The 72,089-nt window shown below is 39.3% G+C and overlaps 1 protein-coding gene across 1 annotated transcript; it reads left to right on the top strand.

Moving 5' to 3' along the window:
* The first annotated feature begins 18,059 nt into the window (after positions 1 to 18,059).
* LOC149190940 (organelle RRM domain-containing protein 2, mitochondrial-like) lies at positions 18,060 to 53,307 on the top strand. The gene is made up of 4 exons (XM_089412306.1): positions 18,060 to 18,375; positions 52,446 to 52,514; positions 52,617 to 52,723; positions 52,807 to 53,307. The coding sequence occupies exons 1-4, from the start codon at positions 18,228 to 18,230 to the stop codon at positions 52,930 to 52,932; spliced, it is 450 nt and encodes a 149-aa protein (XP_089268432.1). The 5' UTR covers positions 18,060 to 18,227; the 3' UTR covers positions 52,933 to 53,307.
* Positions 53,308 to 72,089: the final 18,782 nt, after the last annotated feature.

The following is a 72,089-nucleotide window of genomic DNA, read 5'->3' as shown; positions in this document are numbered from 1 at the left end:
TGTCTGCTAGGTGGTGGGGTACGCATAAGAATAATATAGGAGATTGGCAGAAATGTAGAAGGTTCATGTGGGTAAGATTTGGAAAAGTAGAAATAGAGCTCGTAGACAAGTATGATGGCTAGAATGATCCTAGAGACCATATACAACTCTGTATGGCAACTTGGAGAGAAATTTCGTGAGAAGAATGGGTGCATGGTTTCATCCATACCCTAGAAATGATCCCTCAGAACTAGTATTTGGAAACTGAACTTTGACATGGAACTACTAGCTGGGCGGAAATGGTGGATGGATTTGTGATGACATTCAGATTTGAAGATGACTGTCCACATATAGATGCAGCGCTGAATATAGTTAAGAAGAAGATTTTTGAAAATGAAGTTCCAGTTATCTAGCAACCTGATTAGGCTGTGTAGATCCGAAATGTGATGGAATGTTATAACCTCACTACAGAAGAGGATGAAGATCCTCACAACATTGATATCAAAGAGTCAGAAGGACATCATGAAGTGAATGGACCTGAGATAGAGATACTATATATAACGCAACCACTGAAAATGAAGAAATTAAATATAGGGACAAAAGCTGAACCAAAGTATGCGACCATAGGAGATTACTGGGACGACAACATTGTCAGCAAGATAACAGATTTGTTGCATGAATACCAGGAGTTGTTTCCCTCTAAATTTTCAGATATGAAAGGCATCCTAGGGGATTTGGGAGTTATGAGGATTCCTCTAAAGCCTGATGCAAAGCCTATTAAGCAAAGGCCTTATAGAATGAACCCAAAATATAAGGAAAAGGTAAAAGAAGAATTGGACAAAATGTTAGTCATGGGGATAATTGAACCTGTCAAAGAGTCTGAATGGGTAAGTCCCATGGTAGTTTAGGAGAAGAAGGCGAGAATCTGTGTGAACTTGAGGAAGTTAGATGATGCATGCATGCATGACCCTTTTCCCACCCCATTTATAGATGAAGTGTTGGATAATGTAGGAGGACAAGAGGTTTACTCTTTTATAGATGGCTTCTCAGGGTATCACCACATCAGAATTGCACTGGAACATAGACATAAGACAACGTTTGCCACGGAATGGGGGTCTTATCAGTACACAGTGATGTCTTTTGGGTTGAAGAATACACCTGCCATTTTTTCCAAATTTGTAATTACAACTTTCAAAGAGTACATACACAAATTTTTGGAAGTTTACTTTGATGATTGGATAGTATTTGGGCTATTAAAGAAGCATGTGGTGAGCTTGAGGTTGATGTTGGATACATGTAGGCAGTATCAGATATCATTGAACCTGAAGAAGTGCATCTTTTGTGCGTCATTTGGAATATTGTTGGGACATGTGGTTTGTAAACAAGGACTGATGGTATAACCGACAAAGATTGCAGTCATTGTGAACCTGTCAACACCAAAAACAGTAAGACAATTGCATACTATACTAGGACACATTGGTTACTACAGGAAGTTTATAAAAGGATATGCGCAGATAACTACACCGATGGAAAATTTGTTGAAGAAGGATGTGACCTTCCAGTGGGATGAAGAATGTCATAAGAGCTTGGATGCACTAAAAGAAAAAATGATAATTACGCCAATTCTAGTTTTTCTAGGCTGGAAGAAATAATTTAATGTGCATGTTAATGCATCTTGCATAGCTTTGGGAGTAGTAATAGCACAGCCAGGAGTAGGGGATATTGATCATCCCATTGCATTTGCAAGAAGGAAGTTGTCTAAGGCATAAAATAATTACAGCACGATAGAAAGGGAGGGGTTAGCTATGGTGTATGCACTATAGAAGTTTAGACATTACTTATTGGGAGGACACTTTAAGATGTTCACAGATCACCCCGCGCTGAAATATTTGGTAAATAAGCCTGTCTTAGGAGGAAAGATATGTTTATGGTTGTTATTATTCCAAGAATATGACTTTGAAGTTATAGTGAAGCTAGGAAGATTAAATGTTGGGTTGGATCATCTATCCAAGATAGAGACAGGAGAAGAACCTACAAGTCTTGAAGATAACTTGCCTGATCTGCAGTTGTTTGCAATTAAAATTGTAGATGATCACTTCATGGATATTATTCAATTTTTGTCCATAGGAATGGTGGATGTAGAGTACACTATAAATCAAAACAAGGAATTGGTGGTTCGAGAAGCTAACTTCTCGCTGATTTCAGGACACTTGTATAAAATGGGATAGGAAGAAGTATTACGTAGATAGGTCCCTGAACATGAAAGACAGAACATTCTGATGGAAGTTCATGGAGGAGTCACATGTCGGCATTATGCAGGAAAAACCAATGCGCAGAAGATTTTGAGAGCTAGGTTATGGTGGCCTATAGTGCATAAGGAAGCAAAAGACTTTTGTCAAGCATGTGATGTATGTCAAAGGACAAGAAAGCCATCTAGAAGAGATGAAATGCCACTAGTACCCCAGGTGACTTTGCAGGCTTTTGATAAATGGGCAATTGACTTTGTTGGACCGATCAGTCCATTGGGCAAAAATACTGGTCCAAGATATATCATCACCACGATGGATTATTTGACAAGATGGGCCAAGGCGAAACCGGTAAAGGATTACAGCGCAAAAACTACTGCGAAGTTCATTTTCAAGTATATATTGTCTAGATTTGGTTGTCCGAAGATCTTGATGAGTGACCAAGGGACGCATTTTTTGAATAAGGCGATTGAAGAACTGACAGAGGAATTCCAAGTTTACCATCAGAAAAGCACTCCCTATCATCCTCAGAAAAATGGGACAGTGGAAGCTTTCAATAAGATTCTAGAGAATGCATTGACCAAGGTGTGCAATGTAAACAGAGATGACTGGGACTTGAGGATTCCAGTGGTGTTGTGGGCATACATAACAACATGCAAGATATTGTATGGGTAGACAGCTTTTAGGTTGGTATAGGGACAAGAAGCAATTATGCCATTGGAATACATTGTGCCAAGTCTGAGAATTGCAGCTGTCACAAATATGGAAAACCCCAACATGATGAACGAGAAAATGTCGAAGATACTAGCTTTAGAAGAAGACACATTCATAGCATGATTCCATCAACAAGTGCAGAAAGAAAGGGAGAAATCCTGGCATGACAGGCACATCAAGAAGAAGATATTTCACGAAGGGGATCTTGTATTATTATATGACAGTAAGTTCAAAAAGTTCCCAAGAAATTTTAAAATGCATTGGTTGGGGCCATATATCGTGAAGAACATTACAGATGGTGATGTTGTTCAGCTCACAAAGTTAAATGGTCAGATGATTCCATGACGATTGAATGGAAATAGATTGAAAATATACAAGGACGATTATGTCCCTAGATCATCGCACTGAAGAATGAAGGGAATGAAGTCTTAGTGCCACCTACAGTTGAAAGTGGGCATGGGACTATAAATTAGTCTGCAGGAAGGGACTTCACTGAAGGAAGATTGCTACGCGATACTTAGGAGTATGAAGAAGTTCATAGGAGCTGCAAAGAAGAAGAGGTGACTGCGCCAAAAGGTAATTCATACGAAGTTAGCCAGAAATATGACCGTTGGAAGGAAAAAGGGCATCATTAAAAAGAAAGTACCATTGAAGAGCGCAAGAGAAAAGCATTTATGAATCACAATTGGATGTATCTAGCCCATACATTCATTAATAAACCAAATCTAGAGCCAATCATGCGTCTCAGAATTCAAAATTGTTATAAAAACTACATCATGCGCCACATTTGACACTTTGTTGCCTAAGAGAGATTAGAAATTGCGCCTAAGTGAAGAAGAGTTATTGCATGTCTAAGAGGAGCTAGGAAGAGTTGGTCAGAATAATTAAGAAGAAAGGACTATATGGTATCATGGAGCCACAAGTAGGAAAGACCGCAGGAGCAAATGTACCTATGTCCCTAACGTGCTTAATGTCACCAAGGAAGGTGCTACAGTCACAACTGCAGTCGCAGGCACAGAAGACGAAGGAGAAGAGACCATTTGAGGTCTCTGCAACAAAATTTAGCACATCACCATGGAAAAAGACACAGAAGGAAGTGCGGTTGAAGAATGCAGAGGACAAGGGCAAAAAGCCCATGCAGAAAGGAAAGAGATTGATGCAGTAGGAGGGACCTCAGCAGGTCCATGACAGTGAGGAAGAAGTTGAGTTTCACAGGAAGGAGACAGAGGATGTGGAGACTCCCTCTGTGCTCCCAGTATACATGCTGCTAAGAAAACCGGGCGCAAAGCCGGTTAAGGATCCAAAAGAAGGGAAATTTGCTACTTATACATCGTTGTTGCCAGAAGAGGTTCCTTTTAAAGGAGAAGTGTTGGGGAAGATTCCCACACTCAAAATGTAATATTGGGATTTCAACGATAGAAGAAAATACCCAGAATTTGAGCCCATAGGTACCTGAAGAAGGTCCACTACTCGGAGAGCAAAGTTACAAGATTGGAGCCACAATAATGGGTTACGGGAGTGTAGAGAGAAGGACTTTTGAACATGTTGAATGTGCCACACTTTGGTCAAATCCCATTTAGTACAATATGTGTGCGACAACTCCTCGCACTGGTGAATGATGATTACATTTGGTTAGGGACAAGGATCCTAATTGATGAGATGCTCATCAGAAAATTAGCAGGGCTGCCATATCAAGGAACGAACCATGCAGATGGATTTGTGGGTAAAATCAAAGATAAGGAGTTGGCCCATATGATGAAAGAAAATTTTGGGTTAGTAAATAAATCTCGCAGATACGAGATAAACTCATCGAGGATCAGGGTGTGTGCTTCGCCGCACATATCTTAGTGGAGAAGATCATGAGGAAGTGTAGGTCCAATGAAGTGCCTGCAACAGTAGTTTCATTAGCATAATAGTGCAGCGCAGGGGTCCAGTTCAACTAGGATTTTTTTTTTTTTTCTCTGCAAAGATTAAGATCTATTAACTGAAAAGAGGAATAATTTTACAATAAGTTGAGGTCTCAGAATACAGAATCCGAGAGCACTCAACACAGCAGAACTGCCCCCGTACAAAAGGAACCTGGGGAGAACAGTTACAAAGATCTAGAAAACATATATAGACCCCAGTGATAGACTCGTAGAACATAGATAGAGACATTGGCAGCAAAAAACTTATGAACTTGGCAGACCATCCTGTAAATAAACAACCACTTCCCCCAAAGGGAAGTAAAAACAACATGTTAAAGATGTTGAACCTGGACTGTGAACATAGTTTCCTGGAAGTGGTCATCTGAATGTTATCAAAACCAAAAAGGAGAAAAAACAGACACAGGTGGCATTAGCCTTCCACATCCTCACCAGGAGTCTTCTCCGCAACCAGGCACGCGCTGCCAAACCTTAAATTTTCATTGCCACCCGTCTCGCTTGCTGGGTTCGCCAGGGAATGACCTGAAGCTCCAAAGGTCCCTTCCCCGGCCACTGGATTTATGTCTTCAAGAGGCGGAATGCTTTTGGGCATTTCATCCTGAACAAACTTATCATTCGTCCAATTCTCCTGGCTTCCCTTACCCATTGAATGCTCACTGCTTTGAGAAGGATCAGGAGCCATGCATGACAGAGGAGAAATTTGATTTTCTTCTTCCGAAAGGATTATAGTGATGTGAGCAGTAATCAGAGGCCTATTCAGATTGCTTTGGAATTTAAAGTGCGTGGTTTGGAAAGCACTGTTTGGAATTGGCTTGCGCACAGGGCTTGGAGAAGGCGAATTCACATGAGAGGAGGGAGGATTGATGGGCAATTGTTCAGGGTCCACAGAGTGACTAGTGGTTGGACGTTTTCCGCCTCCACATCGCCCCCCGGAACGGTTCCTACCACCATGGCGAACCATTATGAAGAGCGAAGGGGAAGGCACAGAGAAACCAGAGATAGCCACCGAGGGATAAAATGACTGACACAGAGACCGAATCAAACGCACAGAGAATGCCCGAGACAAAGAAGCAACACGCCCAATTCTAAATTCAAGAGTTTTAGATAGCTTACCCCCTGAAGCCGTGCTAATCCTGCCGTGGGGAGCCTGAGAAAAATAGTATCTCTTCCAGAAAAACAGAGAGCCGACCTGGAGGTTGCCTCTGTCTACAAGGTTCTGCCTGTCACCATAAACCATATCAAACCAGAGCTCGGAGTAATAATACTAAGCGCGAGGTGTGAAGATAACATACAGGATTGCCATGATTATAACAACCACAGTTTTGCCTAGAATAGCGTACTCCATTAATGCAGAAATCCCACAGTATCCCTCCTTAATAATGCCATCCCTCTTGTGCAAGGTGAGAGCCTGGGAAGCCACGCTACCCTGTAGCTGGCGGTACTGGGTTTTACAAACTGTCATAACTATCATTTAATTCATTTATGCCACCCGCATCCGGGGGTGAGTTCAACTAGGATTATTATCTATGTAAGGAGTTTTTAATGGATTGCAAGGAAGCATAGGAAGTGCAAGACCTTCCATTAAGCCTAGTTGTTAATTCTTATTGCACTTATTGCATGGAAGGATCTGAAAGATTCTCAATTTTTACTGTTGAGGTGGATGTATGCGAAGTAGTGAGGTATGCTTCGCTATGGTTTATGAAGGAGATGGCCCACGCAACAGAGAACAAGATGTTCTTTGTAGTCATGGAGATGGATTTGCATCTGGTGGTGAATTAGTATCCCAGACTATCACCGAGCTTGTACAAACAATATTGTCATATAGCGGAGTTTAAGCATAATTTCACAGGGCATATGTGAAAGCGATGAAGGACCCAACAGAGACATGGCATCCATTGCCATACCTGGTAACGGAAGATGATCTCCTTACAGTAGTGTAGGATTGGCCGAAGGAATGGATGACTCCACCTAATGGAGCAGTTGGAGGAGAGGGAGCAGAGAAAGGCACCTCGCAGGGTGTGGGTACAAGTAAGAAGAATGTCGATGAAGAAACAGAAGAAACTTAAGGAATTGAAAAAAAGGGAAGCGAAGCTACTGTAGAAGACCATTGGCCCTACTACAGAAGCTTTGTTGAAGGAGGCGCAACAAGAAGAAACGTTGATGGCAGAAACACTCCAGCATTACAATGCAGTATACAACGAGATCACGACAAAGATCAAGGGCCTCGAAGCTAAGTGACTTGGGATGATTCATGAGTGATTGTTTGGGGCTTATTGGGCATGACCCAACTTGGTCAAAGTTTTGGGTAAAAGACCCCGTGAAAGAAGGATCAGACTACGTGGAGTTGGGGAAGATATATTCATCGCGCGGACTTTTAGGGCTTTTGGGATGGGATAAAGCCCTTATTTTATAACGAGTATCAGATAGTAGTCATTATTTTATGGATCCATGGTATGTGGACCATGGTTTTTGCATAAATGAATTGTATAAAATGATATGTAATACTTTGTAAAAGAAAAAAGAAAGTAAAGAAATATTAGAAGTGAATAGAATCTTTGTATTCGCATCTGTAGTCTGTAGTTTTGGGGAATGCTCCACAGCTGAGTGGGTGGAGACCTTGAAGGGTCTGCAACTGAGTGCATAGACCGCCTGCAGCTAGGTGTGTAGGTCAGAGAAGTGAATGTAATTGAAGATTTTTTAATAAAGAAGATTTTTTGGCAAAGTATTGTATCTCTGTATATGTTAATTGTCTATTGTTATGTATATGATTATGTATGCTTTTTACTGAATTATGCGTAGACCTATAAGATATATTATTATGTGTTAGAGTTTATTTGTTTCTGTAAACTAATCATCTGCACAAAGTTCTTATGCCTGCGAAGTTATAATATTGATATACAGTAGAAGTAAATACACGATGCCACTTCGTGGATATCCCTTCGGTTGCGGAAACTTGGTTCTACAACCACCCATAACTACTTCAGGTGAGACTACGACCTACTTGTAGGTCATTGTCAAAAGGGCCAGTAGTTGAGGGTTTTGTTGGTGCACAACATGCATTTAATGGCCATTCATATACCAATCAAAACATGATAAAAGCCATAACTGAAATCTACTATAAAACCATGCTTATAACCAACATAAAACCAGATTAATAACAATGATAGAACAACCATCAAAGGAACATCATAACAAGTACATTTACTTATAAAATACAAAGGGAAAATAAATCTTATTAACATATGCAAAAACCAACAAAGTCAGGGACTTCCACATACCACCTGACCATAGATTGGTTTGAACCAAATCTTTCTTTCAACCAATCACCCCCATGCCATATTCCAAGCATGAATGTTGGATCTCATGGGATAACCAATGCATAAATAACCAAGAGAATCCAGAGGTTAAACCACCTCCACCCTCACACTACCGTGATTTCACCTATACCGGTCCCAAGATCACAAAATCAAACCAAAATCGGATGCCTTAGAATTCCTTCACCATCCCTCGAGCAATTTTCCTGGCTCCACCCACTTGTTGAGGGCTTCTCGAAGAAAACCAACTCCACCCCCAACAATTGGGATTTTCCTGAGACCACCTCATCTAGATCCAAAACCTTTCGGTAATCCAAAGCTCAACCAAGAATGAATCCCATCACATCATGACTATCAAAAAATGGAAAGGCAAGGCTAAAACTAATATCAAACCAGGCAAAACCCATGCCAGTGACAACAAATGAACCAAATACACACATGCATGTACCATGCATGCCAAAGCTAGCAAGGAAATCATACATGCAACTTGATACCTGCAAGTAATTCTGTTGTAGCCACTTGATCCAACTCTTCCTTACTTGATCCTTGTTTTCCTTTGTTTTCTTTTGCTATCTTGTCCTTCCATTGCTTGTCCTTGCTTTCCTTTGCTTGCTTCCTCCTCTTGGTGCTCTTCTCCTCTTTGAAACCAATTCCAAAACTAAACTGACCAAAGGCCCTAAACTAATGCTCTGATGCCTTTTTATTATTGATGCCTCTAATTTCTTCATTTTCCCTATCTTTTCCTTCAATTTCCTCCTCACATGCAATCTGTGACCTTTCACCTTCCTTTTCTCCTATTTTCCTTTATTTTCATAAATAAATGCCAATAATGCCTCTTTGCATTTCTAAAGCCATAATAAACAACAAGTGATGCCCACTAGGATGTTTTATCCAAGATTCAACTTGGAATAAGTGTCCCTTAACCTTGGTCTTATTTCGCCTTTATTAGCTTTATTACATGAACTTTTAACCCTGGTTTACAGGAATTCCATCGATTTTTTTTCTAACATTGATTCAAAAATCCACTATGTAACTAGCTCACAAAATTGAAGAAAAGATACATCAACGCCTTCAAAATAAGCCTCTTCGAGGTGGCAACCTCCCTTACAATACACAAATGAATGATTCTTGGATGATACAAATGACAAAATCTCCTTTCTATATACAGGAGTCTAAGGGGTCACAATATAATCAAAGCCGACATAACAATAATAATATAAGGGCACAACAATAACAATAATGGGCTTCTATGGGGCACAATAATAACAATACGGGGACAATAGGGGCACAACAATAACAATAAGGGCTACAATGACAATAGTAATGGGGGAATCACTAGCATTATAGGGACCTAACATGCCCCTCTCCTTCAAAAAAGTGTTGTCCTCAACTCTTGAGTAGTTCTGGATGCTTTTATATAAAATTCTCACCCTCTCATGTGGAATCTTCAGCGGGTAAGTTCTTCCACTTGATGAGATACTCTGAAATTGATCGATTTCGTAGCTGTCAAGTTCTTGTTTCTGTGACTGCTTCCGGTTCCAATATTATTTTTCCTTCCTCATCAAGTTCTGGCAATATTGTTTGAACTAGGAGTTTGTCACCTATAACCTTATTTAAGCATGAAACATGGAAAACTGGGTGCACTCAGGAAGCTACAGGAAGCTCCAATTTGTATGCCATAATACTAATCTTTTGCAATACCTTGTACGAACCATAATACTTTGGTGATAATTTATTATCCTTCTTAGCTTGCTTGAGGGACATTTATTTATATGGTTGTAGCCATAGGAATACCCAGTCACCTACATCAAAACTTCTTTCACTGCAATGTTGATCTTCCTGTTGTTTCATTCTATTCTGCACCAAAGTGAGGTTATCCTTTAAGAGTTGGAGAACTTGTTGTTGATGCTCGATGTGATCTTCCACTACTTGAACCTTAGAATTTTCTCTTAAATATGATGTGATGGACGATGGATGATATCCATAAAGTGCCATAAACGGGCTTATTTTTGCTGCAGCATGGAAGGAAGTGTTATACCACCATTTAGCCAGAGGCAACCATTTGACCCATTGTGTCTGTTTATCAGATATAAAGAAACGAAGATATCCTTACAAACATTTTTTTACTATCTCTGTTTGCCCATCAGATTGAGGATGATAAGATGAGCTATGAGCTAACTTAGTACCAAGACAAGAAAATAATTCAGTCCAAAAATTTCTAGTGAAAATGGATCTCTGTCACTTACAATATTCTTTGGGTTTCGATGTAGCTTTTGAATTGTTTCCATAAATGTAGTAGAAACTGTACTAGATTTAAATGGATGTGATAGTGCACAAAAGTGTGCATACTTGGTAAGTCTGTCAACTACCACCATGATGACACTCTTTCCTTCGGACTTGGGTAAGCCTGTGATAAAATCCATTGAAACCTCCTCCCAATGTTGGCTTGGAATGGATAAAGGTTTTAATAGACCTAGGTCTTAATTGTTTCAACTTTATTTTGTTGGCAAACCAAACATTCCGCCACAAACTTTTGAATACCCAATTTAAGGCCATCCCAAAAAATTCCTTCTTATCCCTGTGGTAAATTTTTTAAAATCCTGAGTGCCCTCATAAGGGAAAGGTGTGCAATACCATAAGAATCTTTTGTTTGAGTTGGGAATTCTTACATAGGTATAAGCAATCTTTGTACCATAATGAATCATTTTTCCAGCTAAATGTATTAGATGTACTGGGATCTTGTTGTATCTTTTGAATGAGTGCCCACACTTCTTTGTCATTCTTCCATTCATCCCTTGCTTCGTTTATCTAATCTGGTTGGATAATAGAAATGACACAAAACAATGCTTCCACATCCTCATTCTTTCTTGAGAGTGCATCTGCCACAACTTTTGCTTCCCTTTTTTGTAGATGATTTCCAAGTCATAACCCAACATCTTTGTGACCCATTTTTGTTGCTCTTTTGAAGATAATCTTTGTTCTAAAAAGTATTTAAGACTATCATGATCCGTTTTTACCTTGAAGTGTCTTCCCATTAGGTAGGGTCGCCATTTCTTAAGTGCATGTAGTATTGCCAACGTTTCATTCTCATAAATAGCTTTGTGTAAATACTTTCCGTTGATTGGACGACTTTGAAAGCAATGGGTCTTTCTTCTTGCATTAAAACAACACCAATTCCATTTCTTGAGGCATCACATTCCACACTAAAGGTTTTTGTGAAGTCTGACGTAGCTAAGACCGGTGCTTCACACATTGCCTCTTTAAGATGTTCAAAGGCCTTTGTTGCTCCTGGAGTCCATGAAAATGCATCTTTCTTCAATAATGTTGTTAGAGGTGCTGCTATTCGTCCATAATTCTTAAAAAACTTGCGATAATACCCTGTCAGCCCGAGAAATCCTCGCAGATGCTTTATGGATGTGGGAATTTTCCATTCCTTAATGGCTTTAATTTTTCTAGGGTCTACCTTCACACCTTCATGAGACACAATATGACCTAGATATTCCACCTCTTGTACTCCAAAGAAACATTTGGAGATTTTTGCATATAATTGTTTCTCCTCCAATAGTTTGAGCACCCTGTGAACATGTTGAACATGATCCTTCCAAGACTTGTTGTAGATTAGTATATCATTTTGAAATACTAACACAAATTTTCTAAGGAAGGGTTTAAAAATGGAATTCATCAAACCTTGAAATGTAGAAGGTGCATTGGTAAGGCCAAAAGACATGACAAAAAATTCATAATGACGCTCATGAGTTCTAAATGTTGTTTTTGGAATGTCTCTAGTCTTCATTCTGATTTGATGATATCCTGAACAAAGATCCAACTAGGTGAAGTAAATTGATCCATGCAATTGATCCAATAATTCATCAATGACAGGAATGGGAAATTTATCTTTAATAGCGAGCTTGTTGAGCTCCCTATAATCCAGACACATGCACCATGACCCATCCTTCTTGTGCACCAATACTACTGGAGTAGAGAAAGAACTTTGACTAGGTTGAATTATGCCAACCTCTAGCATTTCTGCAACCATACGTTCAATTTCACTCTTTTGGGCATAGGGATATCTATAAGGCCTGATGTTTGGAGGAACACTTCCTGGAATCAAATGAATAGCATGATCATGATCACGAATACGTGGGAGGCCGTTGGGAGTCTCAAATACCTTGGAATGATTGTCCAAGAGTTTTTGGAGATCTTAGAAATAGGTGATTTCGATGTGGGAACCTCTAGCGAACATAATTGTGCAATTATGCCTCGTTTTTCTTTCTTTAGAAGCTTTTTCATTCCGTTAGAGATTATTATCTTTCTCGGTTTCCCTATGATACCCCTTAATTCAACTTCCTTTCCTTCCAAAGAAAATTTCATGAACATTAAAATCTATTGTACCCAAGGATTGTATCCATTGGACTCCTAGTACAACATCAGCACCACCCATTGGAATGTAAAGCATTGGGTTATTCAATACATATTCTCCCATGGATAGCTTCATATTATGGCACTTTCCAGAGAAATTTCTGATTCCTCCACTTGTAACCATCACTTGAGACTCTGGTGCTGGATATAGGAAGCAATTCAATTCCTCGGCTATCTTACAATAAATAAAATTATGGGTACTGCCTGAATCAATCAACACTATTACCTTTTTCTTCTTTATATGTCCTTCTATCTTAGTTTGAGGAGTGGTAATTCTGTCCAATGCACTACAAGAGATGGTCAAATTCATTTCTTCTTTCTCTAGGGTTTGTTCTTGGTGTATATCCTCTTCTTTTGACGTTTCTTGTTCCTTTTCTTCCTCCTCTTCACAATCTATGTAAAATAATTTCTTCTCAGCACACTTATGACCTTTAGTGTATTTGCTATCAGAACTGTAACAATGCCCTTTTGCTCTTTTTTCTTCCAATTGTTGTGGTGTCAACCTTGTAGGTTGTGGAAGGCTAGGGGCAACAACACTTCCATCTTTATAGTTGTGAGTGATAGGCTTCCTTGTTGCCATAATTTTGCTTTCCATTTTTTTTGCCAACTTGAATGCCTTCTCCAATGAATCAGGTTCCCAAAGGCGAACCTCATGTTGGATGTTATCCTTTAAAGTCCCTATGAACACATCAATCCTATGCTCATCTCGAATATCCTTTACCCTTATATTCAATCTTCGGAAGTCCTCAATGTGATCCATTATTGAACCCTTTTGTTTGAGATTTATCAATTGGCTAAAAAAAGTGTTGCTTTTTGTATCCTCATAATGCGCTATCATTTCTTCCGTAAAAATTGCCCAAGTGACAATTTGCTTACGAGAGCAAAGCCATCGATACCATACAAACTGTTTTGGTTCCAAATATAAAGTTTCAATGTGTACCTTTTGTGTGTTTTTCACATTATGGAGATTGAAATATTGCTCCATCTGTAGTATCCATGTTACGAGATCCTTGCCATCAAACTTCCTCATAACAATCTTTGGAACATGGTGGGTCTTCAATCCGTCGTTAGAGTCTATGAAATCATGATTAACATTTCTTTTGTTCTCCTCATGAGTTTCCTTTACTACCCTTTCGCCATTAGTAAGCATTTCTTGTAGCAAATTTGTCAAATCTGTCTTAGCTTCCAAACCCTTCTTTAAACCATCCACCTTAGCTTCCATGCCATCCTTCTTAGCTTCCATGCCTTTCTTTAAACTATCCATCTTAACTTCTATTACTTTTTGTGAGAGTGAATTTTGTTGCACTTGGTCTCGTAATTTTGATATATCATGTTGCATTTCTTCCTCTTATTCATGAGTTATGCTAAAGATTTCAGGTTGCTTACTAGGTATTTCCATTTTCTTTCTTCGGGACATCAATTAATGATAATAATGCTTCACTATGCCCTTTGGATTCCTTCAAACTATTTTTTCAAACCAAACTTATGCAAAATTTAAAAAAAACTACACACCTTTTTTCACTTGTAGTAGCTTGATATTGAATCTGTTGTATATCTGTAATTTCGAATCTCCAAGGTTTGAAATTGCGTCTTGCGGTAGCCCTATGAGTCCTCTTTCCAACCCCACAAGTATGATCAAGATTGGATTCTCTAAGGAAGGGTTATGCCAAATCTCCCATGATGGCCTGATTATAGATTGGTTCATTAGAGTGAACTTGTACGGAGTGTCACGTGTCATTGTTTCGAGCTTAGGACCTGAAACTGATACAACAAAAACTACAGGTCGTCCTCTTTCTGTAACTTCTTATGAAATTTCAATCTGATGCTCAAAGAGAAAGTTATGATGATTTTCCCTAGGTCACCTGTTTGGGATGTAATTCGGGAGCCTGCAAAACCCTAAATGTCTTGGACCATATCTCTTAAAATATAGTGAAACAAGATCTAAAATTCGGACCCGAGGTTAAAAACGATTTCGGCTCAAATGAGATTTTTTTAGCTTCTGAAACTTCGTAGAGAAAAAGTTATAGCGAAAATGCCACGTTGACATGTCTAGAGTAGTCAAACCCTAGAATCCAAACCTCTGATACCAAATGTTATGTAACCAGCTCACAAAATAGAAGAAAAGATAGATCAACGCCTTCAAAATAAACCTCTTCGAGGGGGAAACCTCATTTACATTACACAAATGAATGATTCTTGGATGATATAAATGACAAAACCTCCTTTCTATATATAAGAGTCTAAGGGGTCACAATATAATCAAAGCCGACATAACAAATAATATAAGGGCACAACAATAACAATAGTGGGCTTCTATGGGGCACAATAATAACAATATGGGGACAATAGGGGCACAACAATAACAATAAGGGCTACAATGACAAGAGTAATGGGGGAACCACTAGTATTATAGGGACCTAACATTATCTTTATTACATGAACTTTTAACCCTACGTTGTTACAGGAAGTCCATCGAATTTTTTTCTAACATTGATTTAAAAATCCACTATGATTGGCTCATCTATTTTAGTAATAAATATAACAATCTTGGTTTTATAGGTGTAAGCGCAATAAGAATAGAGAAAATTAACAAAGGTGGAGTTGAAACATAAATAGGGTGAATCACCTTATTGTATCCCAAACCCATTGTGTAATGACCATTGGAACTATTTCATCGGTTGACTAAATAGGGGTTTGTGTAATAATTGGCAAAAATATTAACCCTAAAATTTGAATGCCACAATTCTGGCGTTATGCCCTTAATATATTGATATTCTAATAGACCAATACGTAGTTATTTCCAAGCAATAGATCTCAGTTCATGACATTCACAAGTTAAAAAATCGAAGAGTTATTGTTCATTAATGTCTTTTCATCCGTCTTTGCCATTGAACTATAGTTACTGACACAAGAATGATTTATGATAATATTAGATCATCTTAGTACAATCCGTACATCATAAAATGAAGGATACCAAAGTTTTAAAAGTAAAATTTAAGTTGGGTTCATTGCTATTTTGTTTTTGCTTTATAATCCTTTGAGATTTACTAGATCTATATGACCTCTATTTTTTAATGTAAAATTGCGATAAACCTATTCTTAGAATCATATTTCAAAGTGAAATATAAACTTTATTTAGTGAATATATATATATATCTATATATATATATATATATATATATATTTTTTTTTTTTTTCTTTTTTTTTTTTTTTTCTCAATTAGTCTACTCCTATTATTTATACAAAAAAGTTACAGCGAGGCAGGCCTCGAGATTTCTTGCCATGAGGTTGGCATATAGCAAAAACTTGACATCCTGACTGTAGAACCGTCAAAATGACTTACAACAGTGAGCATAATATCCAGGGACATTGAACATACCAGACAGACACAAAATCTGACCCAAACAACGTTATCGAACTGAGTGAAGCACTGCTGTTTCGAGGATCGATTTTTACATAGATATAGGCAAAAAGACCCTGACCTGAGACATGAACAAAAGCCTGAGACAGGCATGAGCTTTAACTTCGGAGACAAAACCTTGGAACCAGAGGCGCTGACTGTCAATCTTCATCTGAAGTGGTTGGCTGTTCCTCTATGACCCTGCACCCAAAATGACCGGAGTCCATGGAGTCAGAGGAGCGGATTGCAGAGCTGGAAGGCTCGCCTCTTGTGCTTGGGCCGACATTGGCCTCAAGGTGCGTGGTGGGCAAGCTTCCAGAACCTTGGCGCGGGGTGGCAGTTTGACTTGCCACCTTCTGCTCCTCCGTAGGCCCCTGATGAACAGCACCCGAACCCGAGTTGTGCTCACATCTTTCGATGGTGACAGAAACGATGAAAGAGGCATTCGCTAGCGAACAGGGAATACGATAGCGGGCAGTGGGATGCACATGGTGCTGACAGGCTTCTCCTCTATCCCGTCCTCGACCTCGACCTCTGCCGCTTCTTGTTGCTGGGTAGGCCGACGCTTCTTCAGGGGGATCCAGAGAGGACGAGATATGCTGGGCGGTGGCTCGACCACGTGAACCTCCGCGCCGGCTAATCATTCGCATCCTTTCTTTCGGCATGCTTACGGGATGGAAGCAATTAAAGGGAGGAGGGCAAGCAGAAGATCTACCGAGGGACGAAATCAACGAGAGAGCAGGAAACTGAGCCTGTGAAAAGCAGAAGGCTTTAGGAGGAGGAGCTGAAGGGAGGCCGAAGCAGTTTAAAGCGTGAAAACCTCTGCAGAGCAGGACCAAACGGGAGGAATTCTCGTCATTCACCAGAGCCGCAAGGGAGCCTACAGGCAGTCGCTCGCTAGGAGAGAAGCCCAAGACCGCGACCTGGACTAAGCCGAGAGCATACCAGAGAACCGTAACAATGAAAATGAGACGGAGCGCCATCGTTCCTATGACCAAACAGAGGGTGGGCAGAGTAAATGCTGCCTTAAATGCAAATGTGCGAAGCCTGTCGTCCTTGCCAAGGGTCATGTGCTTCACGCAGGTGGGCTGCCACCTGCCCATCTCGCGCGCCTCCAACAAACCTTTGTGACTAACAATCACCCGCATCCGGGATTAGTGAAAATATTATTATCGATGTGTGGCCTTTAAGTTTTAATTAACAATTGAGTTTTAAAGTAACTTCAAAGATAGTTTTTTCTACATAAACTGGCAAAAATTCCTTTTCACGTCTTCCAAAATTATCTTTCTTGGCCATGTTACATGTATAATGTTTTTACTTGCTAAACATTACACTCTCTTAATTTACAATGTCTTTCATTTCAAATAAACTTCCATCTCTATTACATATGACATTGCCCCAAAAAATTATCTTCATGCAATCATAATTTTTCTTTTCATATGATAATTTTTTTTTGTTTTTGTGTTTTTTTTTCTTCTAATCCAAATTTTCCTACATTATATTTTCCATATTTCTTTTTCCTAAAATTAAAATTCAAGATTTTTATCTCTCACAAAAAAAACTATAACAAAACAATTTTTTTGGTTGGGATATATGATGTTACTCAAAATACCTTAGGTTCACAACATTTTCACATAGTACAGAGTATCTCCTTTCTAATAAACACACACAAAATTGTTTTCAAGTTTGCATAAACTTATTCTCCTTTTGACTTGTTTTGGTTGGGATATATGATGTTACTCAAAATACCTTAGGTTCACAACATTTTCACATAGTTAGGTTCACAACATTTTCACATAGTACAAGTTTGCATAAACTTATTCTCCTTTTGACTTGTCACACATAAAATTGTTTTCTAAAGTTTACATAAACTTTATAACTACGTAGTGTTTGTGTGCAACTTCACAAGCAATTGCTAGTTAATGTTGCAAGTTAGTGTGGTTTAATAAGTGTTTTAATTTCTCAAATACAAGTCAACTATAAGATTTAGGGTTTAATGAATAATGGATTCTTGTTTAGGGTTCCAAGCTGTCAAATAAAACGCCACATGACATTTTATATGGACTCTAAGGTTTAGGGTTTACCATAGAGACTATATACCTCCACCTTAAACCATAGAAGTATCGCTCGGTCTTTCAACTGACCAAGCTCCGAAGCTGATTCACATCGAGCATTTCTGTGGTCGGAATCTGGTTCGAATCCCATTCGAACCGTAATCCCCACAGCGGAAATGGCACTGTTTTCAGGAATTCGACGTGTGCTCGGAGGGACGTCGACTGGTGGCCTCCTAGTCTCGAAGGGTTCGTTGTTTGTTGCGAGGTCTTCGCCCATTGGCCTGGGTGCAGTGAGGGATTTCACTACCAAGCTCTTCATCAGCGGTACTCCTCTGCTTCGACCCGGTTAATTGGCATTAATCATATTAAGCTCCAAATTTTACTGGCATATTTTTCGTTGGCATTTACAGATTTATGCATGTACGAAGTAGGGTTTTATTTATTGCCGTTAACATCTTCTGGCATTCATGCTCAAGATTTGTTTCTGGCGCCCTTTTTGGCACTCTCAATTTTTTTCATTCTTACAGTGCTTCACATCATGGACAATTTATTTATTTTCAAGGAATTCATATCTTATTTTTTGGGGTTTTTGAGAAAGAGAGAGTATAGCAGTATTGATTCCTGGATCCTCTATTTCTGTTTTTGGTGTTAGGACCCCTATTATGGGCATCAAACATCCCCTTTGCCTCGTGAGACTCATCTACAGTTTTCTAATGCACACCATAGCTTTCATTTACGAGTATTTTCTTGCCCGAAAATTGTTTGTTAGCTACACTTTTGGAACTTTACCTTATAATGAATAATATACCCTCCTGTGCATCAAAAGAATATAGATCTATCAGAGATGAAGCAGGTCTTGCTGGATATGAATGATCAGCTCGCATTCACAGGGTTGGACTTGACAGCTGCTTATTCCCCTAGTCATCGGTGACTCACCATATATGGATGTGTACAATTTTTGTTGGAATTGCCAAGGTACGTTTGCCTTCCATCAACCGACAATTCAACATTCATGATTTATAATTCTCATTCAACATTGAACAAACATACAGTGATTGCAAACACAATGAATGTTCATTCTCATTAATAGCTCTGTAGCGCCCTTGTCAGAATTCGTCAATTCTCCACATATGTCTATGCCCTTTGCCGGCGTTGTCCGTTCCAGATATTTTGACTGTGCATTTGGATGATTTGAAAGATGATTTCAAGAAGAAGACATCTAAAAAGCAAATTTCAACGTTGAAAACTGTTCAAGACGTTGAGAAAATGCCCTTACAGTGAAAAATTTGAACACGAAAGGAAGCTCTCCACTTTAGTACTTAAAGTGTCTATTGCTATCCATGAATTTGCTGCAAGAAAAATGCACTAAAGTCCTCGTCATTTGATATAAATGAAGTGTGTGTTTTTGTGCCATGAGTTCATTAGAGTGTTTGCAAGGCGATAGGTTAGGGTTTTGGAGGAGGGTTATCCCGTTTTTGGGGTTTTCAGTGCAAATTTCGCCTAGGAAAACACGAATGAGGGCTTGGCTACCATTGTTGGGGACATTCTCGTCTTTTGGGTAGGCAGAAACCTGAAGAACCAAGTGTTTTGGGGTTCTTCGAGGTGCTCATTAACCTATTACTGGGTTCATAGGCGAACACCCAGTGCATGCACCCCATGTGTGTCTTCGTCAAATCCAATAACAAAGCTTTTTATATATGGATATACAACTCATATACAGGCATGTCCGTATTCTATTGTTTGGTTGCAGATGCAGAGAATACAAGCAACAAAATGCTGATTTGAAATTGTATCATATGGTGCGTTGAACTGTATTAAGCATTCTTTCTATGTCAGTCTCCAACCGTTTTTGGCCTTGTTGTATCTTTTTACATATTTTTACATGGATATTGCAACTTCGTTTATTCTCCATACCCTCCCATCTCGTATCATTTTCCTTTATTATCCATTGAAACTTGCCCCTCAGTACCATGATAATTTATCTGAATTTTCTTAATCCCAACAACTTAGCTTTTCACATATGAATTCACAATCCAGATATGGATATTTCAATATCCCATAGTATTCCATTGTTTGGTTGCATATGCAGAAATTACAAGCGATGAAATGCTGATTGGACTTGTATCATATGGAATATTGAACTACATAAAAAAACTCAAATACTTACAATACACTTTTTCTAAGCCCTCCACACAGAAGCCCCCCCGCCCCACCCCACACACACACACACACATATATACATATAGATATAATCCATGTTTATGCATATCACATTAAAAAATATAAAATATGCTCGGAAGCAGGGGTACCCGAACCCAAAGGGTGGGGTTCTCGTACATGAAGAGGGTCAAGACTCAAACCCATCCTTTTAAGGGATCCCTATTGCTTTCAGAACACCACTTAACTCAAACTTCTCAAGATCAAGTGAGATCAATAATTATTAGGGACAAATACCATTAGAGCATCATAGTGGGCCATATCTAGTGCTAAGGGGAGAAGAATACTTCACACAAAACTCACCTTCAAATGTCTAACTAAATTAGGACCTGTAAACAAGTTACCTCACTTATGTTAAGGACAAATAGGTCAACCACTCTGTTAAGTGTTTCCAGCCCCCGAGGGGAGTGACATGTCCCAGGTTAGCCCATCAATCATAGGTGCGTGTGAGAATAATGGTCATGAAGTGGGAAAGACTTCAAGGCATGTGCCATTAGCCATGAGATTGGCTAATTGGGGTCCAACATAAGGTTACTTGGGAACGAGAGCGAAAACGAGGAGCAGAAGCGGGTGCGGGAGTGACATTTTCAGAAGTTCCCGGTTTGGGAATGATTCAGGGAGCGATTTTTTATATAATATATATTTTTTATATTTTGATGCATATATGTCAACAAAAGCATGTAGAATGATGAATTAGATATAAAAAGCATAAAAACATCGATTGAACCATATAATATCAATCATCTAGAAGTTATAATCTTCATCAACCATGTCCACAACTTAGTAACATACAACATATTCAGTCTCATGATTCATCAATATTTCAAAATTCAATATATAACATTTATCATCATTGATCACCAAAGTTGTAATTGTAAGCTAAGTGTAACCATTACAACAAAGAATATCTAACATGAAATGAAATGAAACAACTTTCAACTTTCGCGAAGCATCATATTCATAATTCATTACCAATGAGTTATGATTGCCAACTTCAAACTTTGAACTTAAATTGTCATATATTGTTTACAAAAAATATCATAATAAATATGAAAGAGTCAACAATTATAAAAACTACTAGAAACTAGAAAAGACAAGTAAATCTATTATCTATAGCTTCCTCTTGCCACCACGAGAAATGTCTAATTTCTGAGCAGGTGACCGTGGTATTGGTGGTCTTCCAGGAGTCTCCTCGCATAGTCGCACGACCAGAACTAGAAGGCACATGCCCTCCATGTGAGGATGTAGATGGAGGTGGCGGCAACAAAGGAAAAGATGTTGAAACTCGAGCATTGACACTGCTACTGGATGGTGGAGGTGGCGACAACAAAGTAAAAGATGTTGTAACTTGAGCATTGACACTGCTACTGGATGGTGGGGGTGGCATGGTTTTTGTTGCTTCATCATCATCTCTCAAAAGTTCTGCTTCCAATTCTTGAAGATGTATAGTGCCATCCTCCAAATTATGGTCCTCTGGGTGGTTGTCCCAAATTTTATATGTTGGATCCTCATAAGCTCAATCACAATAATGACTCAACAACCTCAAGTTGTAGTGCACATAAACCAAGCTTTCTGCTCGATTTTCATTGAGTCTGTTTCTTCTCACATTATGTATGAAATTGTAGGTGGTCCAACACCTCTCTGCAAAAGAAGTATTTACAACCTGCGAAAGAACTTTTTTTTGTCAATTTTGGCATAACTCCCATGCCGCCATATGCTTCCCACCATGTGAGAGCATCAAATCTGTCTCTATCTTCCATTGCATGCAAAGAACCAAACAAACCAGTGCAACTGAAGTATCTGCCTAATTCAAGACGCAGATTAGCACACTCCTCCTTGTCAGGTACCAACTTGTCTAATGCTTCCATATATCCTTTAGATACCTCTGGATCTGTATGGGGTTTGATCCTAACCCCACCCCCAGGTGCAGGTTGGCCCAACCAAGATGGAGAGTAGTATTTTGGCATAAGGATATACGCCAAGGCATGTAGTGGAACATTAAGTTTATTCCACCGTGTACACACACAATTGTGAATCAGTGTATACAAGTTGGGATCATCTTCCTGAACAATATCTTTTATTTGCCCCAACATGGTATCCATCTACTCATACACCTCCCAAATCATTAGTTTATCTATATCTGCAAAACGAATCATGCTATAATTGGGCTTGGTGAATTTTAATACTTGCCTCACACATGCCCAAACTGGACCATCAAGAGCAATCTCCTCCACCTGTTCAAAACCTTGCTTGTCGGCTGCATTTGTAGCCCTATCTTTTAATACCTGCCAGTGTGGACTTGATACCATGCTAGCCAATGACTCTCTTACCTTCAAAAGGCGCCTGAAGGTGAGGTAGTAGCTAGCAAATCTTGTCTTCGCAATCTTCAATAGTTCCAATCTTGAATGACTGTGGAAAAGCGCATGGGTATTGCTATGATTTAATTTTATCATTTGTTTGCCTCTCTTGTACAAATCACCAATCCATTTGTATTGTTGGTTTTTGTTCTTAATAATATCATGCATCAAATGGTTCATTGTGTGAGCCAAACACCCAGAACGAAATATGTTGGGGTATTTATCCTTAATAATTTCTCTCGCTGCCTTACAATTAGCAGCATTATCAGTGATGACTTGGATGACATTGTATGGCCCAATACGTTCAATTGTTTCAAGTAATGGTTCTGCAATGTTGATGTCAGTTTTGAATTTCTTTGAGTAACATATGCTGAAAGGAAGATGGCACCACTAACAGACACGACAAGAACACTTATCAATGGCTTGCCTTTTACATTTGTCCATCCATCAGATACAATGGACACCCCATGCCCAATCCAAGAATTTGTCATTCTACTCAAAGAATGATATTTTTTCTTTTTCATGATCAAGTCCAACGGTTCTAACCTTGTCATACCCATGGCTCTTGTATCCGTTGGGGGCATCATTTATGGCAGAAACCATTTCATGCCAATAAGGTGAGCGAAGAACATTGAATGGTATCCCACATGCATAGAGAAACCAGTAAATTTTCGAGTCCACATCATTTCTACACCCTTCGTCAAGGAAATCTGATATGGTTCTATGCCTTAAAGCGATGTTTGTTCATGTGCCTCCACATCCATTGCCATGGGAGGTTGCTGAAGGAGTTCTTTGTGCATGTGATTGTGAGCTATGTTCAAAGAAACCCTTTGATTTTTTAATTTTGTATTGGGCTTCCTCCTCTTCCTTATGTATTTGGCTCTATCTGTTGTTGACACACTTACACAAGATTTGATTCCTATTGGGTTATCTCAATCCCATGGCCTTTTCCGACAGAGGTGCCTTCTGGCACGTGTGTATGAATTTATGTAAGTTTTGTTGCAATGATTGCATGTAAATTTAGTGGTTCCACCCCCTTTGTCTGCTTCAAGCCTAGAAACATATTTCCAGAATGGGGTTTGGTCTTGTTTAGTTTTTGGGGTCTCATCATGTCCACTCTCTTCCTCCTCACCAAGGTACTCCTCTTTAGGGTTTTCATCAACTTCACTATAACCCACTTCTTTATCCTCTTCGTCATCATGATCAACCCTCCTCCTTCTACTCTCCAACACCATAATAACCAAAAAAGGAACCAACAAGAAGAAAATGCCAAGCCATATAGCCATGATGTTTGAAGTTTTGAGTCTGCAAAAAAATGGAGGAATGGGAATGGGAAATAGAGATTTTTTATTTTATTTAGCAATGAACATGAAAAAACAAAAATGCTAGATTAGAGTGTAGATCCTACCTCTTTGGCCTTCAATCCCAAGCTCCAATCTCCAATCTCCCTTTCAAGCTCATCAAGCTCATCCAAGCTCCTCTCTCTTGCTCTCTCCAAGCTCCTCTCTCTTGCTCTTTCCAAGCTCCAAACTCTCTCTTGCTCTCTCCAACTTAGACAAATGGGTGAATAATGGGAGGGGAGAGGGTATTAAGCTTTTCCGCCTCCCCTCCCCTCCCCTCCCTTTCCTCTCCCTCTCCTTCTGCCAGCCATTGCCTCCCTCTCTCGGCTTTTCGGTGCTGACGGGAGCGCTTTTTTAAGAGGGGGAGCGGTCGGGAGCGATTGTTCCTTGACCACTCCCCTTCTTAAAAATTCATTCTCGGAGCAGTCAAGGAGCGATCGCTCCCTCAAAACCAGGGAGCGATTTTTTTTAAAGGGAGCATGCTTTCGAAATCGCTCTCCCTTTGGGAGAGATTTCGGGAGCATGCTCCTGAGTAGCTCCCTACTAGCTCCCGTGCGGAGTGCGAATTGGGAGCAGATTCATGGGGGTGGGTGCTCGCTCGCAACCCTGGTCTAACATCTTGAGTGTATTGATATAAGGAGGGAGCAATCATGGTGGCATGAGTTATCCCTTTCCTTGGCCTACTTTTTCCACCCCTCTCGTGCGCCTTTTACTTCAATGATTTTTTTTTGTTTGGTGCATAGCTTAGGAGCCCAAGCTTACATATATATTTTTATAATACCCCTTTAAGATGTAACAACTTCTCGCTTATCAGGTTTGGGACTTTCAAGGGTTCCTGTCTTTGAGATAAAGCATTAAATGCTTGGGGAATTGGGTGATGGCTAATGGGGGGTAGAGTTCATGCTATGATTTTTTCCATGTGTTAATTATTGTCCCAACCATTTGTTGCATTTTACTTTTTCTTTCATTGTGGTTTTATATGCTTTTAACTTTATTTCTGTTGCATCAACCTCCGCGGCCAAGTTTCTCGGCCATGACTCAAGGATGTGGATGAAGAGTGCGAATCCCAATGATCAATGACTATGAACCCAAATAATGGAAATGGATAACTGGGAGAGATGGAAAGTGGTAGGAATGGATTACCTTGGGCATGCTATATCAATCAATGCTTCCTTACTAGTGCTGTTCCTACACCCTAAGGCTTTAGAGGAGGTCCCACTGGACTAGAGTCAAAGACTAACATCCCAGGTGAAGTGTAGGAATAAGAATACAATCAAGAATAGTCAATCATCTAGTTTGTCCCATGATTCATATTAACATGCCCATAACAAAGAATGGTTAGAGCAATATTTAAAAACAAGGGTTGGAAAAATGAAAAAATTATTAAAGTCCGAAAAACATCAGTCAAAAGTGGCAAAACATCAATGAAATTAAAAAACTACAAAAATGTTCATTTTTTTCCAATTTTTTTTACATGTAAAGTCCCCAACATCAAATAAATGCATTGCCACATATATATGAAAATAAAACTAACATATAAGATGTATAAGAAGTCTAGTGCTACATCACATATCAACAATGAATCATCTCCTAAATACCAAGTCTTGAATTAGCCCTAAATAGTCAAAATATCATCAAAAAATATAATAAATGTATCTCATCATCATGAGTCATCTACTATCAGATTATGTACATAAACTAGTATGTAGAAAATCCATGAAATTTTGATCTGAAGAATCTGGAAAAACACTTTCTTTTCTTACAAACACATAATTTGTCTACTCGATTTGTTGTGGAATTAGGAACATAAATAAAAGCACAATCACACAATTGAACAACACAATTTTTATAGGGAACCCAACTGGGAAAACCCTCTGCTTGATTATTGAGAATTTATTGAAGAAAATTGAGCATTAGATCTCTTACAATACAACTGTTTCAATCTGAAAACAACCTTGTTTTCCCTGCTTAATCTAAGCTTGAAACTTATGCAAGAATTATGATCTTTGCTTCCTTACCCAAGGAATCGTCTTTCTCCAATTCCAACAAGCCTTTCTTAGGATTGTTAACCTTCTCTCACAAGCTCCACGCAAAACCTTGTGCTTCCTATTGTTTGGTCTCACCAACTCGTGCTCACCAAAACAATGATTAAACTTGTGCTTTCGTTCCTTCTTTTAAAGGAAATTCGAATGGTTAAAATTAGTGAATTTCTAATTAAGGAATTGAACTGGAGCTTTTCTAGTTAACAAAAGTCAACAGAAATAGTTAACTAGATCCTCCTAAAATTTAGGAGGCTAACTCCACTTAAGGTTTCAGTTCCTAATTTAACTCGCACTAGAAAATCAAGAACTTGACTTTCAATTTCAACACATCAGTTAATTGCCTCATGCACTCCTAATTTTTAGGGAAACTCCTAAATTTTAGGACCTCGACCGTGCACAAAAAGAAACTCGACTTTGACTCCTTGAATTAAGGCACAAATCAAGGAATGACTTTTCTCGCTAATTTCAACATAGTGAGTCTCTCTGCCCCTTTTACGAGAAAAGGTAATGGCTGTTCCTCTAGAGGAAGAAGACCCTAGGGCTGGAATTGGATTCTAATGCCCTCTAGAAGAAGAAATAGGAAGCAGCCTTTGATGTCCTCTACTAGTGACCATGCTAGGTGTTGTCACCTCCTCTTACGGTTCTAGCTCTTGCTCCTCCTCCTTTGCCTCTCTCCCCAATGGCTGCTACCTCCTCCTTTATCTTGTCAAGGATCGATTCCATGATAGATCTCTTCGGTTTCAACCCTCCATGCAATAGTGGTGTCAATAATAAATATTATGATCTAGTGAGATGGCATCCACATCGGGGGTTTTCTGAAGTTGCCTCACCCACAATTGGAGTTTGTAGTAGGACGAAGACCATTTCATTTAGGTGTTGTGAATCCAACTTGTATGAGGGTCATAAATTATAAATTTTTTTCTATGTAAAACTGAATCTATTCTGCGGGTCTAGGTCAGCCAAATGACCAATTTAAACAACAAGACTTAAAATCGAGACTGCCCCCGGAGGGGAAACCAGTCCAAAAACGAGATAAAGATAGGTACCTTCTGCCCATGCAGGGGCTACAATTCCAGAAATCAAAATTTACTGCCATGGTAAAATTCAAAATTGACTGCCAAAATTAACCACTGTAAAAGATCAAAAAAGCAAAAAACTCAAAAGACCGAGCTTGACATGTGACCTGTGGCATGCAAATGCTAGGTGTCTTAGGACGGTGGCTTCTCTTCCACGATCGGACACCCATACTCTTCTGAATCTGTATCCTCTGCCTGCTTGCCACCCGTGGTGTCCTGTGGCTCTCTGTCATCAACCTGAACGCCTTTGGCTTTGCTGGTGGCATTGCCTCCCAACGTCTTTGAGCCACTTATGGACGGATAATCCTTGGCTTTCTGCGGATGGCTTGAGCTCAGCTCCCTCTGAACATTTTCGTGCGGCTGAGGAACCTGGTTCTTCGCAGGGCTGTAGGTTGGAACAATGCATGAGCCAGCTTCCTCCCTAAAATCCACTGAGACGGTGGCAATGACAACCGGTCGGTCCATGGAGCAAGAAAAACGGAATTGAGCGTACTGGGTAGTAGCAGTAAGATTGGTTGACTGGGTGGCTCCGTCAGTTCGACGAACCTCACAGGGGCGAGCTTGTCCTCTTCCACTACGCGTATCCAGATATCTGCCATGGAAGCGGGAAGAGGAAGGACTGAGGGGCGGGGAGGCCGACGGGGAAGACGAAGCGGTGGGAGGCAGCGAAGAGGGGCGGATGGCGCTACCGCGGCTACCACCACGCCTGCATCTCATACGATGATGACGACGCATATTGCTCTGAGTGGGATGCTGCAGCGAGAAGGGAGCCAAAGTGGCAGGAAGTGGGGCGAGAGCAGCAGAGGTGATACTGAAAAGAATAGGGGAAGTCAAGTCCGGGACAGAGGCAGGGGCCGAGGCCTCAATTTGCAGGTTGCAGTGTATAGACTGGGAGAAGTGATAACCATTGCCTAGGTCGACGCAGCAGAGCAGTCTGCAACGCCTTCCTATTGCGGTTCGAGAGCTTGGCTCTGTCGTGGCGGGGTGGCAAGAGCAGTTCAGAGGCAGAATGGATGAGTGAAGAGGGCTTGGCTCCATGATTTTATGCTTACAGGGGAAGTCTCGATCCACACAGTGGATTAATGGCGGCGGCCGAGGGGTAGAGTTCTGCCTTAAATTCCCACAGGGGAAGGAACAAATTACCATGTGACGTAGCCACCTGTCAGGCCGACGTTGTATCCGCCTTGAATGCTCATCTACCACCCGCATCTAGGGGGGTCATAAATTATAAATTAATAATTATAAAATTTAAATATTAAAAATAATAAATTATAATTTATAATGAATTTGAAATTTTTAACATGTTGCACTTATTGGTGTGTATGTTTTCAAATACACTCCAGTTGCACTCACATTTGGACGAATTACATGTTTGGCTAAGCACTCGAATAACAAACTTTTTGGCAACTCCCAACAATGATGTAGGAGCATCCTGCTAAAAAAAACCATTGCATTTTAGTAGGCATATGGTCTTGTGTTTCAAGGGACCTGATTCCCTAAAGAGTGATTAATTATTTATTTTCCTATGTTTTTATGAGGGTTGTATAATAGTGAGGATATTGTAATGAAATCTTCTCGTTAAGAGAGATTTCAAGAATAGTGTGTGAGTTAGAGGAACTAGGAGTTAGTTTCATGATTTTAGGGATTAGATTAGGATATTTAGGATTCAAGTGAAATTATTCAGGATCTGAACCAAAATTGGTTAACAGAATCCTTTTGTGTATAATTTGTAAGCCTTGAAGGCTTAAAAGAGAGTTAGTGAGAGAGTTAGCAGACAAGAGGGTTGGATTGTGAGCCTACGGGCATTGAAATGAGAAAGGGCCATTGATACAAACCATGTAAAGGCAGATTAGGCCAAAGCTAGATTGTAAACAGGTTTTTATTTGTATCTGTACATTTATTTAATGAATGAGGAAATTGAATTCATTGTGACTGTGTGTGTCATTCCTTTTATGTGCTGAGTGATCTGTAATTGGGAATTTATGGTTTCTGTGTGATAAACCATGATGAATGAATTCAAGTTGAATTTCTGAAAGTCTTTCTGAGTGACAAAAGACTTACCATCTGGGTAGAATCCGTGTGATTCCAATTTGGATTTAATAGATGTATGTACAGGTCAAGTAAAGAACGAATTATGAAATCTGGAAGAAGGAAAATAACATAGAGAGTATTATGTATTCCAGTTCGAAGTGGTGTTAAAGAAACAGAGGTATAGTTGCAAGGCAGAGTAAAGAAATCAGAGAAGTCTCGACACATTGTTTCTAAGCGGAGAAAGGAGTTGGCAGAGTTGAACTTGGTAACAAGTCGATCTGGAGGTGAGAAGGAAATTTAGTGGAAGCGCCAAGTTTGGTGGAAAAGTGAAACAAGCCAAAGTGAAATGCGTAACTGCGGAGGTTAGGAGTCTACGGGTGTCTTGATCGGGGTTGAAGCGCCGTACTAAATCCTAGCCGTCGATCGCATTTTCAACCGCTTACGTCACAGTCAACTGCGGGGGTTAAGTTGTTTGGTAACCCGTGTGTTAGTTGAAGGGCCGCAAACCGTTGGATCACTGCTGATGTTGACCGTTGGATTAATATCGCATCGCATCATTCATGAGTGAATGAACCTTGGCCGGGAGAAATTGCGATATGCGATGTGCGATGATCGGGTGGATCAACGACCGTCGGATTGAATGGTAAGATCAACGGCGTAGAGTGAAGCGCTTATGCAAAAAGGGAAAGTCAATGTGGGACCGGTCGCTATTCAATTGCTGAGCGGACCCAAGAAATGTATGGACGCGAGTTTATTTTATTTGGCGTCCGGTTTTGTGCATTCAGGTGGGATCGACGTTCGTTAGTAGATTATATGTTAAAGCGTTGTTTGGTGATTGGTCGGGTTTGTGTTTAAATCCACAATGTAAAGGCTTCCGATTTGTATAGGTGGGCCATAACCCACAGGCTCATGTAAGGTTATTATGAAAGTCAGGGAAATTGCCTTTAGGCGGTTTTTCCTGCATCAAAGTGGTATCAGAGTAGGGAAAGGTTTCTTGCGAGTAGAAAGAAGACTTTGCGTGCAAAAGGAACAGGTAAATGTTTTTGAAGAACTCAGAGCAAGAATGAAACAGTGAAAGAAAACTCAGTGAAGGAGTAATTGTTACTGACAGTTAGAGCTTTACCAAGATAAAGCTGGGAGATTGAAAGAAAGAATCAGATTCTAAATCTGATTGACAGTAGCTGAATGTTGAAAATTTGCGCAGTGGAATATGGAGATCTACTGAAATAGATTTGCAGGAGTGGTGAGATCTTGAAGATAGGTGATGGTATGCAAGTTTGTCTAATGATTAGCAGAAATCGAATGAGTGAGAATTTAGAGCAGGATTACAGTAGTTAAACTGTAAGAGGGACTTTTGCAAGTTCTTGAAGTAGCAAAGTTTGAAGATACAGCTGAAGGCTGAATAAAAGAACAGTCCATTCAAAGTGCAGGTGAATGGGGGAACAAGATCATGCAAAGATCTTGAAGGTGAGATGATATGTTTTTATTTTAATTTGATTTGAAGATTGGAGAGTTTGTGGTCTTTATATTGATGCACAGATAGTAGTATAAGAAGGTGAGAAGCTTAGTGAGGCATATGTAGCAAGAAGGAGACTTGTTACTGCAGGGGTTTTGTTGCAGTTCACAAAGGCAATTCCACAGAGGATGTGGGTAAAATTGCTAGGGAATGAAGGAAGCTGGTAAGAGTTTCTAAGTGAAAGAAGAGGTGGTCAGAACCTAGTATTTCATTGTGAGAGGACAGTTGTGTTCTTAAAGTGCAGATGAGTTGAGGCCTAGAAGGAGCAGAGGAAAATGCTCAAGGAGGTTCCAGACAGAGAACCAAGTGCTTGCCAAAAGACCAAGTATAGAGGAGAGCTTGGTGAGGTAAGGGGCAGCAGGGTAGACTTGCTGTTGCAGAGGCTTGCGCAACTCATAGTGAAGTAAGGAACTCATAGAGATGGAAAGGATGATGACTAGTGACAAAGGTTCTGAAAGAGATCATAGCAAAGGACAAAAGAAGAAAGATGTCAAGGCAAATGGCATGAGAATGAGTGACGAAAAATATGATAAAGAAATGGCTGAGATGGTAGTTCAACTTGAAGTATTAATGGAAATGTTACAGAGAAATGAGAAGGACCAGAAATGTGGTTATGTCATGAGGAAGAAAGTGAAGTGGCAGAGGCTACAAGAGAAGAGGAATCAGCAAGAAAATATGCAGTTAATAAAGGAGCTGAGGGAACTTGAACAGATTATAGATGTCAAATTGGAGATAGAGAAGCTCGAAAGAGTTGAGCTACAACAAAAGGAAAATGCTGGAGAAAGTGTTGAAGTTTTGGTATGTGAACTAGAACATGGACCATTACTTTTTGAAAGTAATGAAGAGACAGAGGAGTTGAATCATATGAATGATTCAAAGCAGCCAAAAGACTTGATGACTGAAGCATCAAATGAGACCATAAGGTCCTGTGTTTTTAAAATTGATAATTTGTGTATGGTTGCAGGTTTGGAAGAAGATAGGCAGTCTTTTAAAGCTGTCAAAAATATGGAAGAATACCTTCCAGAAGATGAAAGTTTTGAAGCAGAGTATGACAATGAGATTGGAGAAGAAACAATTCACTACAATGAACAAGTGCAGAGAGGCATCATTAAAACAGATGGTGTGGAAAAGAGACTTGTTGATAGTCTCAAGGATTCTTTGAGTTTGAATCAGCATACTAATGTGCTGACAGAGGAGTTAAAGGAAAGATCAGAGCAACGTATTGAAAGGTTGCTAGAGGAAGAAGAGGTACAAAGGCCTTATATTTTTGATTTTGATAATTGTCTTATGATTGCAGATTTTGTTGCAGAAATTGGAACATATTTGGCACAGGTGGACAGCCAAATGAAAGAAGAAGAGAAAGAACATCTACTGAAAGATGTTAAGGAAGATTTAGCAAAGGAAGAAGGACCATCTGATGATTGGTCAATAGCAAATGAAGAAATGGGAGATTGTGTAAAATTTCCAAATTTTACTCCAAGTAAAATCATTGAGTTATATAGAGAGTTAGACCTTCAAAGAAGAAAGTTGGAAAAGTAGAGGATAAATGTTCAGGATAAATTACTGAAGAAGGAAGACAAAGAAATTGTCATGAATGACAATCAGGAAGAGGAAGTTATCAGTTGCAATGAACGGAAGCAGAAAATGGTCTTGGAGGACAATGTGGCAGCAACTGAAAAGGTGCGAAATTCTATAAAAGACAACAGTGAACAAGAGAGTAAGGATGTAAGGGTGGCAGTAAAAATGAAAATTCAGCAGTTAAGAGTTGAAGGCAATTAGCAGACAGAGGATATACTGGACAAAGAAATTGAGTTGGTAAGAAGGTTAATGATGAAAGTGTCTCAGAAGAAGACAACAACAAGAAAGGAAAGAAGCAACAACAAGAGGAAGACAACAACAAACTATGAAAGCATGGCAAGTGGAGCATTGCAGCATAAGGTATGGAGACCTGGAGAACAACTAACAAGCAAAGACAGATTACAAAATAAAGTCTGGGATCCAGGAGGAATCAATTATCTAGACTTATGACCAGGAGGTCATAAATTTTCTTACCTGGGGAGTTTGATGTAGGAGCATCCTGCTCAGAAAAACCATTGCATTTTAGTAGGCATAGGGTCTTGTGTTTCAAGGGACCTGATTCCCTAAAGAGTGATTAATTATTTATTTTCCTATGTTTTTATGAGGGTTTTATAATAGTGAGGATATTGTAATGAAATCTTCTCGTTAAGAGAGATTTCAAGAATAGTGTGTGGGTTAGAGGAACTAGGAGTTAGTTTCATGATTTTAGGGATTAGATTAGGATATTTAGGATTCAGGTGAAATTATTTAGGATTTGAACCAAAATTGGTTAACAGAATCCTTTTGTGTATAATTTGTAAGCCTCGAAGGCTTAAAAGAGAGTTAGCAGACAGGAGGGTTGGATTGTGAGCCTATGGGCATTGAAATGAGAAAGGGCCATTGATACAGACCATGTAAAGGCAGATCAGGCCAAAGCTAGATTGTAAACATGTTTTTATTTGTATCTGTACATTTATTTAATGAATGAGGAAATTGAATTCATTGTGACTGTGTGTGTCATTCCTTTTATGTGCTGAGTGATCTGTAATTGGGAATTTATGGTTTCTGTGTGATAAACCATGATGAATGAATTCAAGTTGAATTTATGAAAGTATTTTTGAGTGACAAAAGACTTACCGTCTGGGTAGAATCTGTGTGATTCCAGTTTGGATTTAATAGATGTATGTACAGGTCAAGTAAAGAACGAATTACGAAATCTGGAAGAAGGAAAATAACATAGAGAGTATTATGTATTCCAGTTCGAAGTGGTGTTAAAGAAACAAAGGTATAGTTGCAAGGTAGAGTAAAGAAATTAGAGAAGTCTCGGCACACTGTTTCTAAGTGGAGAAAGGAGTTGGTAGAGTTGAACTTGGTAACAAGTCGATCTGGAGGTGAGAAGGAAATTTAGTGGAAGCGCCAAGTTTGGTGGAAAAGTGAAACAAGCCAAAGTGAAATGTGTAACTGCGGAGGTTAGGAGACTACGGGTGTCTTGATCGGGGTTGAAGCACTGTACTAAATCCTAGCCGTTGATTGCATTTTCAACCACTTATGTCACAGTCAATTGTGGGGGTTAAGTTGTTTGGTAACCCGTGTGTTAGTTGAAGGGCCATAGACCGTTGGATCACTGCTGATGCTAATCGTTGGATTAATATCGCATTGCATCATTCATGAGTGAATGAACCCTGGCCTGGAGAAATTGCGATATGCGATGTGCGATGATCGGGTGGATCAACGACCGTCGGATTGAATGGTAAGATCAACAGTGTAGAGTGAAGTGCCTGTGAAAAAAGGGAAAGTCAACGTGGGATCGGTCGCTGTTCAATCGATGTTCAATTGTTGTTCAATTGCTGAGCGGACCCGAGAAGTGTATGGACGCGAGTTTATTTTATTTGGAGTCCGGTTTTGTGCATTCAGGTGGGACTGATGTTCATTGGCGGATTATATGTTAAAGCACTGTTTGGTGATTGGTCGGGTTTGTGTTTAAACCCAAAATGTAAAGGCTTCTGATTTGTATAGGTGGGCCATAACCCACAGACTCATGTAAGGTTATTATGAAAGTCAGGGAAATTGCCTTTAGGTGGTTTTCCTGCATCAAACAATAACCATGATTTTTTTCCGTTGACTTGGGAAAAATCGTGACTTTTACGATAAAATCAAGGGTTTTCAAATAAAAAAAATTGCTGATAAAATCCGTTGATAAATTCAGTGTTCTGAAAAACTCATGAGTTGTAATGTCCTCTTCTAATTAAGTTACCCAAGGTAGCCTATCTAACCTCGTAGGCTATAGTCATTTGTAAAGGGGGAAACCCATTATTTGATGTTATTGGGGTAGCATTAAATAATTTGGGGTAAACAGAGGAAAACTTGTAATTAAATTACCCAAGGTAGCCTATCTAACCTTGTAGGCTATAGTCATTTGTAAAGGGGGAAACCCATTATTTGATGTTATTGGGGTAGCATTAAATAATTTGGGGTAAACGGAGGAAAACTTGTAATAGAAGTCAAATTTGGGGCAAATGGAGGGAAACTTGTGGGCCATTAAAAAATTAAAGTAGGAGGGAAAAACCCCAAAGGAAATCTATAAAAAGAGGGAGGAGATTCATTTTGATCATCATGTGATTTGTGAGCTGAGGCTCGTGAGGGTTTTAAGAGCCCTTTTTTCTGGTTGGTTTTGGTGGTGAAAGATTCCACCCTAGCCAATCCATCTCTCTCTTTACTCTGTTTAGCATAATTTCTGAGGCAACATTCATCTATTTTGTGGCAAGAAGGGTTTATGAGACAGTATTTGAGGCAGTGACCTACCTTCAAGGCATTTTCTGTGGCAGTGTGGGCTTAGGATGCATAATTATGTGGCAGTGTCATTTCCTGAGGCACTGTTCTGGGCAACGAGGGTCTCTGTGGCCACTCCAAGCTAGGAAATCTCCTGTTCTGGGCAGCAAGGGCTTGAGTGAACCATCCTGTGACTACGGATTGCTCCTGATATCTTATATGTGGCAGCGGACTCCTCTCTAAAGCAATATCTGGGCAACGGAGGACTATACTAGGATAGTGTTGACCTGTACAAGGCCTAAGTCTGTGGTAGCGAAGAGTTCTAAGGCATTTCTGGGCAGCGAATCACCCCTGTGCCATTATCTAAGGCAATCTGTGGCAGAGCATCAATTCTAGGGCATGATCTGGGCAGCGGCTTACCCCTATGACATTCTCTAAGGCAATCTGTGGCAGCGCATTAAGTCTAGGGCATGATTCGGGCAGCGGATCACCCCTGTGACATTAACTAAGGCCATCTGTGGCAACATATTAACTCTGAGGCACTAACTGGGCAGCAAAATATCCCTGAAACCCTACCTGAGGCAGCGGCCCATCTTGGAGGTGTTTCCTTGTGGCAGCGCATTAGTTCTGAGGCACTATTTGGGCAGTGAAATACCCCTGAGGCCCTGTTGATGACCGTGGACCCTACATGAGCAATTCTTTCGCAGTTGATTATCTCTGTGATAGCGGGATCATTCCTAAGGCAGGTCCGTGGCAGCGGGGTGTCCCTGAGGTTTGTTTGCAGCATCAAAACATCTCTGTGGCAAATGAGGCCTGAGTGATTTGATTATGGCAGTAGAGTCTGGCTGATTGCTGAGGCTGGCTGTAAGGTCAGACCAATAGTTTAGGACAATAGGGTTTGCTGATGCCATAAAAATTGTTGTGAATCTAAACTTTAGTGTGATATTGGAAGGAGTGGGTTTATAACCCATTATGTACTGTTGGATTGGCTTCATGTGTATGAGTTGTTGGTGAAAACAACTACTAGTTTATTCTGGCTGAGCATTCAATGTTATCTCTGCTTGCAAAATTGAAAAAAATACTGGGACACTAGTTTAGAATACAATTTTGTCATGTGGTTTTTTCAACCCTGTTAAATTTGGACAACTAGGTCCAAACTCCATGTTCTGATGCTCAGATTAAGAGGCTAATATTTTTGTTGGATTCCTCTTTCTGAGAGGTGTAAAATCCATATAAAAATAGTCTTAATCCGATGAGCAGAACTTATATTTCGAATTTATTATTCTTAATAAATTATATGTGCAAAGGTCAGCCAGTTTTGTAATGTAGGCTCACATGCCCAACAGATGTGTCACACACCCTCATTCATGGATATATATATACAGGAAAAGTTGGAGAGAATTTGATCACAAAAACAACTCACATCTTCCTCTCTCATCCTAAAAAGTACGAGCTACCTGGAGGACGAATTTCAGCCACACGTGGGAAGGACGAAGAGGATTTTTCTGCTGCTAGGTTTTCTGTTGCTAGGGTTTCTGCTGCTAGGGTTTCGCAGAAGTTTGACCAGCGTTGACTTTGGTCAACGCTTGGTCCAAACAAGCTGAAAACTTGTGGGAGGTTCGATTTTTTAAGGCCATACTACCTGGCACAAAAATCGAGGTCAAAGGGTTGACCGTTTTGCTGCTGCATTGACTTTTAGCTTGCTGCCCCTGCGTTGACTTTTCAGGACAGCGTTGACTTTTGTAGAACTGACTGGGGTTGACTCATCTACTGGTTGGAGGGTTGTTGTGACACATGCTGGGCTGGCTGACCAAAGGAGACTTTGCTGGTTGAAGCATCCTGTTGACCGCCGAAACAAACACATACATTTTTCTTGTTTCTGATTTGTCTTCTGTAAGATCTGCTTATATGTTCTATCTGCATTTTGCTTATCTACTTGTATGATTGCTGTGAGAAAAGTGAAATTGCTCTTAGCATAGAACATCTACAAAACTTTACATGGTATCGGAGCTGAGGTGAAGACAAACTCTATCTATAGCAATCATCATCGAAGGAAATGGATTCCTCTAAGCTTGAATTCAGGGAGAATGACAAGCTGACTGGAAGTGATGACTTCCATGCCTGGAAGATGTTATTAGATCTCAAATTAGAAGATCATGATCTCCTAGATCATGTGACAGGGAAGATTCAAGAACCTCCATCAAATGCCTCTGCTGCTGTTAAACACAAGTATAAGAAGGGAGAAATCAGAGCAAAACTGCTGATCAGGGAATCCATAAATAAGAGTCTGGTTGCCTACATATCTGAACTAGGCACATCCAAGGAGATGTATGACAAACTGATACTTATGTTCCGAGTAAACAATGTGAACCAAGTGCTATTCCTCAAGAACAAGTTGAAGAATATGAAGAAGGGCCGAGACGAGTCTATTCAAACTTTCTTTATGAAGTTGACCGAAACCAGGAACAATCTGCTAGCTATTGGGGAGACAATAGCTGATCGTGAGATGGTTCTCACCGCACTTGGAGGACTTCCATATGAATGGCAAGTATTCACAACTACCATTCTCAACAATAATACCATCCCTAACTTTGATGAGCTTCTGTCTAGATGTATGCAAGAAGAAACAAGGATGAAGGAATTTGATAATGAAAGAAATGCTGCCTATGTTGCTCATTCCCGAAAGAAAAACTCTGGTGGTTCCAAGGACAAAGGAAGGACTAAGACTCAAAAGAAGAAGGGTAAATGTTTCACCTGCCATAGGATTGGACACTATGCTAGAGAATGCCCCTTCCAGAAGAATTCTCCCGATAGTGACGACAACAACAACAACCGAAGGAATGGGAATCAAAGAAATGACAAATCCAAAGGAAAGAGGAAGGCTCACTTTGAAGGAAACCATCCACCTTCTAAAAGGACCAGAAATACCAGGTATGAGGAGTCTAATGTTGTTGATAAAAGAAATGAGTATATTCTAATATCTGCTCTCTCAGCTGCATCTCCGCCCGACACTATGGATGTCTGGCTAATCGATAGTGGTGCCTCAAGACACATCACCGGATTCAAGGAAGCACTTTCTGACATGGTTGAAAGGGATACAAATCTAGAAATTACCCTTGGGGATAATGCCACTTATCCTGTGAAAGGGACCGGGACTGTGACCCTCCACTTGTCTCAAGGACAAGTCCTCCATCTACAAGATGTACTCTATGTACCCAAATTGAAGAAGAACCTTGTGTCTGTATCTGCCATGGAAGACAAAGGATTCAATGTAACTTTCTCTGATGGAAAGGTACTCATGTGGAAGAAGAGCTTCAAGGAAGCTATCTCAATTGGTTTTAGAGTTGGTACACTCTACCAGGTTGGAGGGAGTCCGTTGGGAGCTATGACTTGTGATACTATCCGTCAAACCGAACTATGGCACCGAAGATTTGGACACCTTCATTACAAGGCTCTTCCCGAAGCAAGGAAGGTGGTGACAGGGATGCCTGATTTTGGAAATAATCATAAAGGTGTATGTAAGGGCTGTGCTGAAGGAAAACATACAAGGGGACCTTTCCCCTCAAGTGTCACAAAGACATCTGAGATATTGCAACTGGTCCATTCTGATCTTTCCGGTATGTTGCCTGTAACATCCCTGGGGGGATGTTCTTACTATATGACATTTACTGATGACTTCTCTTGCAAAACCTGGATATACTTCTTGAAGAAGAAGGATGAGGCTTTCATGTGGTTCCGTACCTTCAAAGCCTTGGTGGAAAATATGACCGGAAAGAAGATCAAGATTTTGAGGACTGACAATGGCACTGAATATGAGTCAAATGAGTTCAAAGACTTTTGCAGAGAAGCTGGCATTAAGAGGGAGACTACCACTGCATATACTCCTGAGCAGAATGGTGTTGCTGAACGCAAGAATAGGACTATTGTGGAAGCTGCCCGTGCCATGCTATGTGACCAGGGTCTTCCAAAGTTTCTGTGGGGAGAAGCTGCAAATACTGCTGTGTACATTCAAAACCGATGCCCTCATTCCGCTTTGGACTCCAAAACTCCCGAAGAGGTTTTCTCTGGTAAGAAACCTGATGTCTCACATTTTAGAATTTTTGGATGTCCTGTCTATTTTCATGTGCCGAAAGAAAAGAGAAGTAAGCTGGACGCTACTGGGAAGAAAGGAATGTTTGTGGGCTACAGTGAGACTTCTAAGGCATATAGAGTCTATGTACCTGGTCAAAGGGAAGTAGAGATAAGCCATGATGTCACTTTTGACGAAGATGCTTCCCTGAAGAAAGTAGTAGATCTTCCTAGATCTGAAGAAAACCATGAAGAAGGACCTGGAAATCTGGAAGAACCCTAGGATGAGACTATGCCTGATGTTGAAGAGCCAATGGACCCTATTGATCCTTCCCCTTCTCTAGGAAAGAGGCCATCATGGCTCAGGGACACCCTCGAAGATGCTGAGGGTCATGCTGCCCCAAGGGGAACATTCCGAGAAAGCAAGAAGCCGTGTAGATACCAAGGGTATCTAGCTACCATGAGTACTATTATACAATCTGAACCTGGATCTTTTGAAGAAGCCATCAAGCATCAAGTCTGGAAGGATGCTATGCATGAAGAATATGAGGCTATTATGAAGAATGATGTCTGGGATGTGGTCCCGAGACCGAAGGACAAATCTTTTGTCACCGCTAAATGGCTCTACAAGATTAAACATGGATCTGATGGGAGTGCTGAAAAGTTTAAGGCAAGATTTGTTGCCCGTGGCTTCTCTCAAAAGGAAGGAATTGACTATGACGATATATTTGCACCTGTGGCTAGATATACCACCATCCGATCCATCATAGCCCTTGCTGCTACGCAAGGATGGAGTCTTCATCAGATGGATGTCAAGACTGCTTTTCTGCATGGTGCAATAAAGGAAGAGGTGTATGTAGAACAACCTCTGGGATTTGAAGTTCAAGATCGAGACACTTATGTCTGCAGGTTGAAGAAAGCCCTCTATGGGTTAAAGCAAGCACCCAGAGCTTGGTATGAGAGGATGGATAGTTACTTGATGAAGCTGGGCTTCACTCGAAGCAATGCTGATCCAAACCTTTACTTTAAGGTTGAGGAAGGAAAGCCTCTCATTCTAGTGCTGTATGTGGACGACCTCTTCCTGACAGGTGATGACCCTCTCATTCATCAATGTAAGAGGGAGCTTGCTGCTGAGTTCGAGATGAAAGACCTAGGACTGATGCACTATTTCCTAGGCCTGGAGGTCTGGCAGAGACCTGGAGAGATTTTCCTTTCTCAAGGAAAGTATATTGTGAAGCTTCTAGAAAGATTTGGGATGGTGGACTGTAAGTCCGTGTCGACACCAATGGAACTCAACTTTAAGAAGTTGAGTGGCAGCGCTGCAGGGCCTATCTTGGCCAATCCTACTGAGTATCGTCAACTCATAGGAGCTTTGATGTTCTTAGTGAACACCCGTCCGGACATATGTTTTGCAGTGAATACTTTGAGTCAACAGATGGTTGAGCCTCATCATTTTCACTGGGTTGGTGCCAAGAATCTTTTGAGATATCTTCGGGGCACGATAAACCATGGGCTGAGATACACTGCCGGGAGTGTGATACTCCGGGGATATACTGATGCCGATTGGGCTGGCAGTGTGGTGGATCGTAAGAGCACATCTGGATGCTGTTTCAATCTTGGTTCTGCTTCGATCTCATGGATGAGCAGGAAGCAGAAGTCGGTGGCTTTGAGCACCGCGGAGGCCGAATACATTGCTGCTAGTATGGCCTGTTGTGAAGCAGTTTGGTTGAGGAAGCTCTTTAGTGAGCTGTTCCAACATGTGCTAGATACCACTGTAATACTCTGTGATAATCAGAGTGGGATTCGTATGACTGAGAATCCTGTGTTCCACGACCGATCCAAGCATATTGATATCAGGTACCACTTCATCCGAGATATGGTATAGCGAGGCGCCGTAAGGCTCGATCATATAGGAACTGATGAGCAGGTCGCGGATATTCTCACTAAGCCCCTGGGGAAGGTCAAGTTCCTAACCTTCCATGAGAGTCTTGGTGTCGTGGAAAGACCCTATGATGTGGGTCATGTTGGACAATGAGCTCTGGGGGGCTTTGGGGATAGCTTCTCGGAGCTATAAGCACTCATAATGCTTCTGCCCCACCCTTGTGATTATTGAGCTGGTTCGCCACTCATTTAATCTGTGCCCCGTATGCATCCTACCCATTGAGTTCAGGGCTCATGGGAAGTACCTCTCATTTGGCCAATGAGGTGTGGAAAAGCTAGAGACTATTAGCAAAGACTGATGGACGCATCAGAGATTGCCGTACTCTCTATCTAGGATGGCATGGTCCAACCACTTGATCTGGGATCAAGATTTGTGAGGTCTGGGACCTCTGGACTGATTATGTCAGTCGGGGAATGATGTCTTTGTGACTGACCCACTTCTGTTCTGAAATAAAGAAGCCAGCAAAGCAAGTTTCGGCGGGATGACTCACGATGTTAATTGCACTAATAGATGGAGTTCTCCCTAGTTGAGAGGGAGTGTTAAATTTGGACAACTAGGTCCAAACTCCATGTTCTGATGCTCAGATTAAGAGGCTAATATTTTTGTTGGATTCCTCTTTCTGAGAGGTGTAAAATCCATATAAAAATAGTCTTAATCCGATGAGCAGAACTTATATTTTGAATTTATTATTCTTAATAAATTATATGTGCAAAGGTCAGCCAGTTTTGTAATGTAGGCTCACATGCCCAACAGATGTGTCACACACCCTCATTCATGGATATATATATACAGGAAAAGTTGGAGAGAATTTGATCACAAAAACAACTCATATCTTCCTCTCTCATCCTAAAAAGTACGAGCTACCTGGAGGACGAATTTCAGCCACACGTGGGAAGGACGAAGAGGATTTTTCTGCTGCTAGGTTTTCTGCTGCTAGGGTTTCTGCTGCTAGGGTTTCGCAGAAGTTTGACCAGCGTTGACTTTGGTCAACGCTTGGTACAAACAAGCTGAAAACTTGTGGGAGGTTCGATTTTTTAAGGCCATACTACCTGGCACAAAAATCGAGGTCAAAGGGTTGACCGTTTTGCTGCTGCATTGACTTTTAGCTTGCTGCCCCTGCGTTGACTTTTCAGGACAGCGTTGACTTTTGTAGAACTGACTGGGGTTGACTCATCTACTGGTTGGAGGGTTGTTGTGACACATGCTGGGCTGGCTGACCAAAGGAGACTTTGCTGGTTGAAGCATCCTGTTGACCGCCGAAACAAACACATACATTTTTCTTGTTTCTGATTTGTCTTCTGTAAGATCTGCTTATATGTTCTATCTGCATTTTGCTTATCTACTTGTATGATTGCTGTGAGAAAAGTGAAATTGCTCTTAGCATAGAACATCTACAAAACTTTACAAACCCCAAGGGTAATTTTCCCCAAAGGGATATGACATGAGTCACTGATTTTATCGGGACTTCTGCAACATTAGGTTAGAGTACCTTCCTATAGATGACCCACCTTCCTTCAAGAAGAAATTCTAGATGGGAGAGAGATCTGACCGGAGCGCTAGGTGAACCCTGGCTTGGTGTTATGTGCCAACTATCATTGGGTTGCTAGCTAGCTGGCTGGCTGGCTGATGAGGATAATTTTTTGTCCTCGGGGTTACCCACTTTTGGTTAGAAACAGTACCCAAGGTAAATCCTAGATTCCTCAGGGCACAAAGTCAATCAACAACAAGGGTCGAAGCCATTACAATAATGTAGTCATAATGAGTTCAACATGTCACCTGTGGGAATTAAACTTGGGTGGGGAGAATAACAATCATCCCTCCCAACTAGCTGAGATAAACCTAATTGACAAATAAAATATTTTATAGTTTCATCAAATATTAAATTAAAACAATGTCTGAATACCATAAATAAAGCTGTCAAGTACATTTCAAGAAAATTGTGAAATGTGGAGAGTTTAGTGATATTTACTTTTACTCATTCCAAATAAATCTGATTTGAAATTCAAGATTACTTTTTTTTTTAATGTGAAAAAACCATTATATTCAACATTTCAGAGCTGAAACTAGAATATTCATTATCTTGTTTTAATTCTTACGAACACTTTCCAAGTGTAAAAGGACTCTCTGCTGTACGCAGGAAAAAGAAAAATACCCAAATCAGTTTTTTTCCAAAACTAATCCTACGGCTACATATTACAGTCTTCCTGAGCCATTATAGGCCTGTTTCTGTGCTTCAAAGCACCCCAGAAAAGATTACATTTACTAGGAAAAAAAGAATAAAACTAGGAAATGGTTCTAGATCTGGTCTATGCATCCTGAAGGATTGCAATCCACCTCTTTCATTCCAAAATACGAGTCTTCCTGAGCCATTATAGGCCTCTTTCTGCGCTTCAAAGCACCCCAGAAAATATTACATTTACTAGGAAAAAAAGAGTAAAACTAGGAAATGGTTCTAGATCTGGTCTTATTTTTCCTGAAGGATCGCAATCTACCTCTTTCATTCGAAAATACGAAAAGCAACACACCTCTTTAACTTGTGTGCTTTCAACCTGTACAGAAGTGCTGATTCAAACTGGTATGCTGAGCTGTTACACAGATGCTGGAGGACATTATTCCGATACTACTCCCTCTTTACAAAGAACATGTTCTCAACCCGCCCAAGTCTTTCCCCTTAAAATATCGAACTTCCCCTTTGCCAGGAGCTTTGTCAAAATATTGGCTACTTGTGAATCTGGATACTGAAGGAACATATTGCCGGACCACTGTTCTGTCTGAAATGGTAGTGGATTTGAATATGATCATGGGACACTGGATTCTTAGAGAGCTCGATGCATCTCTGATTATCACGGTAAACAATTTTGACTTCAATATCTGGCCTGTCAACTTTGCTAACAGTTTGTGAAGCTAGATAGCCTCACAACTAGCAGCACTCTCTGCCATATACTCTGCTTCTGCTGAATTTAGTGCCACTGAACACTCCTTCCCCTGAATCAGGATATGACTCTTAAATCACGATTGAAATAACACCTTGAGGTGGTCCTATCACTTGCATCACTTGCCCAATCAGAACCAGTAAAACCATGTAACACCATCTCTATTACGGCAGACTGTGGTGAATTATTCTTGTCAAGTATTTGAGTGCATGTTTTACAGCCCTTCAATGAATTTGTTGGGGCTGAATATTGCACTGGCTCAATGCATTCAATGGCAGTTTCTTTTTGCACCATGCGATGAGTTTTTATTTGAACTAGCTATCAGGACCAAGTCATCTACATATCCTGGTCACAATACTATCTCCTGGACATCATTTTAATTTGGATGGGTACCATGGCATTCCTGTGCATAATTTCTATTTAATGAAAGAGAATCCTCTCGTTACAAACCTCACAGTATACTTTTCAACACTGCCATCGGCTACATGTTTCACCTTATAGAACCACTTGGAATCAGTCGTTGCCTTCCCTATTGGTCACGATACTATCTCCTGGACATCATTTTAATTTGAATTTTACCATGACATTGCTTTGCATAAATTCTATTTGATTTAGCTCATATTGGCCTCAATTCTAGACTTAATGTGACTTAACTTACCCTTTAAAAATTAGATATGCTTAAAAAATTAAAATATTTGTAATGTTGTGAGTGTCACTTTTTATCGTCTTTTCCGAACATTGAAAAGAGACCCATAAAAAATGGTATTTTAAATTTACCCATTGAAAGTTGAATATAGTCAAATCAAAATTCTAATTTGAATGGATTTTTTCTTTCCATGTTGTCATGCTCCAACCTCTAGCTAGTAGGTGAGAATGATATAGCCATTATGTTGCCACTCCCCCAAAGCCTTCTAGTGTACTCTTTTTCCTAAACACCACACCATCCCGCCTAACCTCAATCCCTAGTGCCTATTCTCCCACACAACCCCCTCTATGACATTTCTAGACAATCTATTATCTGTATCACCCCCATCCTTATACCACCTCTTTTTTGAGAGGGGCATTAGGAGGGTAGCCATAGCTATGAGTACTAATAGAGCAGCTGACGAGGAAGGGCTTCAAGCTGAATTCCTTAAACATAGCATCTCGTCTCTTGAGTCCAATATTGCAGATTTATTTAACCATGCGGTGTGTTTAGGGTCCCTTTGTGGAAAAAGTCCCTATAAAATCACGATAACATCCGGACCTCACGATTTAAAAAAAATGAAAAACTCCGGGTTTAATCGTAAAACTTGGGATAAAATCGGTTTATCCAAAAACTTGTGAGGTGTTGGGCCACGTTTAAATTAGAAAAAGGCCAATTTTTCCATTCATTTTGCACTCTAACCTTTGCGATTCATTCCTGTGGAGAGAGGAGGTGTTTGTCACTGCCAAGAAGAGGAAATTTATTTAATTGTGGGTGAGACAACTTTAAAAAACTCCTGATGTGGAAGCCATCTCATTGGACCATATTGAGTCTTGACACCACTGCTGCATGGAGGGTTGAGATTAAGAGGCCTATCATGGACTTGGTCCTTGATTGGTTAGAGGTGGATCCAGAGGCACTGGAGTTGGAGGAGGTATCAGTTGCAGGGGAGGGAGAGGTAGAGGAGGAGGAGGAGGAGGAGGAGGAGGTGACACCATTTAGGATGGGTAGCAGTAGAGGATAGAGGCGACCTCCTATTTTTGGTTCTAGAGAACGATAGAGTCCATTTGTAGCCCTAGGGGTAGGGCTATGTTGCAGGAAACGTGGGGGAGAAGGGCGTTTCCGTACGGAAACGGGTACGAAATGCTGAAACGCGTTTGGTACGGCCCTGAAACTCGTTTCAGGCCATACTGCCACGTTTCACGAAACTGAAACGTGGCCAGTACGGCCTGAAACGCGTTTCAGGGCCGTATGACCCACGTTTCAGCATTTACTTGTGTTTTATTTTATTTTATTTGTTTTCTAATCTATTCTTATGTTAGCCTAGTGACTTCTAGTTGCTTCCAGATGCCTATCTAAAGTTATAAAAGTGAACTTTTGCCCTAGTGTTGATATGCAGTTCATGGTAATGTTAAATTCTTAAAGTAAAAGTGATATTCTCCTTTATTTTTCATTTTCATCCTTTTACTTAAATTTTTAACATTACCATGAAATGACTCAGGATGTTTGAGAGTGGTTTCGCCCTCATTGGATTTCATATGGAGAAAGTAGAATTTTAGATCTCACTCAAAATCCAGCAGACTTATCTGTTTTTCAGGATTTCAGGATTGGGGGGATTGCAATGTTTCCATTGGATTTTATCATGTACTAGAGTATAGAACTTGTATTTAATCAAGAGAACCAAGCCCTCTATGCAGGGGAGACTCCCAATAATCAAGAGAATGTAGGGTACTAGGGTATGAAACTTGTATTTAATCAAGAGCATTAAGGTTGTTCGACTATGTAGGAGGAGACTCCCAATCAAGCACGAGACAAGAAATTAGAAATTTCTCGTGGCTGATTTTGGATATTTCTATTTTCATTATGTGATTATTCATGAGTAAATGTGACGCAAATTTAGATACTTATAGTTTATGCATTAACAATTGACAGTTTTATCATAATGTAATAAATTAGAATGTATCATATATGCTTTATGATTGCACATATTTCTTAAATGTCCTTATATATATATATATATATATATTCGCGTTTCCCCGTTTCCAAAATTTGGGGAGGTCGCGTTTCGTATCGCTTCCCGTTTTGGAAACTCGTACCCGTTTCCCCGTTTCTTGCAACCTTGGGGTAGGGTCTTCTTCATCTAAAGGAAAGGGCAAAGCCATTCCCTATTCCCCTAAAAGGGTAGAGGAATTCAGTGACTGATTAGTTTATGACATGCAGATGACTCATGATATACATTTATTATATTTTTTGTTGATATTTTGACTCTTAAGACTTGAGCCAGGGCTCAGGATTCAGGACTTGATTCACTATTGATATGTGATGTAGTGCAGGACTTCTTATATATCTTATATATTAGATTTCTTTTCATATTTATGTGGCAATGCATTTATCTGTTGTTGTGGATACTTTAGATGCTAAAAAGATTTAAAAAATATGAATATTTTGGTACTTTTTAAATTTTGCTAAGTTTTTGCCAATTTTTTCAAAAACCTCCCGACTTTAACAACTTTTTCAATTTCCAGAGCCTTGCCGATTTATTACCGAGGTCAAATTTTCCCACTTTGGTTCAGGCTTTCCCTCCTCCTGGACAAGACACATTATTCACTCCATACACAAATGATGGAGTAGTTTTGATCCAAACAAGTACCAAACTATCATGGTGGGTCATACATTCTCCAAGATTTATGCCATAGTCTTACACCAGTGGCTCTTTGAGGAATTGGAGATTCGTCATCTTAGGGCTCAAGGACATGCAGGTTTTCGACCAAACTACTAGATGATTGAACAAATCTTCACTCTTTGAGCCGTTATTGAGGAGGCTCATCATTGCTCTTGGAAGGTCTATAGTTGCTTTGTAGACTTCTAGAAAGCATTTGACATTGTTTTGAGGGAGGCCTTGTTCCAAAGGCTCCACGACATTAGCATATCTGAGACCCTTGTGGCAGCCATTATGAGATTGTTCGAGTCAATTTAGGGATGGCTCAAGATGGCAAATGGCCTTTCCGATTTCATCCAGAGTACCATTAGAGTCATACAAGGTTGCCCCCTCTTGCCGAACCTCTTTAGGATTTATATTGATGAGCTAGAGTCTTTCCTACATGAGCATACCTAGTAGGGGGGTGGTTGTCTTCTACACTAGGCGCTGATTTCGCTCCTTTTCGTCGATGACTTGGTCTTGTTGGCTTCTTCTCCCAGGGGATTACCGAGATAGATCGATGCACTGTCTAGCTTTTGTGATCTTTGACAGTTGACGATCAACTTGGGTAAAACCAAGTTTCTAGCCTTTAATGCATCAAAGAACTCTCTTACAGACTTACATTTCTACTATTGGGGCATTGAGATTGAGATCACCACTCTTACACCTACTTGAGGGTACAAGTCACATGACCTCTTTTTGGTATGCAACAGACACTCTAGCCTCAACTTTGTAAAGGATATTGTTCCCTACCCCTCATTGAGAGACAATGATTTTAGAGCCAGTTTCAAGACATTTTGTCCAAACTTTACCTCCTGGAGGCAATTATTAGACCCACAATTCTTTATGGCTCCAAAGTCTGGGGATTGAGCTTGTTGTAGACAAATTGGGCTAGTCTGGAGAGAGTGCACACCCTGCTTCACAAATGCACCATCCATTGTAAGCGAAAATTTCCACAACCCATTATTTAGGCAGAGTTTGGTGTCCACCCATTTTTCCTCGAGATCATTTTTCGTTTGATTTCTTTTCTTCATAAAGTCTGGTCTTTTAGAGACTTGGAGATTGGGAGAGAGAGGTGCCCCTATCTTGCTGTTTGCTCATCGAAGGCTCTTGCCTTAAATCCCCCCTCGTCAAGACAAGCTCGAGGTTGGTTCTCAAAGGCTTCTCGACTTCTCCAGTCATTAACTATCTAGCCAGAGCGCCTTTCCCTATTCAGTTTTTCCCTTGATGCGTCGAGCCATCTCTTGCCAACTCAACACGTACTGAACTAGGCCATTAGAGAGGATATCTATAGATTGTACATTTGAGTCACTTGGACTTGGACCTCACCTCCAACGAGCTTGGGCTCGACAATGTCCTTCTACCTAGAGCACTTTTGGAGCTACAGGTTGGCATCATAGTCCGCCCTCGTTGCACACGTTGATATTAGATGCATTTGCTTAGGATCACATTGGGACAATTCTGTGTTGGTTCTCATAGACTCCGAATAGAGGTGAACCACCATATACCACACTAGGATAGAATCTACCAATTGTGTTACCTATAAGAGCTAGAGACAAAGACAAACCTCATTTATAGGTTCCTCCTATACTATGAGATCAGAGGATGATATCACTAGCTATATCGAGATTCAGGAGGATACCTCTCTACCTTCTTCAGGTACTAGGAGCAACGATGCTTAGCACTCTTCATCAGGGAGATTTTTAGTCACAAATCTTAGCACCTACACATCCATGCCCTGCCTTGGGATGGTGAGGACAATCACCTCACACTTTCATGTGGATTCACCAGGCCAAGGCCACAAGCGACATGCAAAGGTTCATAATGCTCTAGAAAATATATGGGCGAGATCTCGAGTCCCTTCTTAGCCTCCCCTCTGAGGAGATTGATAGATGCCATTAAGACTAGTTCGATGACGCCGAACCATACATCAGTTCGCAGGTTCTCGAAGCACCAGAAGGACCAACCCCACCAGAAGGACCAACCCTAGAATGTAGATGGTTCTTGAGCAAGGCACTCCTGACACGTTCAAGTTCAACTACCTCCCAATCCCATAGGAGTGGCCATAGACCTATTGAAAATTTCTTCCTTTTGATCTTGGATGCTAGGAATATTCGTCGCTCATACATCCCAGGATCATACGATTTGATCCACTGCCAGCCCTAGGAGACTTTGACATCAAACTTGTATCTAGTTCACCTCCCTCGCCATCAATCATTAGAATCAGGAGCCCCTGACATCTCTAGCTACATTGCCAGACCTTGCCATCTCACTCACTCATTCCTTTTTATCAGGCCATTACTTTTTTGTATTTTGCCGCAGCTATTGAGTATTTTGTATTATACAACAGTCTCTTATATACGTGTCGTGGCAGCACTACCACTGGTTTCTTTCTCTCTATATGTTATTTTTAGCATTTTTTTAGGAGATGCACTTGCACTCCCACATTGTAGTCATACTGATTGTACTCTTCTTCAGTGCCATTGACCTACTTTTGTGGTCATCAGTTGGACATTAATAAATTTATATATTAAAAATGAACATGTCACAAGGGGGATTTAAACCTGGACGGATAACAATTTCTCCCTCTTTATTATTAGTGCTAGACTCTATCAATATCTCAAATGGCAACCAAGACATTGCTGTGCAAAATTTCTATTTGATTCAGCTCATATTTGGCTTCAATTCTCCTGGCCGTTTCTTGCTCTTGTAAAAACAAGGAAATTTTGATGTGGTACAAGAAACACTTATTGATTGTGGGCGATTCCAACTTCTGTCTTACATGGATTGTTGCACTATGATTCTTTTGTGCCAACAGTGGCTGTTGCAGTTGAATTTGTTTGTGGTACTGGTGATGGTGGATTGTTGTCTTGGGGTTCCTTTATATTCATCTGTAATTAACTTCCAACCACAATCAATGGTGAGGGATTTTTCCTGTTGTCTCTCTCTTATAAATGGCTCAGGGATTTATATTTTAGAAGAAAATTAAATAAGGCAGCAAAATGATTCCTATCTGGGTATCTGGGTTAGTCTCTACAGACTTTTGAATTATTAAAAACTCATAGACTTGTGAGTTATTGGAGATGCAACAAGTTTTGGCCATATTGACCTATAACTCAGCAGGTTTTGCTGGAAGTATTTACTTGGCCTTCCAAGCCAAGGAGTTGGGATGGCTTGTTAAATACTCTACTCACAGAAATCGGTGAGTTCTGTCGCACTTAATATCTTTACATTTTCCACTTTTTTGCTCTTATCTCCCAGCTTGTTTAACTTGTGGTTTGGTGGTCAACACTTTGAGAAACAAAACTCAAATAAAGTTCGTATATTTTTTCCTGGAAATGTCTTGGATGATGAATAGTTTTTATTCAGAGTTTTCTTTTTTCTCTTTTTTTACTGTTTTTCCTTTTTAATTTTTTTCTTCCTTTCTGTGTAATACTTTTCATGGGGAACCCACTGGGCAATTCCTCTCATTCCGAGGATGGTACCCAGGGTAAATAGGGTTCTTCAGGGCTCAAGGTTAGGTCAACATTTAACAATTGGCTCACAAAGGAGCAAGGATTTCGCAAAGTGGCATTTGAACCAGGATGGGGGAGGATAACAACTCTCCTCTCATCCACTCAAGCTAAACCCAGTTGATGGAGTTGTGTATTCCGTCTTGCTATTAGTATTTTTAGCTATTATTTTGTTTTGGTACTTTCCTAGGGTTTTAATGGTGGATAGCAATTCTAAAATAAGATGCGGATGACAATTTAGTATCCAGGGTTTATCCCGTTACAAGAAGTGGAAGCTGGATAAAGCGTTGTGTGTAATCACCCTTATCTTTCGACTATATGTTGTATAATTTGTATGAAAACTTTATGATTCAAAACAGTTGAAATGTTAGAAGGTTTTCAGATTATCTGTATACTCTTGAGCCCTTCAAGCCAATATAATTGGGTCACAAAGACACTGAAAGAGGTGTTTAGCTAAACTTCAAACTAAAACATGATAAGTTCAAGTTCACTCATTCTCTATGTCTATTATTTTCCAATATTGGATTACATGCTGTGGTGCAGATGAGAAGGGTGCATCCCTGCTTGTTTGTTTAAGCGAACTTTCAAAATCATGGGAAGGGTCTGCTGAGTGTTCAGAATTGAGCAAATAAAAATTCAATGCTTAACTATATGCTGCTAACTTTCTACTTGGAATTTGCTGATTGATTCCTGTCGTTTGTCTTTCCTGTTCGTGGCTAAGTGCAAGGTGCTCTCATTTTTCTCTCCCTCCATCTCCCTCTCTCTGGTCAAGGTATTCAGTAAATGATTTAGAGCTTTAATACTTAAATCCATACTGTTAACCTCAATGCTCTCTTCGTTGATGTTCAGCTCTCTTCTGATTTTCAGCCCGTAATATCTATTTATGCTCAGATCCAGTGTCCGTGTTTACATGCTGCTTTCTTATAGTTTATGCGTCACTGAAATAAAATAGCTTTTACGAAGTTTTGAAACTATATTTTGATATTCTATTGAGATACTGAGTGAGTTTACTGTAATATTCATTTCTTATATATTTCTCCAATAGAAAGCTTCAACTCCCTCAGTCCACAATTTTGTTGGATGTCTATTCTTTCTGGATCCCATACACAGTTATTTGTTTCATTGATCCATTTCTGCACCCATGTGAACTACTTGGCTACCCAACAGTGCCCTACCCTGTTAGCTTTCAATTTACTTCGTTCCAAAGCCAATTTTTTCCTTTGTGGCGGGAAGCATGTGGAGAACTACTGCTCCTCAAGGATGAAGATACCTTTTGTTTTAAGGACTGGAGTTTTTGCTTATTTATAATTTTTAGTGAAAGATAAATTTTTGGCTTTAAAATTAACGTGTCAGTGACCCTTAGCTCTAATGTTTTGTTTTCGTTCTTAGCTCTAATGTTTTGTTTTCGTTTTTGTTTTTGTTTTTTTTTATTTTTATTTTTATTTTTGGGGGTCGGGGTGGTGGAGAGGGGCGTGGTTGTGAAATTAACACATTTTTACTTCGTAGTATTTACGCAAATTTTCTCTTTCATTGCATCAACAATTTTGAGCTTGTCTAATTGATAGCTCAAATACTATTTCTCTCGCAACTTGTCTTCGCAAAGCATATGTTAAAACAAGAGAATGTTTTGACTATTTCGTACAAATAACAGGACTGTCTAGACAAACCACTAATGAAGGTTTGAGAGCTAAATTTTCAGAGTTTGGGCAACTCCTCGAAGGTAAAGTACATGCATCCCTTTTTGTTGTAAGTTCCTCTGTTTTTACAGTCTGCTTCAGAAGTATCTTTTATCCAGTCCCTTGATTACTTTATATATTTGCAGCTAGAGTTGTCACTGATCAGTTGTCTGGAAGATCAAGAGGCTTTGGCTTTGTGAGATATGCCACAGAAGAAGAAGCTGCTAAAGCTAAAGAAGGAATGGACGGTAAAGTAAGTATCTATGAATTTATTTAATGCTCAGAGATAATTTTTTATCAATACTAATAATTAGTTAACTTTGAATATTTGTACAGTTTCTGGATGGATGGGTTATTTTTGCGGACTATGCAAAACCTAGAGAGCCAAAGCCACCTCCCCCACCTGAAGAACCAAACCCTCATGGTCTAAACATACAAAAAACAATTGGTTGGTGTGGGTGACGTAGCATAACTATATGATTTCGATCGGGATATTCATATGCATGTGAGGATTGTGTTGTTTACATGCGGTTGGAATTTTGCTTCTGCTCATGAAGAATGAGTCTAACTGAGCAGCTTTTTATGTGGTATGTACTATGGACACTATAAATGTGCAGTTGTTACACATAATTCTGGTTATGTATAATGCATGCTTTAAGAAAAACAATGCCCAACAATGTTTTTGGGAAAATGGTGGTTATGATGGTATTTATAGGAATATCGATGTACTTTACTTTTATCACTCTAAACGACGATTGCAAGATAATGGCATTTGCCTAGTTGTAACTTGTAAAGAGGTTCCCGAGAATAATATAATAGTTCTTAGGTTCTAGGTGATGAGTGCTTCCGAGGATAAATATGATAGTTTGTATGGTCTGGGTGAGTGTACATACACACAAAATCTAATAGTCTAGTGAAAAATAGGTCATGGATTTTAATTTTTTTCCTCATATAGTTGCATTGGAAGGTGAAATGAGATACCAATAACCAAGAACAACTAACACGTGATATTTGCGCACATCTCATCTTTAAAGAACAAGGAATATGCCGAGTTTCAACATTATTTATGCTAGTTTGGTGTTGTATGTAGCTTCCTTTGATAATAGTCAGTATTCTGCGGTATGCTTATTTTGGAAGTCTAGTTTTTTTAGCAACAAAAACATTTTTTTCTTTCAGGAGTTACAGAGTTACAGTTTGAGCAGCCCCTTGGCCGTACTTTTGGGCCGGATTATTACATGATAGACCCAGATTTCAAGAGATTTTTCTGTGCTCAGAATTCTTTTAAATAGACCATTTCCTTTTTTATTTGACCTGATCTGACTATTAGTACTAAAAAACTTTTCAAAAGTGGATTATTACATGATAGACCCAGATTTCAAGAGATTTTTATGTGCTCAGAATTCTTTTAAATAGACCATTTCCTTTTTTATTTGACCTGATCTGACTATTAGTACTAAAAAACTGGTCAAAAGTATGTTGAACGTCATTTGCAGGCACCACAATATGGCAGATTGTTCTAAAATTCTGGCTATGACTACCTCTCTGACTGATACTGGTACGAGTTAGTGCCATTCAGATTAGGAAATTTGGAAAAGGATTTCAATAACAACAATAGAGCCTTAACATGCAATCATCAGATGTGATTCTTGCAAGGACAAACATATTGCTTTGTCTGAAATTTGAAAGTGAAGTCAAGTAAGATTGTTTGCAAGGGTTTATCCTTGAGCTGATATATTTGTCATCTTCTTTTGGGGTTTTGACTAAAGATTTTATGCGGTCAGTGCTCAGCTAAGTCATCTGACACTGGACAGGTTTTAGACACACATATATATTAAAAAATAACAAATTAGTGAATGGGAGAAGGCCCAGGATTTGGAAGGTGTTGATGATGATGGTCAATGGGGCTTGAGAAATAATTTCAATGATTTGGAAGGCTTTGATGATGATGGCCGATGGGGCTTGACAAATAATTTCAATGGCTTGGAAGGCTTTGGTGATGACCTTTCACTTGGCGGGTAAATGGTTGGCATGTAACATGGGGAAAGGAAACAAAGTTGGGATTGGAGAAGTCTCTTGGATGGGCAGTTTAGATAACAACAAATTATCAGTTTCATTTTCTAAAGAAGGTGGTGGATGGGGCTTGACAAATATTTACCTTTCACCTTTTTGGTCAAGCGTTGGTAGCTAACAGCCTTTGGAAGATGATAAATCATCAAGGCTTGACAAAGTCTGAAGAGAATTGTGGATGGAGCTTGACAAAGTCTGAAGAGGATTGTGGATGGAGCTTGACAAATATTTATCTGTAGTATTCACCTTTTTGGTAATAGCTCCACAACCATTGAGGATTAGATAACAATGGAAGCAAAAGGAAATAGTGGAACTGAAGTGATTTGGAGTCTTTGGTGATAAGAAAGGAAGTAAAAAGTCACAGTGGAATTTAGTGATTTGGAAGGCTTTGGTGATGACCTTTCCCTTGGCGGGTAAATGGTTGGCATGGAACACAGGGAAAGACAGCAAAGTGAGGATTGGAGAAGACCCTTGGATGGTATACTTAGCTACAAATTATCGGTTTCATTAAAAAAAAGGATATCTATTAGATAGCATATGTCATTGATCAAAATTCTGGACTCTAATTCTATATGGAATCAAGATTGGAGATTTGTTTTATAGATGGGACACATGTTTGAGCCATGGGACATGTTGAGGACTTGTGTCGAACATGCATTTGGCATGTATCTGGTGGATAGGATACATGTTGGAAATACTGAGGAAGGGGCCGTGGGGGGTGGGGTGAATCAGTATTTCGTTACTTTTAACAATTTTTAGCTTCAAAATATTAGATGCACATAAATCAAATACACATCTTTTATAAGAAATACTTGTACCCTTTTCTTTATAAATGTTTTGTAGATTTCTTGTACAAAGTAATCACCAACTTACAACTTTTGTAGGCACCAACCTACTGGAGACTTCATCCCCTAAGCTGAGCACCAACTCAACAAATTTGTAGGCACCAACCTACAGGAAACTCTAATCTCCTCAGCCAAGCACCAACTCAGGAAAACAATCTGTAGGCACCAGCCTACATCTTCAAAATTAATTTTCTGTTCCTTGTTTAGCTCTCCTTCCTTGGTCCTGCTTCCTTATGCATTTGTCCTGCACCTAGTTTGTTCCTTGAGCACTTTGACCAACCTCCTTGATGCTGCCCTGTTCTCTGGTCTGCTCCAATGCACCTTAAAGTTTGTGATCCGCTACTCTTTCCTCAGATGCTCTATCATCCTGGCTGAGAGTGAGGGCCACCTTGCTACCTCTGATTTATCTGACAATTAAACTGCTTTGAAGACCTTTTATGCCTATCTTGCTGGTACTTTTAGGGGCTCTCGTAGGCCACTAAAACATGACCAGCCTTAAACACTTGCAGATTGTCACTTCAGGCCCTGCAGCCTTACACTATCGCTCTTGGCTGCTACTGCAACTTGTAAACATAAGGGCTAGATCTTGGCCTGCCACCTGAAACTGCCCACACAAACTCCGCCTTTGCCCTGCGGATTCTTCAACACAGTCCTCTATCTATTCTGCTCTTGATCTGCTATAATATGGTCTATTGTTTTGACTTGGCTTTGCTCCTGTACTTGTGTGGCCTGTTCTTCGATAGATATGTTCTACAAAAGGTAAAAACAGCACCAAAACACCCACAGAAATTCGGCCCTGCTGCCTAGACAAACCAGTGCTTGGCCTCCAAAACTGTCACAATTATGCGAAAATCAGTGATCTAGGACTTGACCTACTCAATAGGTCAGATGTCTGCTTTGACAGAGGTAACCAGTCAGCCTTTTACAGAGGCTCAGCCTCCTTCAAAATGAGTGTAAAAACTGCCCAGAATTTGGTCGCTCAAGCTAAAGAAACTTGCCTTGTCAGTGTGATATTCCCCACAAGGAATAAGATTAAATGAGAATTCTATTTTTATCACAAAGAGTTGCAACAAAAAGTTACTTTTGCTGTGATATGTGATGTTTGATTGAATCTTAATTTGAATGGTGCCATGTTTGATTTAATTTTATTGAGATGTATAAGAAAACATATTACAATTTAAGAAATAAATAGTTCATTGGTTCTTGTTTTAAGTAACATCATTTTTAGATTAGATTTTAATTGAATTGTGCCGTTAAAAAATGGTACCATTTCAATAATGAATAATATGACATTTCTAGTTCTAATAATTAAGAATAGGATTTTATATCGATAGCTGTAATTGCTCATTTTGATATGCAATGACGTGCAATGTTGCTTTCACTAAACATGGTAATGGGAGGATTGATTTAATTCTGAATAATGGGAAAGAGATGGTTAATGACTTATTCAGTTGTTTATTTGCTAATGTTGGACAATAATTGATATGAGTTGTTTATTTGCTAATGTTGGACAATAATTGATATTTGTTTTACAAGTTTGTATTATCAATGAAAAAATTTAGGAACACATTCACTCTTTTGTGGGTTTTGATATTATATTTGTTACCCTTATAAACTGAGGGCTAGGGCTTAATATTCCTCTCACATAAACTTAGGGCTAGGGTTTGATATTCCTCTCACATAAACTTAGGGCTAGGGTTTTATAGTCCTCTACTTTGACGAAGGTCAAATTTTGTGATGTTTGAAGGGAACCTCTTGAAATTCTTGATTGGGATTTTGTAATTTGAAAGATTGCCCTTTTTGTCCCGTTTCCCTTATATATATGTCTATCTTGTTGATCAGTATGATGTTGGTGGAGTCGAGCAACTTTTCCTTTTTAGTGAATAAAACTACAAATTTATATTATTACACAACAAAAGAATCTTTAATTTTAAAAGTGGGTAACCGTCAATATGTTATGAGGATCTTGTAAGAAAGTATGAGAACCACAACAAACAAGGTTTATTCTAATATTTCACTTCTCTATTATTTGAAACAAAGTTTTTGTGAACAAACATTTTGGAGAATTTTTTGTTAGAGTACCGATTGTGATCCACATTCGCCATAGAACCAACTTATTTATTCTACCTAAATTGCCCATATTTGTCATAACAAAAGTATATAAACAAATTAGCGCTGGCCACTTGTTTAGTTGAAAGGGGATTGGATGTTTTGCCTATGTGCTCTTCTTCATGATTTTGGGCTTTGCCTTTATTGTTATCATTACTAGTCCTTGGTATGGTTCTTGCTTCTTTTATCTTGGTCACTTTGCACTTCACATTCTCTATGGTAGTTCTCGTTCACTCCCTCAAGTTGATATGTTTCCCTACAACATTCTAAACTTAGCTGTCTTACCCCAAGTTTTGTCCACACACTAAAGTCAATGTAATCATTGAAGTTTTGATCACTTGACCTCATCCATTTTAAGGTAGACTCTTCTACTTGTTGATCATTATCTATCCTGGTCATATTCTCCCTTTGATATTGGCTTCCTTTTAACTTCTTTGGTGTTTTAACTTTGCGAAAGCATGTGAATCTTTTTGCATATTCAAAGATGATTTTATCTTTGTATGCACTCGTTTTGGTACTCTTTTCTATTCATATTTGGATCCTCTTCTCAAGTGCATGGTTTGAGAATCTTTACATGATGTTGAGAAATGAGCTTTGTCCAATTCTCGTCCACTCCTGGGTTTCCAAAGATATCAATTGCCCAATTACCAACCCATATAACTTGATAGAAATTAAGGTCTTTAAACACTTTCAAGGTTCTTTCAATCTTCGAAGTGCTTGGTTTTAACCTCAAGTGAATTTCTTATTTTAAACATGGGAAGCCATGCTGAATATTTTGAAAAGATTATAATAATTTATAAGTTTCCTTCCACTTCCAAAAGTGTTATCGCTTTTTAATGAGTTAGCTTTAATCTACCATTAACTCTTGAGCATTAGTTGAATTTTAGTGCCCACCTCAATGTTGATAACAATTATCGGCACCACTTTGCCTTGGGGATTTCTTGATTATACCTCTTGAGGTTATGGGAAAGTTTAACATTAAACATGGGGAATTTAGAGTGTTAATTTTTCATAGGGCTATATTGTTCTTTGCTTAGATAATTGCATTTCTTCATTAACACATCATGTTCACCACATATCATCATTACATTATTAAGATCTACATCATAATTCATCAGCGTATGCAACTATGTAGAAAGAACAACATCATCATCATCATCAATGCAACAAAACATAAAGAAACAATAGAAGAAAATCATGCATTCATAGAGACATAAGGATTGGTCGGAGACTACGGGAAAAACCCTTGGAAACTCTTCTTCTTAGATCGTCATCAAATGATTCATCAAAAGAGAGGACAATGATCCGTATCTTCATCAATGCAACAAAACAACTACAACATCCATGACATGACCTTAAACATACTTATACTCAAAGATCCCGAAATTGAGGACCATAATGCACTATCACTAACTGTAGTTAACTGTTGGATACTGTTGTCACTGTGTTGAACATTGCTGCATACATGTAACTCATCCTTTGGTCTCAGACGCATGCAAAGATACTATGTGCGAGCGTCTAAGGCAAATTTGAACGCTCTCTAGAGAACTGGATGAGTGCGTCTGGGACAGATCTGGATGCTCCCAGGAGAACTAGATGTGGGCGTTCGGGGTCCAAATGCACTGTAGAAACCTTAGCCTCTTGGACGCTCCCTTAGACAACTTTTGTGAGCGTCCGAGACGGATCAAGACGCTCTTTGAAGAAGTGGATTCGAGCGTCTAAGCTAGATCTAGGCTGCGGAAGCCCTAGCCTCCCGGATGCTCCCTTAGACACTATATGTGGGTGTCCGAGACAAACTAGACGCTCTTAGGACCATATTGTGCCAACGTCCAGGGACAAAAATCCTTAGTTACAAGCGTGCGTATAAGGCCCAAAAACCCTAGACACGTGTGAGCTTCAACCATGTAGTTTTGGACCCTTTGTGCGAACTTTCCTCTGTCAGACCTGTGCGAACCAAACAATAGGAGAGAGAAGAGAGAGCTTGATTATTGTATCCAAATGAGCTTGAGATCTCTTCTATATAAAGGCTTTCATGGGGGTCCACTTGATGTTGAGGCCGACCTGTCCAATTTTACATGTGCTTTGGGCCGACCTAACCCAATATACATGAGTAAATAAATAAATTCAAAAACCAACTTCTGCTTGTCCAAATAAGGTGATCTTTAGGTCTATTTTGGTCCTCTCGAAAAGAGGAATCTATTGCCATTATTATACTCATCATATGAGCTGTCCAAAGTGGAATTTGACCGCAGTTGCATAATTTTAACACTCCCTCTCAACTAGGGAGAATTCCACCTACCAATATCTGTCCATTGATCAATATGCCATTATGGTATCTTCAAGTGTCATCACGTATCATCATTGATCATCTTTGTCATGTAGTCATCATGCCGTGATCATCTTAAATATCTCGTCATCAATGTACATCTTGATCTATCCCTTGCTCATTCATGCTTATATCTTGATTGTTTATGCTCGTACGCTGAACATTCTCGAATCTAGAAGAAGAAGAATTTGTTACCAAAGGGGAGCTTAAGCTACCACCCTCTATCCATCAGGCTATTATTTAGAATCTTTGCCAGCGGTTTACTACCCGGAATATCATCATGGAGGAGCACATCTCGACCCACAATCTCATGGGGAAGCTATACATCTACAACCCCATATCGAGCAGTAGGATATCCAAACACATAGGGGAGCACATCTTGACCCTGGGATCACATCAGGGAGTTCAATCTCAACCTAGAACTGCATAGGGTTATCTCAACCCATTCCATTGCCTATTGATCTTCCCATTGATGACCCTGAATTGTCATGTGGTAGAACACTTGCATCATAATCAATTTGGGTTGTGCACCTTAAGTACACTCTCAACTAGTTGGCCAAACAAGGAGCGGTATTCCTGACAAGCCTTACTTGTGGGTATGATGCCAACTGGGGTATACTCTGCAAAGACCAGACAATGGAGAAACATTCTTAGACCCTATGAAGATAGGGGAGCAACATTTGAAACCCTATGGGTAACAGATAGGGGTCATACCTTATTGTCCAGAGTTCTCTCAACCCTAGGAGCCCTCTGTCTCAATTCCTTACCTTAGGAGCTCAGACAGGGTGGAAGAGTTGGCTCAATTTCTTCGATCAACGCTGCCCTCATCATATTCAAATATGGTATTTGCTTGTCTCAATAGTAGTGGTTTCTTGTTCATACAACACATCAAATCAAATATCATGTTAGATAATAAATAATCATATAAATCATAAAAGGATACCACAATCATCCTCCCTCTCAAGGAGGTGTCAGTCACAAGCCTAAGCTTGTCTCAAACAACTGCACTGTCTCAATATATGGAAGTATCTCAGTCCCAACCATATATATGGGATTCTCTATCATCGCAATGTATCCATGTCATATTCAGATCCTGATTAGATGGATCTCTAAGGAACTTCTACAACCTGCCTCGCAACTAGCCATGTTAGCAACTTCACACTCAATCTCGGTTGAGTGTAAAACAATGGACCTGTCAATAATATCATGGCATATCTCACATTAAGGCAACACTCATATGTGCTCGTCAACAATAATCTCTATTAACAACAATACATCCATGCAGTCACATATCATAGGAGAACTATCTTAGCCTCAAAAATAGAACATTTCATGCAAACATTTCAAAGTATGTTCGGTGGCAACTCTATGTGAATGAAGCGGCTCAATCATAAATTTGTTTAGGTTCTATGCACATTAAGTATATATACAGATGAATGTTCAAAGTAGAACATCAATGCTTCAATTAACTACCGGATGCTATGTCAATTTCAACATCTTGAACTTCAAATCAGAGTATCCAAGGATTTGTTTTTTCATTATTCAAAAGCATATTTGAACAGCCTTTCAATATAGAATTTCATTTCCAAATTCCAGAAATCGATTCATCAAGCCATGATACATCATTCTGGGCTTCAAAAGCCATCTCCCTCTTACTTAGATCATCAAAGGCTTATCACCTGTCAAGATTACACCATTAGTATGTAAAACCAAAACTATAATCAAAATCAAGGCCATACCTTGGAATTCATCATCCTGACTTCATGAGAGAACTGTCAATTATGGACATATATGGATCGGGGAGCTTGCTTCATGCAACGCTCTCTGCAAGCATAATGCTTTCCTAAGCCAACATAATCAAACTTACATAAGTTAGTGTTGTATCAAGAAAGTTAACTCATTAGAGTTTAGAAGTTAGATCGAAACTATTATCAAATTCTTCAATACCACTGTATGAATTTTTTCAACTAGGTGACAGGTAGAGCTCATATCAAGACTTGACATCATTTAATTATTATCGGGGAGCTTGCTTCATGCAACGCTCTCTGCAAGCATAATGCTTTCCTAAGCCAACATAATCAAACTTACATAAGTTAATGTTGTATCAAGAAAGTTAACTCATTAGAGTTTAGAAGTTAGATCGAAACTATTATCAAATTCTTCAATACCACTGTATGAATTCTTTCAACTAGGTGACAGGTAGAGCTCATATCAAGACTTGACATCATTTAGTTATTGTGCCAACATGTTGTCATTTATCATGCAATACCAATCCAGTGTCATCAACTTGTCTCTACTAGTGTCATACAACAATAGATTTGTTAAATCATAAACATATATCTATCTTAGTCATCAACATCATGAAATTGATCTTTCATCAAAGGTTAGACTTGAAAGATTAGGGTAGCAGACATATGTGACATCATATTTTCAAAGATTATGAACAGAAGTCAATTCATCAAGTTAGGGCATTCATATTTACCATATGGAATCAAGACATGACCACAGGTAGTAAGAGATCTAGAATATCAATCTCATAGTTATACTTCTAACATCAAGGTTACCTTGTTTATCATGATCAATAGGATCAAGTTAGGTAATAAACTTTACCAAAACAACAAGGGTGTCATTCTCTCTTTCCATTAGCTTTCATCATGCTTATCACAAGCACTATCATGTATAAGAATTAATGAGCTATCCTTCAATGTGAAATCCATTGTCTTATGCATGACAAGTATCAAGAGTATCATCTACTAGAGTCAAGGTGCTAGCTTTCTTTATATGATTAAGATATCCAACAGATAGATGTTAGCTGAACATCAAGTATATCAATGTATCAACTTTAGATAGCCTCATAAAATTCAAGAAGATCAAAAAATGCTCAACACCATGTGCATTATTTCATCATAGGAAGCATAGATCCAAGTCACTTTCATATGCAAGTATGAGCCATTAAAGAAAGAGACATTCTCATCATTCCTTAGGGCTTACTTAGCCATCAATCTTATCGCTGAAATACAACATACCATGAATACCTTGTGGTATTCAAATACCTGTGCACTTTCTCATTAGACATAGGCAACTTGTAGCACTTTGTCATCTTTTCATATAGTGCTTCTTAACCTTTTCCAACTCTAGCCATCCTTACTACATTTCAAATGATCCTCAAGAAGGATTCACTCATCACATCTCATCGAGGAGGTTAGAAACGTCCATACATTCAAATACATATGCAAGAAGTGCAAACAGTAAACATAATAATCAGATCCATAAGTCTAAACAAAAGTAAGAGGCATCGTAAGTTTAGAAATACTTATCTTCAATGAGAGGTGATCCTCTCCCTCTTGAACGAACCATCACCATCCATAGTCCACATGCCAATGTTACCTTTAATCAACCAACCAGGCCTACTGGGGATCATCCCATCTAGGGCATCATCAAACCATGCAATGTCTCGTGTCTTTTCCATAAATTAGGGTTTTCTTTCCAACCCTAACCTCATAGAATCCATCAAACCCTAGTAATAAAGTTGCCTAGGGTTTTCTTCAAACCCTAGAATTTTTTTAAGTCTCCACCATCCTCTTCTTGCTTCCATCAATGGTGTCATCATCAAGGTGATCTCCATGGCTTTTCTTCAGACCAATTCTGATACCATGTTAATTTTTCAGAGGGCTATATTGTTCTTTGCTTAGATAATTGCATTTCTTCACTAACACATTAAGTTCACCCCATATCATCATTACATTATTCAGATCCACATCATAATTCATCAACATATGCAACTATGTAGAAAGAACAACATCATCATCATCAATGCAGTGGAACATAAAGAAACAATAGAAGAAAAACATGCACACATAGAAACATCAAGATTGGTTGGAGATCAAGGAAAAACCCACTACGGGGAGAACTCTTGAAAATTCTTCTTTTTCTTAGATCGTCATCAAATGATTCAACAAAAGTGAGTACAATGGGCCATATCTTCATCAATGCAACAAAACAACTAGAACATCTATAACATGACCTTAAACATAGTTATACTCAAAGATCTTGATTCTAAGGACTCTAATGAACTGTAACTGACTATAAATAACTGCTGGATACTGCTGACATTGTGTTGAACACTACTGAACACTGCTGCATACAGATAACTCATCCTTTGGTCTCGGACACATGCATAGATACTGTGTGCGAACGTCTAAGGTAGAGTTGAACGCTCTCTAGGGAATTGGATGAGTGCGTTTGGGATAGATCTGGACGCTCCCAGTAGAACTACATGCGGGCGTTAGGGGTCCAACTGCATTGCAAAAACCTTAGTCTCTCGGACGCTCCCTTAGACACCCTATCTGAGCGTCTGAGACTGATCAGGATGCTCTCTGGAGAACTGGATGCGAGTGTCTAAGCCAAATATGGACTGCGGAAGCCCTATAGCTTCTCGGACGCTCCCTTAAACACTGTGTGTGGGCGTTTGAGATTTCTCGGACGCTCTGAGGACCATACTGTGCTAGCGTCCAGGGACAAAAATCCTTAGTTACGAGCATGCATCCGAGGCTCAGAAACCTTAGACACGTGCAAGCTTTGACCCTGTAGTTTCAGACCCTTTGCGCGAGCTTTCCTCCGTTAGACCTGTGTGAACCAAACAAAAGAAGAGAGAAGAGAGAGCTTGATTATTGTATCCAAATGATATTGAGGTCTCTTATATATATAGGCTTTCATGAGGGTCCACTTGATGTTGAGGCCGACTTGTCCAATTGTACATGTGCTTTGGGCCGACCTAATCCAATATACATGAGTAAATAAATAAATTCAAAAACGAACTTCTGCGTGTCCAAATAAGGTGATCTTTAGGTTGATTTTGGTCTTGTCGAAAAATTGAATCTATTGCAACTATTATCTTCATCATATGAGCTGTCCAAAGTGGAATTTGACTGCAGTTGCATAATTTTAACATGGAGATTGTTGATAATTTGAGATTTTGGTCAAGAAGTTTTGAGGCAAAGTAAAAGGTTTGATTTTGATGGTGACAATGTTTTGAGCTCTAATAATATTTATCTCCTTCATAATAATATTATCCTCTTTTCTTCCATGGTTTTGTAAGTGTTCTCTCTTATGTTCACCTCAAGACCTTTGAGGTTTTTCATGCCTCCTTTCTATACATTTTAGATGTTAATCCCCCCAAAAGTTCCGAAACGTAAATGATAAAGCTATTTTGGAATCTCCCTTGGGCCATCCTTTAACTAGAGCACCACTTTGCAAAGACTTCCTCCATTCTTCCTTAACTTTTCATGATCTTGTATTGTTCTTGCCAATTGCAAGAGGGATAAATGATCAATAGACTCCTCTTAGTGATGACAAGCATGTCATAATGGCCCTTAAAAGCCTCATATCTCCATTTTCTTTCAAGTTAGCTCCATTTTTCTGTTTACATTACTACAATAATATTCTCTCCTTTGGCCATGTAACCCACCCCCATACCTTGCCTTTGCAACTTATATTCTCTTGGTTCAAAAGGTAGCTAATGATAACCTTATTTGATAGTAAACTCCCGAACCCTAGAATAGCCCCTCTTCTCCAATTGCTTCGACAACTTGGCTTTGTTTCCTTGGAGATCCCAACATGCCATGTGATTGGCAATGTTGATATTGGAAAATTACTGAGTTTGTATATTAATTTTGATTTTCCTTGATAACTACTTATGATATTAGTTGGCATTTTATTATTTTGTTTCACTTCGTCAAGCAATTATAAAAAACATGAAGATCACGAAACACAAAGAACACAAGATATAGACTCCACGCCAGGGAAAAAACCCACAACTTGGGGAAACCCAAACATCTTCTTTTTGTAGAATCAAATCCAAATGACACCTTTAAGACCCAAAGACCAAAGTCAAAGCTTCTCCAAGCACCAAGGCAACCCTCCAAATGATCTCCTTAATGACAAGACAAGGTCTTCCAGAGTCTATGAGAGTAAACTCCAAACAAGATTTTGACCCTTATTTCAGATTTACAACTTTGGCCTATAATTCTCGGCCTTGGAACAACTGCAGAAACCCTAGGATCTTCGCACATGTGGATAGAAATGGGTAGAAATCATATCTCCTTCCTTTGCTTGATCTTCCTTCTTGTCTTCTAGTCTTTCACTCTTCTTGACTTCCTTTTCTTGCTTGAGATTGAATTGCAGAAGTATTTCCAAATGAATCAAAATTTCTTCCTTTATATAGCCTTCTCATGAGGTTAAATAACCCTTCTCTTAGGTCGACTTTTCATAGGTAGGGCCAACTTGGTCTTGGAGGTCTGTTTTGAGTTTCTAGACTCAAAAATAAATTATTTTACATGTTACAACTTGGCCAAATGGATCTTATACAATTAATATTGACTCTCTTGGCTCATGACAATTATTCTTATGACATGACAAACCCTAAAATAATAAAGAACATGCTTAACCTAGTTGACCAATCAAAAGAAGCATGAAACCCATGCTTGAAAATACTATTTTTTCTTTCTTTTTTTGCTTGTTACATAAGATATACATAATGACATGAGTACAAAGACAATTATGAAGACCAAACCTAGTTACTTTTCCAACAATTCATACTCCGAACAACTCTTGATGATCTGAATATATGCCATGAACTAGTATTAAGATACAAATTTCAATCTAATTCTTCAAAATTCCCCTTTAATGCTTCTTAAAAAGTTCATTTATTAGTGGTTCACATTGCCCCATGAATCATCTCAAAACAAAGTTAAATAACCCTCCTTGACAAAAATTAAAAGGAAGAAAGTTTGGACCATCAAAGCTCCTTTCTTGACACTATTCCAAATAAAGGATCCTTAAACATAGATTTATGTTTATTTCTAACTTCGCACAAAACCTCTTCCTACAATAGATTCCTAATCTTTTTCTTCTTTCAAAGGAATCCCTATGTAGTTGGATGGGAGTGAACTTATTTTTTTGAATTCAACATACTCTTTGCTAAATGTCTATCCAAGTGTTAAATATAAGAATCTTCAACTTATTGCCATTAATGATCCCTTTTTGGCCAATAGGAAGAGGTTCATAGTCATTTTAAATGTGTTAGCTTCTCATTGATGTTTCCCTTACTAGCATTGTAGGTTCATAGTCATTTTAAATGTCTTAGCTTCTCATTGATGTTTCCCTCACTAGCATTGTATTGTCTACAAATTGTAGATGAGAGATGGAATCCACGTTCGAGGAAACAATGATGCCTCTTAAAGCATGACCTCCCTTAGCTCCATTCAAATATCTACCTAAGTCTTTTTCCATGAGAAAAAAAGTAAGATGAAATTGGATCTTCTTGGTTGCTAATATTTACTACATGATTAATCAACAAGTTTTTCACTCTAAAATCTACCTTGATATAATTATTTGATGCGTTGAAAATACTCGCCTCAAACTTGTTAAAGTCATGGTTAAAATCTAGGATAGGACAAGGACTATTTTATTCAATTATTCTTATGGTATTTAGTGAGCTAAATGACTACCACATTTTGTTGTTGAATCTCTTGAACTTAAATTATTGACTAAGTTGCTCTTTATCTATGAGTGGTATGGATTGTTATTGCAACTAACCACTAAAAGGTAAATCACACACTTTTAGAAAATAAACCTAACATAATAAAAGCAAGTAAATTGGGTTTTTGACTAACCACACAATTGTGGCATGTTGGGAGAGTAATCACACACCACTCAACAAGAAATCTACTTTACAATGCATTATCCCAACCAATACATTGATTCATCAACCCATCACAAGGTCGTGGCATGTTTGAAGAGAAATCCATGAGTAGTTGTAACCACATAATGAATGCAAAACACATAACAATGAACTCTTTAGCTTTGAACAAATAATTGCTTGGCCAGTTGGAGAGTCCATCAATTCATAAATAAATGCAACTGTAGAATAAAATAACAATCACTAAAAAATACATAGTGAAATGTTGAAAGAAAGATGCAACCATCAAGAAAATAAATAATGGGAAATAAATGAAGGGATTCAACCACTTATTATAGCTTTGAAGCAAGCCCTTACTTCAAAGCAAGAAATGAGATTGAATCTCTCTCCAACATTATTTACACACACAAAAAAAACCCTAATTCAAAAGTCATAGATCAATCTTTGCGGTTGAACCAACCTTAATTGATCAATCTTCATGTAACAATATCAACCAAGTTGTGCTTGACACAACTCCCTAAAGTAATAATTTATCATATGGGTCTTCATAGCATGGTCATGATCATCCATTTGCTAGCTCAATCAATGTTATCAGATCTGGCCCAAAACCAGTATGAACCGTAATAGGCCGGTTTGGTATTGAACCGACCCCTATTTCACTGAACCGACTAGTTCAGGACTGGTTCCGCACAATTTATCCTATGTAGACCAACGTAAAAAATTTGCCTTTTTATTTTTTGATTTTTTAGTTAGTTGGCCCACTTTTAATTCTCCCCTAGGCTAGCCTAATATTTAAGCCTATGGCTCTCAATGTAATAATGAAGCATATGGCCCTAGTATTTCCATGCAATTCATGGTAATGTTAAATTCTTAAAGTAAAAGTGACATTCTCCTTTATTTTTCATTTTCATATTTTTACTTAAATTTTTAACATTACCATGAAATGACTTAGGATGTTTGAGAGTGGTTCCAACCTCAATGGATTTCATATGGAGAAAGTAGAATTTTAGATTTCAATCCAAATCCAATAGACTTAACAGTTTTTCAAGATTTCAAGATTGAGGGGATTACAATGTTTCCATTGGATTTTGTCATGCATGAGGGTATGGAACTAATATTTAATAAATATAACTAAGCCCTCTATGTATTTTGATGTTAGTGGCATTGGTTGTCAAACTCCTCTATCATGACTCTACTAAAAATGTACCCATCACTCAAACAAAATCTTGACATGGCATGCTACGTTTTTTCTATCTTATTTTAATGCCTAAATGGTTATATTGATGACGAAGACCCCAATATAGGCAATGATTTTGATGATTTGTAGGCATTTGTTGCAGCATGAATTTTTTTTGATGCTAGAGGCCATCTAGAGCCTATTTATTGATGTATTTTCAGTTTAGAGATGGATTGCACTTGATGCAATTTTGGTTATGTGCACCCTTGCAAGCTAAGTAAATGAAAACTTTTGCATATTTGCATATAAATAGTTTGGATTCATATGGATGCACATGAATATATATGCTTTCCTTTAAAATACGAATATTTTATGTGTTTTTGGTGGTTTTTTTAAATCGGTTTTTTTACCAGTTTTGGTTTGGTTCTGATCGGTTCTCTGTCCGCAAGGTTTTTCAATTTGATCACCAGTTCAGTTCTGATAACATTGAACTCAATATATTCTAGTCACTACATCAAATGAAATTTTAATAGGAGCTATTACAAACTTTTTGCTTGCTTGTACTTAAAATCCACAACCTTCAATGTTTTGATCAGTGGGTGCACTTGTATCCCCAAGCTACCCATCACATGTTTTCAACTTGATGCTTCATTGGATCACTAATTTTTGTTTTCAATTAATTAGATTCTTTTTCATTTTTTTCCCTCTCTTTCTCTCATCATTGCAAATCTTGCATAAATTTCCTACATGTGAATGGACCATTTTTCCATTTTATAATAACACTTGAGATAAATTCCAAAAACAATGTTGTAGAGTGTCGAAAACAACGTGGAAAATAGTGTAGTACAACTTTTAAAATACATTGCATAATGTTGAAAACAATATATATATATATATATATATAAAACAATGTTGTTGAATTTAGCATCTAAATTTCCACTAAAAAATGACACTTTTGAAGAAGAAGAGAAAAGCATTGTGTATACATGGGTGGGACTGCTGCAAATCGATTCCAAACACCAAAACTCCAAAGGCCGAAGATGGTGATGGGACTTGCATTTATTTGGCTTGTTTCCTCCTACACAATGTTATTAAAACACGGTTATCTACAAAATGTTCTATAAAAAAATGTTTTGTAGCAAAAACTATTACAATAAATGTTTTATCACTATGTTTCACACCAATGATGTGAAGTATCACATTACATTCCCACTCCTATTAAATATCTTGGCTAACCTTAAACAACATCAGATATAGTTGTAGGTATAACAAGTGGAAAATATGTAGGAAAAAATACAATCAAAAGACAAGTTGTGATAAAGGGAGGGACCAAAGGATTTACAACCCATATGGGCATAATGAAAGTGAACAAAAATCTAGGAGAAAGTGAATGCCAATACTTGAGTTGCATGTTGAAGGGTAGTTCTCGAGTGTAAATAAGTCATTTTATTTAAATATATAGGTTACAAAGTCAGGGGAAAACCTCTAAGTACTTCCTCTCATTTCGAGGATGGTATGCAGGGTAAACCCTAGAATCTTCAAGGCATAAGGCTAGTCAACAACATTACTCGAAGCCAGTCTAAATTAGTCCTGATGATGGACCCTCATTGGGGTTTGAAACGTCAACAGAATGAACACAAAACTGTGGATAATCCGGATCATGCCACTGCAAAAAACTTCCACAGAAGCCTAAAATCTGATACAACAAAATACTCGAGATGAGCTCAACATGTCACTTGCGAGTATTGAACCTAGGTAGGGAGGATAACAATCATTCCTCCCAACCACTCAAGATAAACCTAATTGATAAGTCATATGCTTGTATATAGTGTTGACAACGTGTAACACCCTCATCCCATGAGATGCCACTATAACCAGCCAACTGGGGTAAATATGCGACAATATGCCACTATAATGGTATTTAACCTCACCTTAAGGAAGTGGAATCAATGGAAACACACCACACTTACCTTCCATATTAGCAACATAACTCTTAGGAGCCATCCTAACCACTCAGATAACTAGCCGTAAGACCAACTGAAGTTTTAGACCATTAAACCCCAAGATGCTCCCTTGATATGGGTAAGGGTGTGCCTAGGAGGCTCCAGACGATCCCACAACATTGGTATGCATGCGTCTGGGGAATTTTCTCCTCAGACCTGTGCATGCGATTCCGAGATTTGTGCCACTTTTTCAGGCCTAAGGCCTAGGTCACTTCCTAGAACTCAATGGCAGGTTCATTTACAAATCAAAACCACTTTCATAATACATGCTTATAACCAACATAATAACAACATAAATATCAAGGATACATCAACCATAGAATTCACATATAAACCAATACATTTACACATAAGATACCAAGGAAAGAACCTCTAATTAATGAATGCAAAAGCCATCCGGGTATGGGACTACCACGTTCCATCAGACCATAGATTAGATGATCCAAATCTCTCTTCAGCCAATCACCCCCGTGCCATATTCTAAGCATGAATGTGGGACTCAAACCAAAAGAACCAACCATGGCATCCCAAGGCTAAACCACCTCACCCTCATCAATCAAAGCCAGGCTTTACCGCAATCCACACCAGATCACTAGGCCAAAACAATAAATATGTAATAACAAGATTTACCATGATATCCACTAGATCACTAGATAAAAACAAGCATGGATTCCACCACATTTCTCCACCTACACTAATGAGGAATTTTCCTATCTCCTAGTCTCTTAGGCTTTACCACAATCCACATCGGATCACTAGGCCCTAAAATGAGACTTCATCCTCTAGGATTTATCGTATATCCCACCATTCACCTGCAAGGATTCCTAGGCCTAGTCAAGGGAAACCACCTCTAGGCTTTACCGTATATCCCGACATTAACCGGTTGAGGATTCCTAGGCCCACCGAGGCACACAATACTTGGCTTTACTGCAATTCAGCGGTCACTAGGCCAATGGCTTTACCACAATCCACAGTCTGGTTTAGGGACCACTAGGCCATGTGTTCTTTCTTTCAGAGATCCACCTCACTCAAATTTGAATCCATTCGACAATCCTGCTCAACCAAAACATGAGAACCTCATCACACCATGGCTATCCGGAAATGGCAAGGCTAGGTTGAAAACACTGTGACACTTGGAAAAACCCATGCCATGACAACAAAGAACCACGTGCAATATCATGCATGCCAAATATAACAAGGAAACAACACATGCAAATTGATACCTGCAAGGAATCCTGCTGTAGCTGATTGATCCTGCTCTTCCTTGCTTGATCTATACTTCCTCTTTGCCTCCTTTTCCTTTCTTGATCCAATGTTGAAATGATCCAAGAAAACTCAAGTGTCCAAGAGTGAGAGAGAGAGAGAAAATAATGAGAGAGCTCCAAAACTGAAC

The sequence above is a fragment of the Pinus tabuliformis genome, chromosome 3_1, assembly GCF_031772625.1.
Source record: "Pinus tabuliformis cultivar Carrire ecotype Pingquan chromosome 3_1, CPIR1, whole genome shotgun sequence".
Taxonomy (NCBI): domain Eukaryota; kingdom Viridiplantae; phylum Streptophyta; class Pinopsida; order Pinales; family Pinaceae; genus Pinus; species Pinus tabuliformis.
Note: the sequence above shows the minus strand (reverse complement) of the source record. Positions and strands in the feature narration are given on the sequence as shown.

Coding starts and splice junctions, on each gene's coding strand:
- LOC149190940 (XM_089412306.1), top strand. CDS start 18,228: ATGGCACTGTTTTCAGGAATTCGACGTGTGCTCGGAGGGACGTCGACT. Junction 52,515..52,616: donor GTTTGGGCAACTCCTCGAAG/GTAAAGTACATG, acceptor ATATATTTGCAG/CTAGAGTTGTCACTGATCAG. Junction 52,724..52,806: donor AAGAAGGAATGGACGGTAAA/GTAAGTATCTAT, acceptor ATATTTGTACAG/TTTCTGGATGGATGGGTTAT.